General features: G+C 42.4%; 1 protein-coding gene across 1 annotated transcript; it reads right to left on the minus strand.

Moving 5' to 3' along the window:
• Positions 1-14,282: 14,282 nt before the first annotated feature.
• On the minus strand, positions 14,283-51,844 carry RPAP1 (RNA polymerase II associated protein 1). The gene is made up of 24 exons (XM_082485294.1): positions 51,609-51,844; positions 50,441-50,589; positions 49,797-49,889; positions 48,282-48,462; positions 46,076-46,252; positions 42,898-43,104; positions 39,237-39,352; positions 38,722-38,820; positions 38,155-38,256; positions 37,202-37,369; positions 34,728-34,910; positions 32,831-32,965; positions 32,472-32,651; positions 30,307-30,464; positions 28,782-28,961; positions 27,799-28,000; positions 25,785-25,894; positions 23,732-23,927; positions 22,677-22,826; positions 22,064-22,206; positions 20,007-20,811; positions 17,752-17,928; positions 17,043-17,099; positions 14,283-16,358 (listed from the first exon to the last, which is right to left on the minus strand). Exons 1-24 carry the CDS (start codon positions 51,796-51,798, stop codon positions 16,206-16,208), a joined length of 4,311 nt encoding a protein of 1,436 aa, XP_082341420.1. The 5' UTR covers positions 51,799-51,844; the 3' UTR covers positions 14,283-16,205.
• Between the last annotated feature and the right edge of the window lie 2,027 nt (positions 51,845-53,871).

Consider the following 53,871-nt stretch of genomic DNA (forward strand, 5'->3'; position numbering starts at 1 on the left):
TTTCCTCCTATTAAGCCCCATAACTCTTCTGGGAACACTTCTCCCAAAACAGTTTCTCTCTTCACTGTTTCTCCCCCTCTTTTGTTTACAAGCTAATATAAAGCTGCTCTTTTTATTTTCATTATTTTTGTAGGGTTTAGCATTAACCTGCTTTGTTCTTTTCAGCTTTCCTAACCAGGTCCTCCCCATTCTTCAGTCTCTCTGACTCTTCTGAGCTCTACTCAAAAGATCACATCACCACATTTCAAATACACTGTACTCTGTGTTTGGAACTCTCTCTACTCATTCAGACGGTAGTCTTGTTCAGAGGAGTTTTGCCATCACTTGGATGTCAGCTCCAAATTACATAAAATAATACAGCTTATGACCACCATGATTCCTGGGAAGACACCGCTGTCTGTACACACCCAAAGCCTGACAACTCCAATTGGTGGTTTGTTCCTAAGGAGCCCAAGCTGGCCTCTCTCAGTCTCTTTTGTACAGGTTTATTTCTCCAGTTAAGCCATGTTTCATGTGACTTCCCCTGTTTGAATTCTGCCGTATTGACTTCTGTCCAGATTTCAAGACTTTTAGTTGCCTTTGTATTTATCTGGTACTCACAACACTTTCCACATTAGCAGCATCAGTGAACTAATGGGCTATTTGTTATTTCCCAGATCATTAGTCAGTCTTCAACAGAACAAGCCCTTCAGCAATACTCATCTCTACCCAGGACACTGCTTCTCAGCTTCATTGCTACCATTTAGTGTTTCCCTACATATATAGCCCTCCTGCTCACTTGCAGACCATGTGATAGCACCTTAATGCATACCAGTGCAAATGCATTTTTCATTGCTTTTGCCACGTACAAAATGCTTTAACAGAAACCCAAGTTTGGGATTCTTTCTTTCTGCATTTCTGCCAGCCAATCAATTTGCATCACGTTTTCCTTGAGAGAGAGAGAGCCATACCACAGATATAGCAGTTACTGCAATGGAAATAATAATTAAAAAAAAATAATCTTATTCCATAAACGATGGAATGGAGGAAGCTCAGTTTCTTCTGCATTATCTCCTGCTACATTCTCATCCACATCTCCTGAACCTGACTTGGTAGTTTCAGGCTCCTGTGCCTTTCCTTTTTTTACAGGGTGGCACATCAGAAGGGCAGGATGCTCAATGGCCAGTCTGGAACTGCAGAGCTGCTAAACAGCGTGCCAGTAGGCATGTGTTAACTGGCCAGTTGGCTTCTATCAGACTGAGCATACATGGGCAGAAATAGCCAAGCTGTTCTCTCAGCAGAGACACTAACAGATGCCTACTTCTCTTCTACTCAACCACTAGTTCCCAGGAAACACACAGGGCCCTGACATATTTTCTTTCTGTTCTGTTACATTGGCTTCAAATTGGCCTGTGGGTCCAAACATTATTAGAGAAGGTCTGAAGGGTAGCAGGATTCCTCAGACTTCATTCCTGAATGAACCAGCCTAAAACCATATTTTTGTTGGTCTGCACATGTGCGTACTTGCAATAAGAGTCATTTGGGAGTCAGTCATGGTGGCAGATGCACCTCATCAGGATCGTAAAGGCTCAGCAACAGCAGTCCCTGCAGTCAAGCTCCATCCAAGGTCAGGGACTGAAGTTTGAAATTGTATTGGATAAACAATACACTTTAAAAGCTGAATGTTTGTTGAGGTGAGGTAGTATCAAAAGACCTAACCTCTGTCCCTGGGAAGGTAATGGAGCGACTCATTCTGGATGTCATCTCCAAACACGTTGAGGAACAGGAAGTTATTGGAAGTGGTCAACATGGATTTACCAAGGGTAAATCACGCTTGACCAATCTGATAGCTTTCTATGATGTTATAACTGGTTGGCTGGATGAAGGGAAAGTCGTGGATGTCATCTACCTTGACATTAGCAAAGCTTTTGACACTGTCTCCCATGACATCCTCATTAGGAAGCTGAGGAAGTATGGGCTAGATGAGGTGACAGTGAGGTGGATTGAGAGTTGGCTGCGGGACAGAACTCAGAGGGTTGTGATCAGCGGCACAGAGTCTAGTTGGAGGCCTGTAACCAGTGGTGTCCCCCAGGGGTCAATACTCGGTCCAATTTTGTTTAATATATTCATTAATGACCTGGATGAGGGGACAGAGTGTATCCTCAGCAAGTTTGCTGATGATACCAAACTGGGTGGGGTGGCTGACACCCCAGAGGGCCGTGCTGCCATCTAGCGTGACCTGGACAGGCTGGAGAGCTGGGCAGAGAAGAACCTAATGAGGTTCAACAAAAGCAAGTGCAAGGTCCTGCACCTGGGGAGGAAGAATGCTAGGCACCAGTACAGGTTAGGGGCAGACCTGCTGGGAAGTAGCTTGGAGGAGAAGGATCTGGGGGTTGTGGTAGACAGTAAATTATCCATGGCCCAGCAATGTGCCCTTGTCGCCAAAAAGGCCAATGGAATCCTGGGCTGCATAGGGAAGAGTGTGGCCAGTAGGTCGAGGGAGGTCATTCTCCCCCTCTACTCTGCACTGGTGAGGCCACAACTGGAATACTGTGTCCAATTTTGGGCTCCCCAGTTCAAGAGGGACAGGGAACTGCTGGAGCGAGTCCAGCGAAGGGCAACTAAGATGATTAAGGGCTTGGAGCATCTGCCTTATGAGGAAAGGCTGAGAGAGCTGGGACTCTTTAGCCTGGAGAAGAGAAGGCTGAGGGGAGACCTTATTATGGCATACAAGTATCTAAAGGGTGGGTTGAAGGAGGATGGAGCCAGGCTCTTTTCAATGGTTCCAAGTAACAGGACGAGGGGCAATGGGCACAAGTTAGAACACAGGAAGTTCCATTCAAATACACGGAAACAGTTCTTTACGGTGAGGGTGACAGAGCACTGGAACAGGCTGCCCAGGGAGGTTGTGGAGTCCCCTTCTCTGGAGATTTTCAAGACCCACCTGGATGCAGTCCTGAGTAATGTGCTCTAGGCAATCCTGCTTTATCAGGGGAGTTGGACTAGATGATCTCTAGAGGTCCCTTCCAACTCTGATAATTCTGTGATTCTGTGTGATTCTGTGACCTTATTTGGGCATCCCAGACTAATAGTCACTGGCAAGTCCAAAACCTGTAAAGGCTGAACCTCCACAAAAGAAGTGAGGGGGACACGGTCACTGTGATAGAAGAGGAAAAGGGGGAAAGGCTTGCACAGGGATTGCTCTCCCTCTGCCACATGCTCCCAGTGAGACCTTGGGCAACTACCTTAGCAGTGTGTGCTGTATTTTCTCATCTGTCAAACAGGAAAAAAACAGAGCTTTTCAAGCAGGCATTAGACTGCTTAGTGCACTAGCGTTTATAGGCTGCTTTTAGATATACTGATGGGGGGAAAAAAAAAAACAAACCAAAACAACTTGGGCTGGGGGGAAAGAGAAGAGCTGAGGATCAAATTCCGAGGCATCAACTTTAAAGGTGTTCCTCAGGGTTCAATTCTAGGGCCAGTTCTGTTCAATATATTTATCAACAATCTGGATGCAGGAGTTGAATGCACCTTTAGCAAGTTTGCTAATGACACTAAACTGGCAGGTGCTGTTGACTTTCTTGAGGGACAAGAGGCCATGTAGAGGAATCTAGATAGACTGAAGTACTGGGCTATGATTAATGGGATGAAATTTAACAAGTCAAAATGCTGGATTCTGCACCTAGGACAGTAATGCCAAGCATAAGTATAAACTGGGAGAGAAGTGGCTGGAGAGCAGCCCTGCAGCAAGGGATCTGGGGGTGCTGGTCAACAACAGGCTTAATACGAGTTAGCAGTGTGCCCTGGCAGCCAAGAAGGCAAACCGCATCCTGAGGCGCATCAAACACAGTATAACCAGCCAGTGAAGAGGGATGGTTATCCTGCTGTATTCAGCATTGGTGCAGCCTCACCTGGAACACTGTGTGCAGTTCTGGGCCCCACAATTTAAGAAGGATGTGAAGGTCCTCAAATGCATCCAGAGGAGGGCAACAAAGCTGGTGGGAGGGCTGGAAGGAATGTCCTATGAGGAGCAGCTAAGGACTTGGGGCTTGTCTAGTTTGGAGAAGAGAAGGCTGAGGGGTGACCTCATTGCTCTCTACAGCTTCCTGAGGAGGGGAAGTGGAGAGGGAGGTGCTGATCTCCCACTCTGGAGACATTAAAAACTCACCTGGATGCCGTACTGTGCAACCTGCTGTAGGTGACCCTGCTCTGTCAGGGGGGTTGGATCTTCAGAGGTCCCTTCCAACCCTGACCATTCCATGATTCTGCGATCTCTTCTCCCTGGTATCCAGTGATAGGACACGTGGGAATGGTTCAAAGCTGTGCCATGGTAGGTTTAGACTGGACATCAGGAAGCATTTCTTTACCAAGAGGGTGGTCAAACACTGAAACAGACTTCCTAGAGAGGCCATTGATGCCTCAAGCCTGTCAGTGTTTAAGAGGCATTTGGATAAAGCCCTTAACAGGCTTTAACTTGGTCAGCCCTGAATTGGTCAGGCAGTTGGACTAGATGATCATTGTAGGTCCCTTCCAATTGAAATAGTCTATTCTATTCTAAACAGCAGAGTGCACAGGCAACAAAAGCATGAATCAAGCCTTTTGAGTATTCTGTGCCAGCTCAGAGCTGTGGCACAAGAAGTTTCGTCTAGACAAGTAGGCCTTGCTGACTTACCTTCCCTAGATGATTCAGAAACTCTGACTGATGGTCAATACCAAATACCATCACTGATATTTTCTTTTTTTTTTTGTACTTGGCTTCCTGCTCCACCTACCTTTTCAGAAAGGACTGATTTTCTCCTATGTTTCATTACAAGCTCATCTGTCCTTTTTCACTGCTGGTGCCAACCAGGTTCCTCAAACAAGGCTGTTGCATTTGACCTTCAGAGTCCATGAGTCAACAGTATGGTGTGAGCAACTCACAGTCTGCCATTCATGGGCACATCAGTGATGAGGTTACCCAGACTGCCAGCCAACCATACAACTCCAGCATCCTAAATAGCTTCCATATCAAATCAAGTGTAATAATATATTGGTGACTCAAGAGAGAAAAGCCTTTTGTCTCTGAACAAGTTTATTTCTCTCTGAAATTAAGACCTTCTGATTTCAATTTCAGCTCCTCTGCTGATGCTGAAACGAAGCTGCTAAAAGCACAGATGATGTGCAGCGATGTCCTCTTTGGCTAAACAAAACTCCAGAATAAACAGATGGAAGGACTTGGCACAGATCGTTCCTTGGGCACCCTGAAATAGAAGAGCATTTCCCTTTGTCCGTTTTCTCCCATCTCAGATAACATGAGTTGGTCAGGGAGATCTTACTGCAGAGACACTTTTTCTTGCTTCTTTCCTTTAGCTTCTCTAATTTCCTAGCGCATGCCTCTTCAGAATGGAACTAGGGTACCAGAAAGGTTTTGCTTATAAGGTTTCTAGAGGCTTTTTAATGTGTGTACACATGCACAGACAAAACAGTTAATTCTGAAATGCTTAAGGCAGGACTGGCATGGTATACACACCTGCTACATTTATACAGTTTGCTATGGCTGCAGTTTTACAGTAAGTGGGAATGAGGGGCACCTTTCAGAGAGGTGGCCATGTAGACAGAAAGATAAGCTTACCCAGAAAAAGCATTGGGAACTGGATACCCTCCTGAACAACCCAGGAGTTGATTTTTCAGGCCTAGATCAGTAAGCAGTTCTATGCATAGCAGGAAATGACAGACATACACACTGGAAAATATTCTTTGCAGTCTCACTTTGGCCTGCCACAAATCAAAAAGATACATCAGAACAAAAACTTGTTAGAAACCTCCTCAGGCAAGCAATATGGCAAGGACTAAAAGCTTTGATGGCATTTAGACTCCTGGCCACACAAATCTCTTCTAAAATAAAGCAGTCTCTAGAACAGATAGTCAGATCAGACAATGACAGATCAGTAGTTATAAGTTCATGATCTTTCAGATGAGACATAAAACTGGGTCCTGACCTTGTGTGATCATTAAAGATCTCATAACGCTTTTTGCAAAAAGAGGGTTGTTAATCCCACTGGTCTGGAAACAATCCAATTTAGGTAACTACCTAAATCAATCTTACAGATTCATCTAGATGCAGTAGTGTCCTCTATTCTCCAGGCTAAAGTAGTATGTGGCATTTCTGTGTGCTATAATACATGACTGAAAGAATCCTCCCTATCTCGGCAATTAGGTGAAGCAATCTTTGTATATGCAGTCACTGCCACTCCTACAAGGGGATTATGAACCTTAATGTTTGCTAAGGAACTTGGAGATGCATAGTACAATGGATAAGAAATGTATGACGGTGTTCAACACAGTTCAATTTTCACGAAACCCTTTTCCACACTAGAGTAGTTCGAAATCAGAACTTCCCAAATATTGAGTGGTAACAGATAAACTACAAATGCAGGAGAGTAGAATGCTTATACCATTGCCACTGAATAAGCCTATCGGACAATATTCAAAGAGAGACAGGGACAAGAACAGAACAGCTCAATATTGCCTGAATTATGGCCGCCGAACACATCGATGGCCAGTAGGTGAAACTATAGGTGGTCCAAACCAGTAAATTTTCAAAACATAAGTACTGGGCTCTTTGATAGGCATTAAAGGATAACACAGGTCCATCTTAAGCACAAGTTTCAGCTTCCACCCAGGATGACTCATAAGCATGTCTCATTTTTTAAATTTCTTTACAAATAGCATCACTAGGGGTTCCAAAACTCCTTGGGGTTCATTCAATATGGAAATCCCCAGGAGTGCATGAGACCCCAGACAAAAATCAAACAACAGAAGCATCAACTGTGCTATTCAGTAAGGAGTTAGTCTCCCAACGTAGTCAATAAGCATGTCTTAGAGGAATAAAGCAGCAATAAAATCCTACAGGCATACACAGCTTGAGCTACAGAAGACATGAAATATGGATGTAGTAAAATAGTGTGGATTTTTTACTCTAATAAAAATGTAAGAGGACAATCACATCTGTCACCAGAAAAATTAAGCTTTGAGAGACATAGCGTCTTAACATAAGCAAGCCTGCACACATATAAAAGAATGCCTGAGTCAGGCAGTGCCTTTGGATACTAACAGCGAAGGCTGATTCTGAATTGAGCTCTCCACTCACAACTATCTGTCAAGGCAAGTATGTTATTTTGCAGCTAGATGAAAAGGATAGTTCATTATCAAAGAAGCACTCAATTATGGTTACTTACAGCATTTACCTCTTGTGATCCTTTGGCATTCCTAAACAGAGGCTATGATTCCATTCGCATTAAAACCTAAGAGTAGATTCTCTGGGGAAAAGATCAAGGCTAATCTGCAGATGATTTCAGAGATGTTCTCACCTGCATGTTCCCAAAGCAGAACATTCAAGTTTTCTTCACCAGGAAAGCCTACCAGGTTACCATTTTCCTCGCCTTCACTATGTATTTACGTCAACAGTCTCACTACCTAACCAAAAGCCAAATACAAAAAAAACGATCCAAGAACAAGTAGTTTCTCATGGGGAAGCTTGCTTCTTTGATGAGCCTGCAGAATAAGAGCATGTGATAAGGTGGTGTTCAGGTTTTCTTAAATGCATGCAACCTCCTAGTAAAACGTTGTGCACTGAAGTAAAGAGAGCATAACCCCCGTAGGACTCCTTCATGCTCACTCTTTCCTGTTCCTCTCACGCTGAGAACAAAACTGGCGAGCCAAAAAGGCACAAGTGAAGTTTAGCTTACCGTATGCAGTAAGGACACCACGGAAGCATTTTCCAGTTACTGATTTGCTACAATTTGTTCCAACAATATGTGGTTACCAAAAGAGAAGCCTGAATGAACTTAACCACAAACTACATTTATCACACTCTAAGAACCTTGCTCCTGTAACAATTAATTCTTCATAAATAGTCTGTTGAGGATAAAGCAGAAAGTAAGAATCTATCTTTGGGTAAAATTTTGACACAATCACATTTAAGTTCACTGTAGCATGAGAACAAAGCGGAAACAGCAGAAAATTGGGAACACCTTTCACATCAGAACAGCTGTTAGGCAAATAATTAGGGTCTCCCACATCACAAGAGATTACCCTAACCTCAGGCTATTGGTCTTTCTGGGGCGCATCATATTTTCATGGAATCACGGAATTTTCAGAGTTGGAAGGGACCTCTAGAGATCATCGAGTCCAACTCCCCTGCTAAAGCAGGATTGCCTAGAGCACATCACTCAGGACTGCATCCAGGCGGGTCTTGAAAATCTCCAGAGAAGGGGACTCCACAACCTCCCTGGGCAGCCTGTGCCAGTGCTCTGTCACCCTAACTGTAAAGAAGCTTTTCCATGTATTTGAACAGAACTTCCTATGTTCCAACTTGTGCCCCCGCCTTGTCCTGTCACTGGGAACCATTGAAAAGAGCCTGGCTCCATCCTCCTTCAACCCACCCTTTAGATACTTGTATGCCATAATAAGGTCTCCCCTCAGCCTTCTCTTCTCCAGGCTAGAGAGTCCCAGCTCTCTCATTTAGACCAGAAACTGCATTCTGGAAAATGTTCCTGGCGGGGGTTTAGTATGACTATAAAATTGCATTTTCTGTTTAAATAAAGGCCAAATATTCTATGGTAGCTATAGCCTTACTGCTTCTTTCTTTGATCTGCAGCTAGCTATAGGAATGACTGAAATAAATAGCTACAGAAAGCAGTACGTAAAGATCGCTGGTTCCAAGGGAAAGCCAGGTTGCAAAACAGAGAATAGTTTCTTAACCTTAAGAGTATCTTGGTAGCAGAAGACTCATACAAGGAGACAAACAATTTATTGTCTCTAAGACAATATTGGCAATTACATACTAATTCTAGTGGAGGTCTGCAAAATACACATAGGCGCATGTGCTAACTTTTCCAACAGTGCAATGCTGGGCCTTGATGGCACCAGTGCATGCAGAGAATGAAACTGTTCAACTCATGATGCACAGGAGCAGTTATTCACAGTCACTGCTGAATACAAATACCCAAGTTCTGCATCCTATTTTTAACTTGCAAATTTTACTGCTACAAAAGAGATAAGCCCCATCACCAAAATTTGAGCTTCAGAGATAGCTATAAAATTTGCTGATAAAAGCTCATTGCAGAGAAGTATGGTCAGCAAGCCCACGCTCTCCTCCATAAATATTTTAAGTGTTCGCAGAACAGTACCAAAGAAAGAGAGAAACACACTAAAAAGTATATTTTACATCCCCTTTCCTCCCACTCCTTTTCACAGTGGACAGACAGGAGGAGAGCAATGGCAGCGCCTGCCCAAATAATTTCATCAATCCAAACCTGATCAATCTTACGGCAGACAGTACCAAGAGGAACAAAAATGAGCCACCATCTGTGGCATCTTCTGGGTGGCAGCACAACTAACATTTTGAGAGTGAGCTGACACTTATGTCAGAGACAAGAGACACGTGATGCTTTAGCAGAAACTTTTTGTATCATTATAAATTTATTTTTGATAATCTATATGAAAGAAATATTGATGCCAGGAGTAGCAAGCTGCTTTTCTGTGAAGGATGCTAACAACGTATCTTCACAGTTGTGCAACACACTCGTGTGGCTGTCATTGTATCATCATGGTGTGACACAAACCAAGCCCCCTCCAAAACTACAATTCACTACCAGCAACACAATACCTGACATTAATTGAGAGCTCTTGGCACTTCTTGCTGCTCTGAAGAGATCTAAGAGCCATCCTGACCGCACACAGTGAGGAAAGCTGCTAACAAAAGCCCACATGCAATGAGGAAGCCTAGAATATTGTTTTGGAAACATACTCATTGATTTTGTGAGGCAAAAACTTACCATGGTAGAAGGGATAACAGTGAAGAAAAGTCACTTGATATACAAACATCAGTCTCCCTTTTAGCAGACAGATCCAATAGGTTAATTGCTAAAGTGTCGTCAAATATCTGACAGATCAGACCCAAACAGCGTGGTGTGCTTACACCACCTACGCAGCAGGCAATCTGAGTCTTAAAAGTAAAGTTACAGCCTCCTTTGCTGCAAGGTTTCCAAATGAGCACATCACACACATCATTTATGGACATCTGCCCAGACCTTCAGATGAACACCCCAAGAGACATGAGCTTCCACTTCAAACTTAGCGGTGGCATCTCAGTTCTCCAGTTTAACTACCAAATTACTGATTGCTTCTCCAAACAGACAAAAGAGCGAGAAAAGCCAACGGAAAGGAACTAGGAGTTTCGATTTTGAATTTGCCCCCATCACAGCAAGGCAAACAAAGGCAGGGAGGGAAGAAGAGCCTAGTGAAGGAAAACAGGGACAGGAAAGAAAACACATGGGAGGAGTACATGATGGGAAAGGGGGGACACTATGGAGAAAGCGAGGAAACCACAAACCTCACCTCACCATGACAGACTCAGAAACAAAGGCACCTGAAAGCTGAGCCACCCTCCACACACACTGGCTCACTTAAATCCTCCCTTGGTTCCTTCCCAAAGCCTCAGACCAGTCACTACAGCCAGGGAGCGAGGCTGAGCTGTGCTGGGACCTCCAGTACCTGCTTTCCAGCTCCCACATCCCCTCAGCTACCGCCAGAATTGGGCTTCTGCCTCCACACCAAGCAGCGGGAGAAGCCGGGGGGCCCACCAGAGCCCCCTCAGGGCACCCCAGGGCCCTGCAAACCACCCCAAAACAAGGCCTCACCGAGGATGGGGTGAGCACAAGGCTGAGGGTTTAGGCAACCCTCCCTCTTTCCTTCCTTGGGAGAAGCATGAGGCAACCACCAGCATAGCCCCAAAAACACAGCAATCGCCTCAGTCAGGCAAAAGCCTGGACCCAACAGGACCACACCAGCCCTGGCCCCACCACACAAAATATGTGTTTTAACGCTGCCTACCTGTTCCATGGCCTCTACAGCCCCTGCCAGCCACCCAGTGCTCCAGAAAAGCAGATAAAAGTGGATGAAACACTGTATTTTCCTCTCGTCAATGCTACTGCTGGCCCCTCCACGAGCCCTCTGAGGGCTGGCGCTGCCCCTCTGTGCTCCAGGCTGGGCCCAGGTGTCCCCCGTTACCTGCCCGGCCCCACAGCTGCCACCCCTCAGGGCAGGCTCACAGCCCCGGGGCTTTCCAGAAATCTCCCTTCCAGCCTAACAGGCAACTAACACACCAACCTCACATTTTAGCATACACTCCTCTCACATGTGTGGCCATGCTTTGACATGGTAGCACTTCCAGTTCACGCAAGCCCCCTATTTTTACTTTTTGTTTGTTTGTTTTTTTGTGGGTGGGACAAGCTGTGGCTTCACAAGCATCAGCATCAGTGGTCAGGTTCGTCATCCATGTTAGATTGGCACAGAGGGACATAGAGGGTAGGTAGCCCTGGCCTTCCTCATATACATTAGACTTTGTTATGATCTCCATATACAGTACATTCTGGAAACATCCATCGCCCCTACAGGACTTTTGAGCTGGTTGCTTAACAGTTAACAGAGTGCTGCAAAAAAGGAGTTGCCCAGGCACACGATAAATGGTATTGCTCTGGTCTCTGGAGCCACAGGTGTCTGCCAGGACCTGCTCGTTATGCCCCAGCAGAAAATAAAGAACTGGAGGCAAAGAAGGGCCAGGTGTCACTCTGTCTAAAACGTCCTTTGTTTGTTAGTAACCTGTACATGGCCATTGCTTGGGGTTCGCTGGAGGCTCACTGCAACACTGCTGCTGCAGCGTCGTGTCCTTTCGGACCATGCAACTTCAGAATTTGGTCTCTTCAGGCTCTTCTTTTCCTCTTTGGGATGGGGCTGGCCAGAAATCCACAGGCATCGTTTCTGCAACAGCTGTTTTGAGACTCGATTACCACAAAAAAAGGGAGGGAGGGAGGCACACACTGGCCATTTCATCCCTGTGTACAAACACTGCTCATCACAAAAAAACAGCAGCAGCTCTGAGAGCATGTCTTCACAGCACATTCTCCATTCAAAGGCGGAAAAAAGACAGTTTTTAAAACCTAGGGCAAAGGCCAGTAAATTACCATGAAGATATTTTTACAACGGATATCAGAGGGCCAGCTTTGTGAATTGAGAGCTTATACAAGGTTCTGTAAGCTGAAAGAAAACTAGTTTTGCCCCTGAAATTTGATTATCAGCTGGAGGCAGCACCACTTCATTGATTAGAGATTTCCAAGGAGAACTTTGCAGAACTCAGAAGGAGCAAAAGTGAGGATTAACATGCCTTTCTGCTCTATTGCCTGTCTGACACCAAAAGAAATGCATTTGTATGACCCATAGTACATATACACACACACATCTTATGGCTTATTTTATCTGTCTGTGACTTAATCAGCGAAAGGTGTTTAGTGTTTGCTTGATACTAAGTGGCCAGACAGAATGCATTAGTGTAGAAATGGATTATTAAATTCCACTGTCAAACTGAAGTAGTCAATAAATACAGTGGAATGCAAGTGCTTTAATCGTATAATGCTTCACATGTACTTTACTGTTAAAAAGTTCCTATACAGTGGGGTTTCAGTCGTATTTTGATTTCTTCCTTGCCTAACTCTTTATTCCGCCAGGCTTTGCTCTGCCCTATTGTATAGTACAGCCAGCTACTGAGTTTCTTTCTTTGGGAACTGCCCCTGCTCAGCAAAGTGGGCACCAAAGTCATCACACAGCGATCTGAAACCCTGGGAATTCAAACCACTCACGCAGTTGAAGGATCACAAATCAACTCCATTTCTTCTAAGTAGAAAAGGACATGCTTCCAAGCTGATGGGAAGACTCTCTCTCCCCTTTCAAAATGCAAAGATTCAGTAGAATGCAGAAAACTGCTAGCATTGAAGTTATGGAATGCAAAACTCACAACCCCACCATCTTACCTGTCGACTCAACAGCAATACTAGAAAGATTGTCTTCAACTCATCTCCAGTCCAATCAACCACTTGTTTTTAAAACCACATTGTTGCTGCCTTCCAGCACAGCCCCAGCTGAATTTATCCCAATACAGATTCTCACTGTTCCTACACAGGATAACACCAATACCTTGCACAAAACCAAGCATTTTCTAGCCACAAAGGACCAGAAGATGGTGGCTTTTTTGTCTTCCTAAGGATTAAAAGACAGCATCTGTAAGGATTGTCTTATTTGTTTGGTGGTGGGCTTTTTGTCTTCTGATCAGTTATCAGACAACATACGCTGTTCTGAGTTAGAACCATTTCAACCCCAGAACCTGTTTGTGGGTCGTATTTCAGCAGAATTATTTTCTTCTCAAAGAAAGCTTAAGCTTTTGATAAGGAGTTAAGAAGTCACATCAATTTTTGGGACAGTTTTCATTTTCTTCATCGCCTCACTCACTCTGATCAGCATTCAACTGGATTAATAGAACTGGCACACTTTGGTCCTGCTTCAGGCTGCATTCAGTTTAAGTTTTAAGCTTCCATTCACTCTATCAGGAGTTTTCCAAAATGCTGCTGCTGGCAAAGCACTGAATGATTCTTAGCAACCAATCACATTAAAAATTATTTAATTCTCCACACTTTCTCCAAAAGTACATGCAAAAACAAAAAATGCAGAAAATTCAAACCAGGTTTAAGGGTTAGTTGTTTTATTTGTTTTAAGTCCAAATCAGCACTGAAGCTGAGAAAGTTTGCATTTAAACTAGATAAAGCAATGCCCTCTAGTGTTCTGCAGAGAAATCTGGTACAAGGCTGCCCAAAGCCCTAAAGAATTCCAGGTTTGGATTGCTGTACCATCTCAAGTGACAGCCAAAGTTTTGAAAGCTTATGGCTCACATGCAGTGTCCTTAGAATGGTCTGCACACAAGGGTGGCCTGCAAAACAATTTGGGATCCTTTCACTTCCTTCCCTCCGTTGCTGATGCTTGCATCACAATTTCATGTCAAAAGATGTAGATAATTTCTGGGCGTACACTAATGGCTTGAGGAACATCTGGGAATAAGAGGGGCTTTTGAGATTCAGGAAAAAGCCTGATCCTTTCCTTCCCAGAGTTCACAAAATAAATGAAATCAACCTCCTCTCTCATCAGCTACAAATACCATCCATGGACAGTTTTTTAGTGTCTTCCCACCTGTTGCATGTGACAAGTCACATAATACCCACCCTGCACCTTCCCCCAAGTACACACAGCATTTGGTGCCCTGTGTTACCGACCCAAAACACAAGCAAGACGATGCCTTTGGCTTGAAGAGCTCTCTTACAGAGCCTCAAAGCTTCACACATTTCCTTACAGGAGTATTATTCCCATGATATCAATAAACTGCAAACAGAACTATCCAAATTCAACTAAGATTTAAATAAAGGAGAGCATTCTCATAGTTCAAAAAAAACCCTGCAGAGCTATAAAAATATTTATTTATATCCTGTACACATTACAAAACTCAATTTTGCATCACACAAAGGACTGGAAGAGATTTTATAACTGGAGGTCTGAAAAGCAAAAGGCAAAGTCCTTGACAAAGGCTTCTCTTAAATGAGCAGCTAGGAGTCCTTAAATACTACCATTCATTGCTCTTTAAAAGACAACTGCTGGGCTCTCACCATCTAGACAGAATAGAAACTTGAATGCCTTTGATTAAACTTTTAATCACATCAAGTACTTTTAAAATAATTACCAACAAAGAAAAACATGTTGACCACTGTGCTTTTGTTACTTTATGTGCCATTGATCTGCAACAGAAAGAAACCACAGATCAAAAGCTGCAACAGAAGAAAAAAGAAAAAAAAAAAAAGATTAAAATAAAACATCAGTTCTGCCCATGTCCTATCTGAAATAAGGAGGAAAAAAGATGAAACAGTATATTTTCTGGCAACCTGAGGGGGACTGGTACACTTAGAAAACTGCCAATGTAAAACCAGCACCACAGCCATAAAGTTGCTATCTGGAACGTGTTTCTTGTCTGCAACAATTTCAACGATTACAAGCTGGCCTATTAACAGTGTTTCACACTCTTATTAGGCCATTCACTGGATCAAAGTTAATATAGGCATGGTTTCTCTGGAGGGAAGCTAGCTTGGCCTGTTTGATAGATAAAGAGAGAAGCTTAGATCTTTAAGCCAGGCATCACCCTGCACCTTCCAGAGGAATTTATTTCTCAGAACAAAAGAAATAACTTCAACAAGTTTTGTTCATAAAAGTAAGTTCTCCAAACAAAAGCCTGCCAGAGTGACTGTAGTTCTGCAAAAATTATTGGATATAAACAAAACATTCAGTGAGATCACACCTACAGTAAATTCTGGACTTGACCTGGCACTTATGATGACCCTTTTAGGACACTGTATTTGTAGCCCTTGTGTCTGAGGCTGCAATACAGAATTTGGATGTAGAAGGTCAGATCAAATTAGGAATTTTTTAAATTAGGTTTAAGCTTAGAACTCCACTTTAAAATTTAAAGTACGATCCACTCTTCTCAGACAGCAACCAATACATAGTCTATTTTAAAAAGCAGATACTTTCCCCTCCCCCCCCCCCCCCCAAGGGGGAGAGGTTACTGCCAAGCATCCTGCCCTGCCAAGAAATTATTTTTCATCTTGTTACACACATAACCAAATTAGGGGAGAAAAGAAAGCCGTTTAGAGACTATCCAAAAGACAGTCAGGGAAGGATATCCAGTATTTGTACCAGTGCACTAGGAACTATTATTTCTTAGATGTTTGACACACTATGCCTTTGTGACTGATTGTGTGCACAGAACACTGTCTTGGAGAAATAGCTTGTATATGTATTTAAAAAAAAAAAAAAAGGGGGAGGGCTCTCAAGATCAACTTCTTCCCTGCTGTATTGTCATTTGCAGGGGATAGTGTGGGGAAAGGACCATTCAAAACTCAGGGTACAAAAGAAACAAGGGGAAGATCTGGAAAAGACACCATCTTGAGAACCCACAGTTTCCAGCCCAACTGAACAAAATAGCTTTTCCACTTCCTTCAGTTTATTCAACAGTCCACTGCCTCTCAGACACTTTCTCACCTTCTCCAGGGAGAAGCAGAACAACCTGAAAGAGAATGGAGGAAAATGCTCCAGCATTCATCATGGAGAAGCCACACACACACATATTGCCCGATCTTGAGAAGATGTGTATTGTTCCGCCGGGCTGGGAGCATTCTACTAGTGCTTCACTTTGCAAAGACAGAGTGTCCAGGTACGACACTGAAACTGTCTGAAGTGCACATAGTTTCATCAGTGAAGCATAAACTGAGCTCTTACGTTCTTCCCCTTGGCCCTCTTCTTGCACAAGTGTTTTGCTATGAGACTAGCGCTGGTGCATTCTCAGTTTCTTTCTGTGTCACCATCTGCAGGTACTTCAGTCGCATGGCAGGGAGCTGCTCATAAAGGTCAAATCCCAAAGGGCTCTCTGCATTCAGCAGTCTGTAGTAGAGTAGGTGCTTTTTCAATGTCTGAAGAAAGAAACAGCAGCCATTAGATTCTTTTCAGACATGATTAATCTTTTCCACCATGTCCCCAACACAACATAGGGACCTGCCAGATACTACAATTCCATCATGCCCAACATGTTTAATGGCATCAGTAGAAGAGGTATAAAAGGTGAGTTTCTTCCAAGAAAAATTCACTTTAGATTTGCATGAGATTTCCTCTTCGGAACACAACTCCACTGTCTCTTCAACAACCCCTTTAACAATGACTCCCTTGCCAGAAGCCCAAATCTGGTTTTGAGTAGCAGCTAAGAATTTACCCTGGACGCTAAACATAAAGGGCCAAATGACCCAGCTTTGTCACACAAGCTTGACCTTGGCAAGCTCCCTGAGAAAAAGAGAAACCTTAGATCTGTTTTGTTTGTTTCAGGGGAAGCATCCAACTAAGAGTTAAGGGCCACCTACTCATAGTTGCGCTAGAATCATCCCTCTAGGACCTCTCACTATCCAGATGTAACACTGCTTGGGTAAGAGGCAGATAAGAGGCATGGAAATACAGTACAGGAAATTCATCTAGGTTCCAATAGGCTGAGTGCTTTGAGTTCAATTACTACAAGAAGCAAATTTCAAAAGTCAAAGATAAACCCATAAGAGTACCGTGCCTGGAAACAAGTCCCAGTGGCACAGACAGAACCTTACAGATCCTACCTCATCCACCAACAGCCATGTCTTCCGCAGCATGCTTTTCCGAGCAGCATCAGTCTCCTGGGGACAAAACATATTCTTTACTTAATATGGCACAATGCTACCTTTGCTCACGGGCATACAGCACTCCAGGAGGATGCTGTGCTCATTATGATGAGGCTTCCATCAGAAAGGGCTTGAGATGGCTATTGCTTGGATCCTCCCTCTCTCCTCCTTCGCCTGACTTCTCAACTTTCAGGTAGGACTGTGATCAGGGGTGAATTGTTAGCACAAGTAACCATTGCTCGAGGCCCCACAGCCACGAGGAGGGCTTCTGCTTGGTTATTCAAGCAAAGTGAAAGGAAAGAGTACTCTGCACCTTAAGATTGTCCTGGGCAGAGGTTAAATCTCTCTCTGCATGATCAGCTGCCTCACCCTCTCTGTTTCATTCTTTCTTCCCCACCACCATAGCCCACATAGTTTCTGACTTCAAAGGTTTATGTAGGATTGGCTACCATTAGTGCAAGTGCTTTAGGGCATAATGAACAAAAGCTGTTGTCTTAGTCTCATATGTAGATTCTCAAACAGCTAACCACTACTCAAAATATTTGCTTACAATCTTTGTTTTCAAGCTCAAGGTCAGTGATTCACCACAAACCACACTGGATCCTTGGGAAGAGCAGACACAAAACCCAAAGCTTCCAGCCCTGAGGCTCTGCTATCCATCACCTACCTGGGTAGTGCTGTCTTGGGAGAAAATAAAGCTGTTCACATGAGTCACAGCCACCACGTAAAGAACAGGGCACCAGGTGGGGCGCAGTGCACCAGTGACCAGTGTTCGGAAGTAGAGTCGCAGGAGGTTGAGGTTATCCTCAGGAGGGGAAGTGTATCGCTCGAGAGGCACAGGAAACTGCAACAAACCCATCCAGAAACAACATTACAATTTTTGTCAGGGTCTAAGTAGTGAGGGGAATTTCATGACTATAGGGTGCTCTTCCTCAGCTGTTTGTGTCTTCACACCTACGTAACATGACGTGCCTCAGTGGCACAACCCCCATTTGGAACAGAGCTGTTACTGCTAACTAACATGACATGCCTTTGACAAAGCATCCTCAAGACCTCTTCGGCTTTATGGAGAGATGTTTTACTGGTTAAACCACTGCAGTTGCTTTTCAGCACAGGTGAGAAGAGTGGTTTCAAAGCGAGGAGACAGAGTGCTTTCACCAGCACCTCATCCTGCCAGTGTACCAGAGAGGCTTACACTGACCTATGCATTTAGCCAGAAAAGGAAAGCAAATCTATGTGCCAGAGTTAACGCTGTTAAGTGAAGTTTCCAACATTTTCTGACTTCACTGTCAAGCTTTGAAAAATAGGTTAGAACAGCTTTTAGTAACAATGTGGGTTTGTTTGTTTCTCCCCTCTCCAGAAGTCCAATTTTTATTTTTCTCAATTTTGAGATAAATTCTCTAGGGGTAATATTACATATTTCACTTTGGAACCTCTTCTTTGCACGATTAAAGACAATCATTGATTTTATTGAATTCAAAAAGCAGTCTGCCTGCTAGGGTATTCCTACTGCTCGCTAGGGCATTTAACTCAACTTAAGACAAAAAGGAAAAAAAAAAACCAAAACAAAACCACACACCACCTCAAGTGATCTTGCTCAAGTTTTCCAACACACAGTATTTGGCTTTTAGAAAAAAAAATCTAAGCACATGAAAAACAATTTGCTTTGAAATGATCTCCATTGTAATATATGCCATAATTCTGATGGTACTGAGGGATCTGGTGTTGAGTGATCAAGACAAGATAAAGCACATTACATAGAATCAAGGCTTTCATCTGGAATACGGTGTTCAGCTCTGTTCCTACATATATTTATGGAACTGGAATAGAGGCAGGGAAGAGCTACTGGGAAAAACAAGAGAAGAGAGAGCTTACCAGAAGAAGCAAGCCAGAATATCTTGGCTTACCTGGCTTAAGAAACAAAGGCTCATCTGGCCACAATGATATAGAAAAACTGGCCACAAGGCTACTACAACCAGAGCAGAAGCACTGCAACTACACAATGGCAAGCACTGATCTTGCAAAAACTGCTGGTTCACAGTTGTTTGGGAAACATTTTGAACAGTTATCTTTGTATTAGCAAACATTTTGGCTAGATCAGGTATTGTTTATCAACTGACATGGAATTTAGTTGGCTTTAAGTTCTCTCTCTAGTGTTCTGCTCATTCAAAAGAAGTGCAGTCCTGCACTTGACAGATCAAATTTTCTTGCCTGAGTTACCCAGCAAAGCACAACTCCAGCACAATTCAATGTGGAGATACAGCTGAGAGGGAAAAATGACTGTTTGTCCCTGCACTGGGCACATAAAAGATTTTCACCAAGGTGAGAAAAGACTTATTTAAGGGAAAGGTTATGGCTAGCAGAAGAACATGGGGTACAGACTAGCCCTTCATACATATAGGCCATAAATTAGAAGGAGGTTCTCAATCATTAGACCAAGCAGGGTCTGGGACAGTTTCCACTGAAGACTGAACAATTTCACAGCTCCTGCTCTCCACATATACACATCTATCTGCTCTCAAAACAAAATTCAACAGGTTCTGAAAATGATTATGTGACAAAGGCCTGCACCTATAGGGGCTGAATTCTGTTCTTCAGACTTACAATCAATCAAGGTTTTTGATTAAAAAAAAAAAGTGGGAAATAACAACAAAAAAACATATATACTGTTGTCACAGCCCTAAATCAAAAGAACACTGTTCTCCATTCCTATTATATTTTACATTCCATGCATTCAACTTTCTTGAGGGAGAATTAAAAGCTTCTAAGCAAAGAAAGCATGATTATTCTACCGGACATGGAGGCATGAGGAAGAAGGGGACGTGCTGGGAGGATGCCCAAACCAAGGCTGGATAAACACAAGTAAGAGCCTAGTAACCCAGAAATATGCAGTGACAGGCAACTACCATAAGCCAGGATTACCTGCTGGAGTGACACTCCCAGTGCCCGCAGGATACTTATGTGCTCCCCAAAAACAGCAAGACGCAGATGAACACTGAAACGCTTCTGTAGAGGCAGAAGAACAAATACTCCAAAAAGTGGATCTCCAAAGGACACACCTTCAAACTGCTCCAGGAGACTTATATAGAGATCGTGAAAGGACGCCAAACCTGGGAGAGGAGCATCCAAGTTCAGGGAGTCCAATGCCTTTGGTTGGCAATACACAGAGAGAAGGGCAGCTGTGTAGCGGTGGATCGGTGCTTCTAGAAAGAGGTCACTGCCTGTGAGGAAGACACACATAAGCCGTGCAAGTTTGGCAGCAGTAGGGATGCTCTGAAGGGTTTTAGCACGCCAGGTTTCCAGCAACAAGACCCACTGCAGGTTCCAGGTCACAGTGTTGACAAGATCAAGTGGGAGAGAGTTCAGTACAGCGCCACGTGTCTCTGCATTAGTCACTTTGTTGTAGAGGCTGATAAGTGGAAAGAACGGCCAGTCTGAAGGCAGAATGGGCCCTTTGACCTCAGGAAGCAGCATTGACTGGATGAGGTAATTCCGTCCTTGGTAGGATGCTTGCGAATGCATAAGGGTAGGCTGCAAGTGGACAAAATGAGAAAGGTAGCAGGAGCGGATGAAAGGCAGATTCTGGTATGACTCTCTCAGCAGGGCACCACGAGTAGCTTTTGAAAAAAATGCTGCCGCAGAGCCAGGCTGTGCCAGTTTGGCACTGGTACCCAGATGCAGGATATCAGAGAAGTCAGCTGCTTCTGGGCCTCCAGCTTTCCCTTCCCTGTAAGATAAAGACAAACATAAGTTTAAGAAACAAACAAACAAACCCCCACCAAACAAACAAAACACCACAGAAATTCAACTTTACGATCAATCTTCCTGCATCAGGGAGAGTAGTATATGTACAGCACTCACAACACTTCCTACAGCATTCAGCTATGGTAATACTAAGTGCCTGTAAAGCATCAGCTATCTTGTTATTTACAAGAAATTCACAGAACTACATTTGCAGTTAGCAACACTAAGGCCTTGCCATGAAAAACCTCTACACAGTGCCAGTAGTCTGATGTGGACACTGCAACCCCTTGTCCAGAGAGGCAGTGTACTTACCAACACAGCTGTCAGGGTGCTGAGATGAAATACCACATATCATATAAAGCCTACATGAATCAATAAGACAATTCCCAAAATAGTAGCTTTGCAGCTGGCAGGGGGAAGGTCGGGGAACCATACAGACTGGTAGTTAGAAATTGGAGGGGGTGTTTGTCAAATCCACGTACCACAATCTCAGACCAGAGACTGACCATGGTCTCAGATTGCTCATTGAATTCTCACAAAATGGTAGTTCTATAGCAGGTATTTGTAAAAAACCAAAAACTAACAAACAAACAAAAAAACAATCCACCCAAACAAACCCACCCACAAACTTTCCTCCTTTCTGGAAAACTATAGTATCTCCTTGCAGCGCTTTGGTCCAATCTCCTACAGGGATGCACCATGGCAAATTTCAAAAAGATTATGATGAACAAGGTAAACTGCTACCATTTTCTTGGCCAGACATGGGAGGTTTCACATTTGAGATGCTCATGATTTCTTCCAGTGCAAGGTGGAAGGCATGGCAATTGTCAAATCAGCAGAAATTTGTGCGAGAACTTGTATAATAAGGGTTAGAGGAAGATTTAATAAGCTTTTCAGGCTATGTCAAATTCCCATGCATTTTCTAGAGTCACTACTCTCAGGACAGCAGACACTGGGCTTTAGTGAGAAATCATGGGACTCTTACCACAGAGACCAAAAGAAACTGGTCACATTTCTCAACGTTGATATATTGGAGAAAAATCTGCAACCATGCTGCTGGTCTTATTAGAAGGCTCTGTGACCAGAGAATATGGCGATGAGTAACTAAAATCTGAACGCAGGCCCTATGAAAGGCCAAAAATGATGACAAAATTGCAGTGGCCAACATGTGCTTTTTCAATTTTCCCAAGTTTTCTATGTACCAGACTACAGAAAGGAAAAAATGTAAAGCTTACGGAAGAAACTCTGGATTAAAGGCAAGATCCAGTAGGACCTCGTAAGCCAGATGCTCGCTCCCTGGCAACAGACGGCTTAGCAATGCCATGGCAACACAGTGATGGAGTGAGGCATGCTGGGTGTAATCCGGACAAGTGCCTGCCTGTACAGGAAACAAAACAAGTAAAAGCACTATATCATTTGTCAATAAGGCAATCAACAAGGACAGGAGGGTCAGCTGAGACATAGTGTCTCACTCTCCAGAGAGATCTAAGTCAGACTGCAAGAACTGTCAGCATTCATACCAATATCTTTCTGCTGCCCCTGACTGTGTTAGACAGTCAGACATCTTTTTAGCAGCACACTTGAAAACTTTGTTCTCAATCTAGCCCAAAGACAGACAAAAATATAATTTTGCCAAAGTATTTCAGATATAAATCCCCACATCAGTAACTGTAAAGATATTATTTGCTAATGGGGCATAAAAGACAATTGAAGAGTCACCAGACCTAAGTCAGACATAAGTAAGAATGTGGATGCAAGGACCAGTTTCCAGTCTTGCACACCGAGTTGGAGAGGCCAGGATGAAGTCAGTTCCTCGGGTGAAAGAAATGAAAGGACTAATAACGATACCATTCTCCGAGCCAATGCTAATACAAAGTACTGCAGATGATATTCATGTCGCAGGATCCATGCAGATGATGGAGTTACAGAGGGAGGTCCAGTCTGCCAGCTTTGATGCAGATAATCCTTCAAGCCTCTGAAGCCCAGCACAGAGCTGTACTATAAAGGAATCAGAATTGGAGACAAATACTACTAAGACAGTTCATGGCTGGAGGAAAGTAAGACATAGCCCTCTCCAAGGCCTACCCCCTACCTTCTCCCATAAGAATTCCTGTTGGCTACTCCAAAGGGGTTATTTAAAAATAGCGTGATAAATATCTGCTTTTCTGCCTCAAGTCTCACTTGCACCCACTATGACCATCCCCACCACAGGTAACCAATAATCACTGCCTACATTTTCCATAGTGCTTTGTAAGGCGGAAGTCTGGCCAGATATTGCTATTGGTAATCAGCCAGCTAATTCAACATAAGATGACAGAGGAAGGCTTTGAGAAAGCTTATATTAGGTATTCCATCTCTCTAGGGCTCTGCCGTTTCCTCTTCAGAGTTTGCACTCTGCCATGACACTCTCATTCTAAAAATTCAGGGCAACCACAAGTGGGAAGAAATCTCTTCAGCCACTGTAGCACTCATTCTCTTGTTTAATTTTATCCCATTTTTCTTTGTTATATATGCTTCAACCATCTCTTTCCTCCTCTGACACTCAGTTATTTATTTTGCTTAGCCAAATAGCAGTTATTTAACCCCTCTCAATGTTCTTTATAAATCCATCCTTTAAGCGTGATCATTATTCATCACCAGCTCTATAAATCCAGCTTCCCAGTGTCAACTGGATAATGGAATTCAAAGACAGAAGATATTTTTCAGATCCTTGTCCCAACCTGTTCTGAAAACAGGGGCATTTCTCTCTATAGTACTTTGATATTTTTAGAATAAAAATACACAACAATTCCTTTTTAATAATCCTACTAACATCATTCTTAAGCCCGGGAAGATACAAATACTCACCTCCCTCACAAGTACATCATTCACCCAGAACCTACAGTGAAAAAGTCTATTCTCACCTTGCTGGTCAGTCCTTTGTGAATGTGAGTGATGCTATTGATGAGAAATAGGAGGGCAGTGAGGAAAGGGAAAGGTGACTTGGAGCCAACCAGGCTCAACGGAGGTTTGCCTCCAGTACAACTCAGAGATGCAATGCTGAAGACAGATTCTGGTGCTGGGGAACAGGACAGAGGGTTGCATAAAGCAGAACACGGCCTGTGTGAACAGATAAAGAGAGAGGGGTCAGCTCAAAAGCACTCATACTGCTGAAGAATTATCTTGTAGGAATGTTACTATCTGAACTGTGCCACACATTGCAGTAAAATGGAAGCCCCTAAGACCGTGCAAGAAAAAAACCTAGTACCACTGTTGGTCAAGTAAGCACTATCACCATACAAGCTAATGCCAGTGAACTGTCATGCATTCTAATCTTTATCTAAATTGTTCACAATGAGCAGAAATACTGATGCAGTGACACATCTCTGATGTCAAACATGTTCAAGCATTGGGCCTTTGATTAAAAAAAAAATACACATTTCCCCATGTACATATGTGAACCAGGCTAATAAAGCTGCCCACCCACTCAGGACATTTCAATAATAAACTGGCAGGCAAAGCCAAAAAGCCACTTATATCTAAAACTGACATTGCAAAAATACCACCCTTATGTACTCATTAAATGCACACTTTTAAAGACTATTCAGAAAGAACCTAGCTTTAATGTACATGAACGTGACGGTGCACACCGCTCATGGTGTGTGTGCGCTCACTCTCCGTGGGCGAAACTAGAACTTTTCATACCAGCAGTGCTTATGGGGCTCACACACTAGACATACCATGTCTGTAGAGGCAAGACCACTACAAGGAAGAGTGACCATAAGCACGTTGCTCAATAGTAATGGGGCAATAGGGGAAATCCTTGCAAAGTTTCATATCATTACTCTATGACAGAGAACTAATTCCTTAAATGCATTGCTCTTCCTTCCACTGGCATTGCTAGTGAACACATCTGGGGCTCACAGAGTACCCTGAACTCCTAGCCCTCATCTGCCCAGAATGTTTAGACAAGACTGTCAAAACATTAAGGCAGAGATTAGTTGACTTAATTTTTACCAGCCAGTGTTAAGAACAGCCTAGGAGAATTCTTGCTGATGGGTTTTTACAGCCTGACCAAACCCATTGTTTCCAGACCTCAAGGACAGGCAGAAAAGGGTCTAACGAGTGACCTTGTGTTAGAAGCTTTGGTGTTAAGAGCTTCAAACCTCAGTTCTCACTCATGAAAGAACGTGGGCCAAACTGTTTGGTGACCATTCAAATACCACTTAAAACCAAAGAGTTCGAGGGCCCTTCTATCAGATGTTCTCAGAAGCAGCAGGATGTCTCCCTGACTACAAGCGAGGACTTTCAGGTTCCCCCTCTCCAGAGGACTGATCACAGGCTAGTAGGGAGGCTCCCTCTACAGCAGAAAGACGGAATATCTGCAGGGCTGAACAGTTCCAGGAGCCAGAGACAAAGCTTACATTATCCAAATGTCTGAAAGAACAGTTTGGTATCTGGCCTTTCACTTTCCTGCAGGGGCTTTCAAGGCCCTAGTGAAGCTCTGCAGGAGCTTAAAGATGAGAGTCTAAATTATTTTATATAAGGAGAATCACACAGAGCACGTGAATGGTACATACATGCACACGCTCACCTCCCTGATGTAAAAGGGACTCAAACTGATCTTTTTTCTTTTTTTTTTTTAAAAAAAACCCAAACAAACAAAAAAAAAACCATGAAACCAAAGAAGAATCAAAGCCAATCTGAAATTGATATAAAAAACATAGCTACATGGAAGGGCAGAGATGCAGACCCTGCAGCAGCACCAGTAGGAAAGCAAGAACTGGAAAACCTCTGTGGCCATCATGCTATTTGCTGTGAAGAGAGAGAGGACAAACCAGGGTGTAGGGCTCTACTGCACTCTAATTCACACATACAGGGCACGTATGTACAGGGGAAAGCAATGGGAGGGGGGGAAAACTGTCACATGCTCCCTTAGCATCTGGCAACAGCATCTTAGCAGTGAAATGATTTTACCTGAGCAAGTCCCACATGCTGTATATGGCTGGCTGGCTGAGAAGGGGCTGCAGCACCTCAGATGTCAAACATTCCAGTTCCTCTAAACAGTCAATTGGATTGACTGATGGCTGCAGAAGACAGAGAAAGACAGTAAAAGATGGTGAACAAAGGCATTCCAGTGAGGGCAAAAAGACAGGTTGATTTAATTGCTTTCTCTGTGTTTACTATCCTTCTGCCAGACCACATCATCTACATAGTGATACTGCTCTAGGTTAAGAGCTGGCCTCACTGCTGGTAGCGTGGAAGCTGAAAGCTGGCACCTCAAGGTGTTCTTGCACTCAAGTATTAAAATGCATCACAGAGATTTCCTAATTGGCTGGAAGTAAGGTATGGGATCCTTGGAATCAAGATTCGCTAAATGGCTAACCCCCCCTCCACATAGCATTTATGTGCTGATCTTCCCATTTAACTTGGAGATGACACAAAGGTGATGAGAACTACCTTGAGAAAGCAGAGTGGCACCACCAGGGTCTCAAAAAAACAAAAAACCAAAAAAAAAAAAAAAACCCCCACTCAACTGTATAAAGTGCAATTGACCTACCCATCAAAGCATGACTGAACACTGCAGAAAGGAGGATCTGTGGCTTTTAGAGAACCATCCGAGTTCTTCTGACCCTAGTAAGCAATATTCCTTATTGAAGGAACATGCTGGCAAATTTTAATGTTCTTTCCCTTCATTAGAATGCTGCTTTAGGATACAGAGATACTAATTTCTACAATGTAAAATCTAATTTTCCCCCAGGTGAAATTCTCTTCCAGAAATCAGTGAAATCTACGTGAAGATGTTAACCTTAGTTCTTAGCCTAACAAAAATATTCTATTTACTAGACAAGTTGATTTTTCTTTTTGCACTCATCCATTCAAACATGCTCCATGCAACTTTATTTTTTTTTAATCAGATTAGCTAACCACAGGCGGATGACTGAAATTCCTTTTAAGTGGAATTAAAAAAAATTCTCATGTCATAGTCTAAGGACTTAAATTATTTAGTCAGACAGTCTTCTGGGATCTATAAAGGTTGAAAAGCAATATTAACCTCTTGGTTATCCTGATCCTCTAATACTCAGGACATAATGACAGCATGTGAAGGGTACTACCCCACTTTGGGGCACTGAAGACTTATTTGAAAGAGACTGGCGGTTTCTACTCCAGCCACAGCTAACAAACTCAGTTGCTTTGGGCAAGTTTCAGAGGAGTTGCAGAAGTGTGACTAACTACAGCCATTAAATTACCCCCACACCTTGAAGACAGCTCTCCCAGGTCAGAATTTGAGCACATCAGTTTGGCAGTAAAGAGGAAACTTGCATTTATCTTTAGAACATGAATCTTTAAGGCAGCTAAAGGATAAGACGTTGTTTTTCAACAGTATCGCACTGATGTGTCACCTTCAGAAAACTCACTTTAAAGGATTCTATGGTCACATACAACAACTGTAACTGGGTTACAGAATTTGACCTTGAATGTCAGTGGGGCAGCAAATAAATGTATCATTATTGTTTCCTATCCAAAGTTCATATGGCATGACCCTCAATGCTCAATCTTCCAACAAGATTACTGCAGTGTAGCTGTCCACATATAAGCTCTCAGACCACCGCAAATCCAAAAATGTGCAACTTGATTTAGCCCGCAAGGAGAAAGGACAGCCAAACTAAATTAGGCCATATTTGCTTCATGCTTTGGACCTCTGCAGTAAATCAAAATACTCACAGCACTACCACATACCTTGATTGAGACTCTGAGCACAAAGGAAGACAGCGATATTTGGTACTGCTAGTGTGAAGGATCAGCAGACTTATCTGACCATAAATGCCACAAAGACTAGATATAAGGTGTGGTAAACAAAATCTAGCCCTCAGTTAGATGGCTCAACGTCTGTTTTTTTTCAGCTTTGCCTTTAAGTTCAAGTTTTCAGAGGTAATATACAAGCTGTTGCTGGTGAGATGAAAAGCCACCCTGTATTTTCAGGCCTTACCTGTTGTCTGCAAGCACTGTAATAAACTCCCAGGTAGATCAGATAAGTTGTGGTCAGAGGCTGGAGAGTTTGCCAAGTTTCTGACTGGGATATCTCCTGGAGGAATTTTTTCAGACTGGTCTCAAGGAAGGGCTGTAAGCCTGACACTTGATTCCACGCTACTGGAGGAGGTGGAACCTGTTCACTATCTTCTGAGCTATTACTGAAACACAATGGAAGAACAACACAGGATAGCGAATATGTCTCAGAAACAATCGTCTCTCTAAATTATAATTTTTAATAACAAGATTTCCAATTGCAGGTAGTATGGAAGGTGATACCCGACAACTGCCACTAGGGGAAAAAAGTCTTTGCACGGTCCCACAGACCAGACTAAATCAATTTAGGCAGAAAGGACTAATGCAGAATCTACTCATGAAAGCTGAAGTTTCTTCACCTGCACTACTCTGTCCTTGAGCTATGCTCTGGTTTTACCAGACACACCACCTCAGTATCCAGCTTCAGTTAAAGCGGCTCTTGCTTTACACCAGAAAAAGTACCAGTGTCTTCAGCAAATCCTACTGCTTTGATGTCTATCAAAACAAACAATCTCTTAATGCTGACTCATCTTGGTCTCTGCAAAGAGGTTCTTTCCTCCAAACCTCAGGGAGGTTACTTTCTTTTTCCCAAAGGGAAGGTCAAAGGAACTTCCTAGCTCCTTTCAGTGGGGAATTTGTTTAACACTTCCCTTCTGCCCCATAGCTGAATGCAGATTTTTACTCCTGCCTCTTACCAGACTGGCAGGTATACAGCTGTCAGCCTTGGCACCCCTTCTAACCTTGTGTCAGAGGCAATATACCCCACCATGCAGGGATTCACATGTGGGACAGTAAACCATCCAAAATGAAATAAAAAAAGGTGATAGCCATGTCTCCAAACCAAAGAGAGGGAAGACAGGACACCAACAACTCAGGTACACAGAACTGGTGACAGAGATGGCCTACCTGCTCAGCTTGGCCTGCAGCTCTGCTGTGTAGCCTGCTGTTTGTGTCACACATATCAGCAAAGTAACTACCGCCGTAGCTCGCTGGACAAACAACTCAATCATTGGGCTCTTCCCATGGCAAGCGCTGAGCAATTCAGGCAGGGACTGCAGTGTCCTCACCAGCACAGGGTAGAGATCCCTATTAGTATGAATCACACAACAGGTGAGGTTGGAAGGAGTCTCTGGAGATCATCTGTAGTTCAACTCCCTGCTCAAGCCAGGTCAGCTACAGCAAGTTTGATCAGGAACACGTCTAGTTGGATTTTGAATAACTTCAAGGACAGAGTCCACAATCTTCCTGTGCAACCTGCTTCAGTGTTTGATCAATCACCTTCACAGTAAAGATTTTTTCTTACACTTAAGTGAAATTTCCTGTATTTCCATTTGTGCCTATTGCTTCTTGTATTTTTCACTTCATACCACTGGAAAAACCTGGCTCTATCTTCTTTACACCCTCCCATCTCAAAGATTGCTAAAAGGAGATTATGAGAACCATCACCACTACCAAAATAACAAAAACAAGCAGACATGGGAAAAAGATGACAAAGAATGCTGTCATTCCAGATTGATCTGAATGGGACCTACCTAATAATCTGCTTCCAAGCATCATGATAATCTCTTGGAAAAATTATTTTTCTTTTATTCTTGTTTCCCTAGTTCTCAAATTCTCAGCCAAAGTATCCATAGTTATAATCATGCAAATTTAAGGAATCTTCTGCCGTTTCTCTTTCCTCAACATTATTTACAGTGCTAAAGAATTATATACAGTTTTTACTCTTTATTAACCGATACACCTGATTGGGCTGGAGAACAGCCCAGTTTTTGGGAGAGCCCAATCTGTTGCAGAGAGAGAATCTCCCTTCTGAAACTTAATACTGGCCTCCCTTTTACTCCTCTTCACAGCAACTCCATAGCCATCTCTGTGCTTCCAAGTCAGTGCAATTACAGGCAGAAGATTCAATGCCTGAGGTAGGTCAGACTTATCCCAATGCAGACCTTGATGGTCTGGCACAAGAACTGAAAATTGATGCAGCATGCAGAGTTTGTCTGCATCAGTCTGCCCCACTTAGCATGCATGCTGGTGACTGCTGCCCACAGACTGCCTTTAGGTCATCAGATTCAATGCTAGGTATGCTGCAAACTACGTGTCTTGATGTCACACAAGCACAGGTTATTCATGCCTTCAAGGGGAAAAAGATGCAGCCCTAAAAAGTTCTGGTGATCTCCCATAGTACAGAGCAGAAACAACAAAATATCAGTGCTTAAACACAGGAGATAAAGAACAACCAGAAAAAAAGACAATACTCAACACAAATACCTTTAGAAACTGTGAGTTTTACTGCTGGAGGCTAGAGAAAGGGGGATAAGACTCCCTGAAGAGAATAGAGGCTGAGTCTGGAGATCCCTATATACTCCCCTCTGGAACAAGATGTCCATTTTCTCTGTTGTGCCCTCCACTCCCTCTCTCCAGCTTTGGACTGTACCTGTAGAGATCACAGGCCTGACCATAGCCAGCTGCCACAGCCCATAACCGGAAGGCTTCGGTGCTTAGCCTGACGGCTTCTTCCCTTGGCAGGGGCAGATCCAGTGGGTCTTCAGCTATAAATCGACTTAACCGACTTTTCATTTCAAATTTGTTAAGCTGTACAAAACACAAACAGAAAAGAACAAACAATAAAAAAGACAAAAGGATAAAAGACAATAGCATGTATCATTACCCCATTACTCTGACACACCAAAGGAGATGCAGATTTCAATTCAGCTCATTCTAAACTCCTCTTCCACTGTTCAAATCTGTCTTTATCTTGTGTAATCTTAAGGACCATACTACAAAGGACCAATAAATGGTGAATGGCTATTAAGAGAGAAGTATTCCTGGAAGGGATGCCTAGGTGTTACCTAACCCATCCTTAACACAAATCAACTACACCTAAATCATTCCTGATGGAGGTCTCTGTAGCACACACACTCTTATTTTGGATGTTCTCTGCAGCATTTAACTCATTTTTAAAAAATATATAATTATCCTCCTTTAAGCAGTCATAAATAGAACTATTATTCAAGATTACATGTAAAGATAAATCTTTTCTATACGTGGTTTTTGATAAGTACTGAATTGATGACGGTATTTTTTAGACCTCCTATTTTTTAGGAGGTCATGCTAAGTGGCTTTCAGAGGTCCTACAACCTAAATCTTTCCACGATTCTGTGTTTATTTTATAAAAAGGGTACCTCCTGCCTATTACTTTTATAAGATTATAGAATTTTGATGCCTTGGAAATGTTCTGAGGTTACTTTAGTATTGAATTAAGCACGACATGACTCATTTGCAGTTCTCTAGAAATAATTTTTATCCTCCCCAACAACTGGGTATTTTTGCTTAACCATAAGAAAGAGCTTCTCTTTCCTTCTCCCACACATACAAAAGCTTGTGTGTGCTCTGTCTAAATAAATGAGATAACAACGTCTTTTTCACAACACAAGGACATATTATAGATAATTTAAAATGCAAATGCTTTAGAGACATCTTGTAGGGAAATCAATGCACACCAGCAAGAAAGCAAAGGAGCTGATGAATCAAACTATGAATTCTGACACCCCTCCTACAGAACAGAGGGCAAAGTCAAATTTAATTCCAGAGGAGGAAGATGGAAGAACTTTGCTGTTAACTAAAATAAATTCCTACATTGATGATTTTGATGTAGTTTTTTATTATCTTCTATTCCCATGTTCAAGTGCCTGTAACAAGCCAGATGAAAGTGCAACAGAACCATAGCATGAGTGGCAGGAAACTTGTAAGCAATTTTTGCATGCCTTGAAACACCTGGAGTACACAAAGCCTGAAACAGAGTAAAATTCAGAGATTTTTTATTATGTTCCTAGCACCACTTAACAGCCTTTAAATACTCCACTATCCATTATCAGCACATTATTCTATGTATTTTACAACACAGACTGGTATTCTTCTGCTATGTTAGCAGTTTCCTGGATGGCAATTTATTAGATTCTATTAACAATACTGAACCAAAAATCCTAAGAGGCACTCACTGCACTGTGATGGGTGCTGCTCTTGGTAGACGTTATGCATTTATAGCACCAGTGTGATGACCTATATGAGTGAATGCAATTATCTCTGAACTGGAAAACCTGTCCAGAAGCAGATAAGAGGGGTTGGAAATATTGATAAATGACCTCAGAGTTAAGATAAATGAACGGCAGAAAAGTTCAACCAGGGTTGTAAAACACAAGCATAGTGATTAAATCTCTGGTTTATACAGTCCTAAGCTGCCTATAGCTGTATAGCTGGAACATGGGAGAGTACAGAGCATCACACACCAATGTGTGCTTTAAACATCTGCTGTTGGTCTGTATCACTGAGCTGGGATATGTGATTTTGCACAACTGCACTACGTAAAACAGAAAAAGCAGAGAAAAGCTTGAGACAGCTCTTCTACTGGTACACAGCAGAAGGCATCATTATTATGATGCTGCCAACAGTTCCTTCAAAACACACACATGCACCTTCTTCACGATTATTTCAGCTTCAGCTCAGAGTCACCTCCAATTAATCGTCTATCTTTACTTAGAAAGTAAGGCACAGAGAACAAAGGCCTTTGCAATCAGAAAAGCTCTTCTGAGAATCACTCACCAGCCTGGCTGTTGCATTTCGGCCTCCACATGCCAACACTCTGACAAACTTCATAGCAGTGGCGCAAGCAACTCCATGGAGGCTGGTGAGTAAATACCCTGGTTCAGCCACTTGGGGATCCCACTGAGTAGGGAGAAATTCCCTGACAATGGTCTCAATCAACCGAGGACAGTCAAGCAGCTGCAGAGAAATAGCAGACAGCACAAATAACTAAAAGTACGTGATTATACAGACATGCAGAAGACATGCAAAACACACAGGTTAGTATAGTCTCCTTGCAGTAACTTTACCTGCTTCTTTCTCCCCTTTTTCAAACCTTTCTCTACCATTCCAGAGCTCCTGTACAATGGGAGATTTACCTGGCTGCATGCTTCAGAGGAGTGCCTTGCTATGTGGGTGAGGATGTGCAGTATATCCAGGACTACTGTTGGAACAGGTCGTACCACCTCCAGGATGTACCTCAGCCGATGCTGGATCCGTGTCTTCAATAGTCCCTGAAAGGAGGGAGGAAAAAAAAATAAAATCCATTAGGTTCTTCACAATTGCTCTCCGAACTGAAGTTGCTGGAAGACAAAAACAGATTCAATTATATCTTCTGCAGAGAGAAGGTTTTAAAATTACCAGTAGGGAAAAAAAGAGGTAAGTTTCTGCGGAATTGGCAGTACGCCAGCAAATGAGCAAGAGTTAGCTCAAGAGAGCAGGAGCAACTCAACTTCTGTTCTGAATCCCCACTAGGGGAATTTGGATACTTGTGTCTTCCAGAGTGTGAAACTGTACATAACAGGGAACAGGAAAACAAACTTCCCTATAAAAGACTACTAAAACCTAATGTGGCTGAAAAGGGTTCTCACGCTCCTTGAATCACTTTGGCTAGACACCACCTCCACCTAATGCAGCACTCTGTCTGACAGTACCTGTTATGTCAGAGAAAGCTGACAGACGCAGAGAACAGACACCAAACCCTATCTTGCAGTAGAAAAAGAGATGCAGAAAGATTATGTGAATTTTATTTTATGATTCACAGAGCAGAAGACCATGATCAGTGGTCGTGCTAGGAAACAAATCTTCAATTTAAGTGACAGAGTTATGCGTTCCTAGTTCTGGAAAAAGGCAACTTCACAACACCCGAGTTCCTAGTACCAATACGTTTAAATTGCAGCAAAGCAAGGTTGTATTTCTAGGCCTGACCGAGTTCAGCTGCTAGTTTAAATACTCATTTTCAAACTGTGTGGAGTAACTGGGCTGTAACAGCCAATAAGCAGGTGTGAAATGGAATTTTTACAACTGTAACAGTGGAGAATTTTATCCCAAATATCTTCTGAGTTCAGACCACTTGGAATAATTTAAAAAGCCATTACGCTGAACCATACAACTCTTTCCAGAATCAGAAACTGATCTCATCTCTTCTGTCTACAACTCTTTTCTTAAGCTTTTTAAACAGTGTCACCTAGTAGAATACATCTGAAATTATGAAGCCTCTAAATAAGACCAGATGCCCAAGTACAGTAATTCATTTTCACAGTGAAGCTCTTAAGCAAGTGCCATTTGAACACAGCCTCAAGCAGATGGATAAAGTGATGTGATCACAACTTTTAATGACTGCAGGCAAGAGAGTTGCATTAGCACCACCAAGGTTGGGTTTGAGATCAAGATTGCTATTTTTAGATCTCAGGAATATGGGATTAGGCTTAAACACGTGAGGAATTCCTTCCTAATGCTGTAACTCTGAGAAATGCAAATATGAAGAATGAAATTGGGGAAATGCTAAGTAGCCACCTTATGTCAAATACAGAAAGAATGTCATTGTACAAATCTAACTAGTTCTGAATTATCTAGCTGTAGTGATCATGTTTACCTTTACAAAAGTGCATACAGACAGACACTTTAATAGTGTCTGGAACCTTTTCACTTTTAGCCCAAGTAAGCAAGCTTGAAAATCATATTTGTATGCAGTCTTTCAGCAAGTCTTACAAGGTCATCAGTGTGCTTGTTGCCAATTTCCCCAGAGGAAGTAAGAGGTACTTAATGATACTGAAATCACACAGGTCAAGCCTCAACATTTTTAAGAGATCAATAAAATTACCCTCCTGGTAATATACGACAGAAACATAACATCCAACAGCCAGGGAAGAGTTCTAATTCTTGTTCAGGATGTTTTTGACAGCATACACAGGAGTTTAGAAGTTTCAACAGCACACAGAACTAGGTGCAGAGCCTATTTTCCAAAAAAGATTTCAGGTGTATCTCTGTACTTACCTTTACAACATCATATCGGGCCACATCTGGATCTGGCTTGTTTTCATCCTTTAATTTTTTATTTTGAGACTTCTCTGTTCCATTTAACTCTTCCTCTTCCTCCTCTTCTTCCTCCTCATTGTTGCGGACAAAGGGGAATGCAGCCATCCCTTGGTACCATGAGAAAGTCCAATCAAGATATTTCTATAAGGAGAGCAAAAGCATATAAAATAAAATTATTCACAAAGAAATCATGGAAGACAAAAAATTTTCAAGGATGCTCTTGATTACGGAATGCTTTATTGATTCCCATCTAACCCCCGGAAAACAGGAGCACAATAAAGGGTATTCTAAACACATACAAGTACAATGCAATGCTTTTTCAGGGAAGTGATTTTAACCTATGACCCACACACACGTGGGAAATCATGAAAAGCAATTACTGTGAGATGAATTAAATTCACTACATAGGTAACAGAAATTCAGCTTAAGTGAAAAATGTTTAAGATAAAAATACATAAATAAGCCACAAAGGCTCTAGAAGTTAAACTGGAATGCAGCATTTATTTGCTCTATTCCCATTTCTGGACCTGTGTGGAACTTAAGTATCAAATAATACAGAATGATCATGTAAAAACTGGTGTGTTAAAATAAGCCAAGTAAAAGTGAAGTCCCTGGTGTATCTGTTCATGTTTGATTTAGCTTTTGTTTGAAAACTGCTCAGCTTCAGGAAATAAAAACACCCTTTTTTGTTCATAGCTAATGACTGTGTCAGATACTCTCAAGTTCTAGGGCAATACTGCAGTTAAGTGTTTCAACTCTTTAGAGAGGGGATTGCTCTCATAGCAGAACTACTTGCCCCAAAACATTTGAGAGTATAAAGGACAGTCAAATCTAATGCTTGCACTACTTAACTGCTTTAAATTTCCATTTCCTGAATTGGCAATCATAAATAACTACCACATTAGTCAGAAAAGAAGTGGTAGACTTCAACTATACCCTGAGGTGTTTCAAAAAATTTCAAATGGAAGTGCGAAGGAAGCGCAAGTTATTATCAGACATGAAGGAAAAAAAAAAGGCAATATTAAACAAAATTGGCGAGTGAGTAAATGGCATGGTCAGAAGAGGCCTGACTTTAGGGGATGAAGCTATGAGTCCATCTGGAATACAGTTTGTGACTGTGGTCTTCCTTCCACCAAGATAAGTAAAAGCACAAGACAAAGCATTTGGGTCTTCAAAGGAAACAGAGAAAGGTGCTTCCTTCCCATAGCCATTGATAAATGAACAAAACCTTCAGTTTTTTGTGTGTGTTGATCTTCTGTGGGATAAATCCTGCTTGTCTTACAAATCCTGAAGCAAAAGGCTTCCAGCCCTGATCCTTCCTCAGTGACCTTCTGAAACTAAATAACACAAGACTTTAGGAGGGAGTCTCCAAATGAGAAAATATACTGACACAGTGCTGCTTTTGGCATTGAGAGAGACAGCAATCCCCACTTACACGAAACATCATGCCACAAGCTTTGATTTGAGAATCAGAGCACTGCAGGCAGTTATAAACCAGAGTAATAGCAGAAGAAAGAAGAGTACATTAAGAAGCTGATTCGTAACATTAATTACCTACTACGAGTGGGCAGGACTCATCTAGCAGAACACTATTATGCTCCTAGCTTAGAAAAGGAGCAAGATGTGGAGAAAGCTACCCAGTCCTTATTTTCTCTTTAGAGAAAATAAAGGTCTGGGAGAAGTTGCAGACAGCTTCTTGAAATCTACCTACTCTTCTCTATCACCAGCCCCTTTGCAGTCTGACACAGCAGCAGCCTTCATGGAAGGAACTCGAAACACAGCATGCGTTGCCTATAATGGACTGCCTCTGTCCAACCAGGAAGAAATCTTAATCTTGCTGCTCAGGGGTCTCTAGTATCTCTAAACAGCCGAAAGAAGTTTCAACCTTCTAACTGGAGCAAAAGCATCAAGGAGAAAATAAATAACTAATTTTCCATTCTCATGTGTCTATCAGTGTAAGAAAAGCACATGAGAACAGCAGAAAACAGACAATTAGAGAAAAAGAAAACAGCATCATTATGAAGCATAAGAGAAAGCTGGGAGAATACTTAATCTGTTCAGAAGCCAGGAAACTACAAAGCAAGAAGCCAACAACATAAGAGGCCATACTAAAACAACCAAATTGTACACATACATTAGTAGTGGCCTGATCTAGACTGTAAAGATGTCAAAAGGAAGAGAACCTCAGCAGCCTGCACTGATTTTAATCATGGGGCAGAGCTAATTCAAACAGGAAAAAAGACGTCTGAATCTGTCAGACTGGGATAACATGCTCCCTTGTCTGTCCCAAAGCACAGCAGTGGCATTCTATTGACCATTAAGCTAACTCATCCAGCAAGCCTTTGTTCAAACTACATACCGTGTCTTCTCATTCTGATTCCTGTAAACAGCTCAGCCTGAAATCAAACCAAGGCACTTAATGATTTTCTCACCTCATCATCGAGTGACACCAGCAGAGCTCGGAGAGCACCAACAGATGCTGCCATGACATTATCCACTGCATCATCCAGAGAGAAGCGAAGCAAGAAGAGAAACCCAGCATCAAGCAGCAGACGCAGAATGCTGCCCTTCAATAAGGAAGCAAACTCTCCAGTCTTTGCCTGAAACATATGCCACACAGAGCCAGTGTTAGAGCTGTCTCATCTCAACTCGGTACATCTCAACATCTGCATGTTTGCTTCTTCCCATTTCCACTGTAAAGCAGCTAAACTATGTGTAGGGTTATTTCCTTTATTTTCTCCTCCTTTCATTCTACAGAGGCTTGCAACTAAAGTTCCTTAATGCAGGAAACCTTTCTTTCCAAAATCTGGACCCATCTTCTGACTTCCCCCTGTTCTGCCCTGTCGTTCTTCTCAAAGGCACACTTTTCTTCTTCTTTGGCTCCGCTGTTGGAGGGAAGGTTAGCACTTCCCCAAAGAGTTAGGTGGAAACATGCACAGAAGTAAATACTCAATTTATGCTATTGGCACATAGCTCTACAAGTAGGCTGCTTCATTCTCACCTCCTACAGAAAAAGCACATCATGAAGCTGGCTCAGACAACAGGAGTGAAAGGGTCATTGCCAAGGATAGGTTTGTTGCAAAAGTAACACAAAAAAACCCCCAAAACTTGTGTCCAAAGCAACAAGAGAACTGAAGTTGCAGCGCTGCTGCTGAACAACACTTGGGAGCACTTCCCTCCGGAGAAACCTGAAACTCAGCTTGTTATGTCCCAATACTCGACTTTTCTAACAGTAAGGAGATCCTCAGTGAAAAAGAATGCCCAGCTAGTAATTTTTCTCACTGTCATTGAACAATAGAAGGCAAACAACTAGTACCAGAGAATCTGGGCCCTGATCCACCAGCAACTTGAATTATGGGGAGAAATTCCATGGAAAGTGACTTACCTTTTGAACAATACGACCCAAAACCTGCAGAGCCAGCGTCCTCTGCTGAATAACTTGGCTGCGAGACAAATGAAAGAGCTCTTGGAGAGAATAACCAGCCCTCTAAATGGGGGGGGGGGGGGGGGAACAAAACAAAGAACACCCACACTCAGCTATATGTAAAAACAGGCCCCTTAAAATAAGATTAACTGCAAAATACTGCATAACAGGAGATAAACCAAAACGCAATGTTGTTTGCTGCTTTGTGGCAATTACAAAGGAGATTCTAATCATTGATGCAACAGGAGAAAACTGAACTTCTTAAGAAAAGGATGTATATGTGCACTTTTCCAACACCACAGATTCTTAACGGCATTAAAGAGAAAAAGCATTAATGGAGTTTTCTCAAAGTAAAGCAGTTAATGCACACAGACCCAACTTCTCTCCAGGAGCTTGTATCTAAAGAAAATCACCCGTCCTCACTTTCCTAAGGTTTTTGTCACTAAAAACCCTCAAGGCAAAAGGAATCTGCCAAATCAAACAAAGCAAATGGAAATGGCTGTGCCCTTTATACTATATTACACATACCTCTGCCTCTTCTCCATGGTGATGCAGGCCTAGATGTGTCGGTAAATCAGCATCTGCAGGAATCAATTCTCCTTTTAAACTGAATCGAGCTTGCATTCCCTACAATAAAAGGGTGGAGGGGGAGAAAAAGATTATTTCTGTTGCCTTCCACTCCATTCATCACTTAAAATACTGCTTCTTACACCAACTGCTGGAAGGTGACAGTTCAAAAAACCCCAGGTTGGGCCTCAAATTCTTAAAAAAAAATTTACTCTCCTCTTTCCTTTTTTCTTAGTTTTCAGACCTGTTTCATCCCAGACTACAATTGCTAGACTCTCACTTCCTAGCTGTCTTGAGCGCTACAGACTGAACTGACCACGTATCATCCCTGTGGAAGAAACTGGGGAATCTCTCAGCATGATGAATCTTACAGATTGAGTAACCAGAGGACTAGTTTTTGAAGCCTTCAAAACCACCACTGCTGAGAAGCACGATCCAGACACAAACATGAAAAATACCAATTTCTGCGTTCAAACCTTTTTGGTTTTCTTCTGCCGGGGTGAGGGCAAATCTTTCATCCATTCCAGCTTCTCAAACTCCACATTGTCCATATGAATCCACTCCTTCTTGGGCTTCACAGGCAGATCATCATCTTTGCAGGGGAGGGAAAAAAATCGTAGTCTTACCTTCCAAGGTAGGGATGAAGAAAATACTATTCCCTCTTTGCCAACCTACTTGGCTTAAAACTGCATCAAATATAGGATTCAGGTAAATTAAGAAGAAAACAATTTTCAAACTGACTGTTGGCTGATGCATAAACATCAAAGGTTTAAAGCTGTTTTCATCTTTCAGGAGAGGTAGAAGAGGAAGTAAACAGCACCGTAATGAAATTCACAGACAAGGCTAATTTGGGAGAAGTTGAACAGAAGTCAGGACATAAATTAAGGCAAGTAATCAGAACCAGGGTAGAAAAATATCAGCCCTACTTTTGAGAAAGCAAACTAATATCATCCAAGGAGGGGGATGTTAGGGGAGATGTGAAATGATTCAGAAGTATTAATGCAGAGAGGTCCAAGCAAATTATTGGAGGCCAGTATGACTTGAGCCTAGAGAGCACAAACACTACTATTTGGGCTTTTGTCACATTTGCTATTCCGCTCTTCATTTTGTGTCCCCCTCTAAAGGCTTTGAGGATATCAGCTTGGGAAGAAAAAAATCAAAACAGCTGAAAATTTACAGAGCTTGCCTGAGAAACAACTCAGTGAGGAAACTGGAGAGTTGAACAAGAATTTCAAAGGTGCAAGTATTATCAGAAGAAATTACTGATTTAACTTTATAGAGAGCTTTGACTAGAAGAATTTGAAAAACAAGACATTTATGCCTGACATCACAAGAGTTGCCCTAGGAAGGAGACAGATCAGAATGTGGAAGAATCTCACAACTGAAGGGACAGGAGAGATGTAACTGGAAATTATCTGAACACTAGGAAAGGTAATGCTTTGCTACTAAGATACTATCTCATACCAGCACGAGAAGAGATGAGCTAAGAAGTCTTTGCCACCTCCAGAGAAATCACACCTAAGGACAGAAACAGGCAGTCTGAAGGCATAAAAAGCAGCAGCATCACTCCTGCTGGAGCAACCCAGAAGTCATTTGGACTGCAGCTATTAATCCTAGTGCTCTGGTCTTCTCTTGCAAGGAACAACGAGTCCCACTGAGATGCTCTTCTTTCATCAGATCTTTTCCTGCTGATAACTGACTTGAAACCTAACCTTTTACTTTCCTCCAATTAGCAGATAAACTTTCAGGAAGGGCACTCATCCTTTCTAGGATGATACTTCACCCTTAGGATCAATGTAGTATTGAGTCAGGCAAGGAACCAAGCACAGAGTTATCTTCCTCAGCCAGAATGCTGTTCCGCAGAATTTCAGCCAAAGGCTCAGCAAACATTTTAATTGAAGAGAAGAAAAAAGCATCTGAAATGTAAGAAAGTGGAATGTTTGTGGGTGGTAGGTGCAAAACTAGAGGAAATAAAATCAGCAGAAAAATGAAATCCATTGACATTTGTAGTTCAACAAATTGTTTTCTGCATTAATCACTAAATTGATAGGGTTGAATTAATCATTCTATGAATAGGATTACACATATTACCACCAGCCCTTAGTATTATGATCTTGTCAACAAGAAAAGATGGATATGTTTTCCAAGGTATCATCAGATCATTCAGTTACCAAGAAATGCCTTTACAAAAACACAAACTGCCAGTGTGAATGCAACATTTGCACTGAACTTTTTCAGACTTGGGTTATATTAAAGGCTACCAGCCAACATCTTCCCTTTCTGCTTTGCTTCCCTTTTGTCCCAGTGCCAGAATTTACTTTTCCATTTGGTAAGACTGCAAGTTGCTGGGTAAAGGCTTCACCATCTTGTTTATTAGAGAGGCAGGTTTGACTTTTGAGCAATCCCATTGCTTTGTGTCATCATCCTCTCTCTAGGGAAATTCAGAATAACCATTTTTGGTGGATTATTCACAATGAGTTTACTTCTGAGCACGAACAGATGCAAAATCCCAACACTAGTGCTAATGTCAAATTAAGATTTTACATCTCCTGTTGGTCAAGATGGGCTGCAGGCATAAACTCAGGTGCTGGAAAGGCTTCCCTTGGTTTTATAACTGTGTTCCAGCTCATCCTTTCTTTGTTATTTCAAATATCCTGGGAAAACTCCTCTTCTCCTTTCCTGTGCAGTCTTCCATGGAAAGCAAAAGATGTCAGCACACGACGCTCTGAACACTGAGCTATTCCCAAGAGCACTACTACAATCTTCTAGTAGTACTTCTATTGCTCCCAGGTGAGTAAAAGAATGTCACTTAACCTTGTGCTACTCGTGCACTCGATTGTTCTGAAACTAAAAAGAACTAAAAATAGTCCTTTTTATTAAGATGGATTCACGGAAAAGCAAAACTTGGGGAGACACAGCAAAAGGACTGTTCAGTTAAGTGTCTTCCTCAATAAGATTCTAATCAGCTTTCCCTCTCCTGCACACATACACACACATACACTTACAGACTCATCCCTCTCATCAAGAAAATGGTCAACAGTTGTTATCTCTTGCAAATGCCAAGCTGAAATGCAGCATTGATGCAGAGACCTCTTTAATCAATCTGCACGTTGCACTGGGACACAAAGAATACATTAGAAGGGAGGATCAAGAGATTAAGACAGCCAAAAATTGACATGAAACTGGGGGAGAAGCATGCTAACAAGGGAGAGAGACATGCTACATACAAAAGTGTGGGGAAGATGAGAATGGGAGCCTAAAGACACAACAGAGAAAAAGCTCAAGCTCAAAGAAAACTTTGTGCCCAGTGATAGGGCAAGAGGTAATGGGAACAAACTTGAATATAGGAAGTTCCACCTTAACATGAGGAGGAACTTCTTTACTTTGAGGGTGGCAGAGCACTGGAACAGGCTGCCCAGAGAGGTTGTGGAGTCTCCCACTCTGAAGACATTCAAAACCCGCCTGGACACCGTCCTGTACGACCTGCTGTAGGTGACCCTGCTGTGGCAGGGGGGTTGCACTAGATGATCTCCAGAGGTCCTTTCCAACCCTGACCATTCTGTGACAGCAACAATAAGAGCAGAAACTTAAGGGGAAAACACTTCTCTGCCATGAGAATATACGGGTTGCTTTAGCTGCTGAGGATAAAGCAGCTTTCTCCTCATACAGCCATATATTGAATCACAGAATGGACCAAATCACTAACTCTTACCTACACAACACCCTCTTGTCCCCAGCTGGTCCCAGTTAAAGGAAACTATTCAAGCAGCAGCTGAAGCTCACGACCACACTCTTGGTGTTTCCCTGTTCACACGACTGAACAGAAGAGCAATGATGCCTAGTTTAAAACGCATTTTCCCTTCAGAGACCTCAGAACAAATTTCAAAAAACAATGCAACCTCCCACTCAATAGCTCACCTCCATTACATTGTGTATCACCCTTCCAATCTGCCGAGCCCAGCTAGAAATAACAGAGAAGTTCCTTCCTGAATCCAGAATATATGTATTTTTTAAATATCATGATAAAATTCCGAGTTGGATAACTAACAAAGTGCCACATCAATCCAATCTGGATTGATGCAAACACCATACAAACCTTATGTTCAGAACATTAACAGCATGCACTTTGCTTCTTACCTGTGATTTCTACCTTCGTGTTTTCTTCCTTCCTTACAGATTCTTCCAGACTCAAATCCTGCGTGGAAAGACATGATCTTACACCATGCTCAGCCACAGGCAGAGATTCCACAAACTCCTCCAGTCTGTTCTGTTCCATTTTTAAATCCTTCTTCTGGCCTTCATTGCCACCACGTCGTGACTTTAAGAAAGCCACTAAACTGGAATCTGCAAGTATTGACAAAGAGACAGACAGAGAAGTGACAGAAAGTCTCAAAATACTTGATACGTCTATAGCTCCTGCTATTTATGTTTTAGACTTTTCATTCCCATTTCACATGCCCTCTTCTTCTGTACCAACTGTCACTTCTTTTCAAACCGAGGCACTTAACTGCTTTATGATCTCTTCAGCACATAAGCTGGATACAACTGACCTGTGAGGCAACAGCACAGACAGAGCTGACAAATGTCTTTCAAGGTAAAGCAACAACAAAAATTCTAGTTATTCTCCCAACTTGCAAATACGGAGATAATTGTTTAGATGTGCCTTTTCAGTGACAGTGAGGGGGGAAATAAACAGGACTATTCATTGTGGAGAGAATTCTGGTCTGTGATTCATGGGAGGAACCCAGGTCTGACAGTTTGCCTACCCTGCCTGTGGACTGCTCAGTGGCAGCAATCTGAACACTACAAGAATACACCGAACAGACACCACAATAAGAATTACCTGCTCTTTATTGAATTGCACTAGAGCTGCCGTGCATGGTCTAGATATTATGTTAGAAGAAGATCTTATTTGTTCTGAACTGACTCCCCATCCTGAGAGTCAATTATGATCTGACCACATACAGAAAACACACGTGGCCATTCTCTTCATGCTTTGGAGGAAAAGAGGAACATTTGGGAGGCACAAATAATATTCCTACAGCTCTAAAATAAGAAAATGTCAGAAGATCAACATTTTACTTTCAGATCTGCTACAGATATCCCACGTCATTTTTGATGGGGCGCACTTTCTCTCTGAATATTCTCCATCTAGAAGATGGCATTGGGATGCTTATGCCAGAGGTGAACACTAAAAGCCTGTGCAGTGTGCCTCTAAAAGGTATGGAGATACTCCAATACACAGTGTCAGAGATGTATAAAGTAACAGAATATAACACCTACATTGGTTATTTATTCTTTGGAAGACAATGGACAAGCAATTCAGAAATGCTCTGTACTTGGGAGAAGTCATCCCAAAAAAAAACCCAACTCTCATGTCTCTGAAACAGTTTGAAGAGGATACACGGATCTATCCCACACTTGTGATTGCACATACATTCTTCCACACATTCATCGTGATGCAGTTTAAACTTCACTTGGTGAGGGAGAGGCATTCAGCCCAGTCTCATTAAAGCACCCATATTTTTTCCAGAATGCAAGCAGAACTCTCACTTTCTCACACCTCACTGTACACAGCAAGGAAGAGATTGTATTCGTTACTTCATCATTTCACACAAACAGTGACAAACAAGTCACTGATTACGTCAATCTGTGCACAGCACATCAGAAAGTAAGCTTACTCGCACCCAGAATCTCCATGAGCAAAACCAGAACAGTATCAATAATAAGACCCTGAAGACACTTCCCAGCATAGAATTGCCTACCCATCCTCATACTCCACACCATAGAGTCTCATCTGCTTCATAACTAAGAGGTTAATTCAGAGACTGGGCAGCATTAGACACCCACAAATTATTCACACTCCTGAACATAGAGAAAAAGTCTTTTTAGTCCACATCTCTGTGCCTCTCCAGTTCCCAAGTTCACCTGTAAGCCAGCAATTTAGTTGAGGAGTTGTTTCATCATGGACAATTCCCTAACCACAGATATTTTGGGAATGCAAAAAATTACTCCCAGTTTCCTTAAGGCCTCAAAGACTGAAAGATCCTACAATTTTAACCCATAGGGCATATAAACAAATACATTGTTTTAGAACGTAATTAATTGTTCAAAAAATACTTCAAATACATCCTATCACTTTCAAACTCCTTAGGTGTTCACTTCACAAATATCCCAAAGGACAGTGTGGTGGGGGCAAGGAGCGAAGATCGCAAATCAGTCACAAGAAGGAAGTGCATAAACAAGATATTTTTCATACACAATACCATTGTTATAAGCAATGAAGTTAAAAAAAAATTTTTTTTTTCACCTCAGGTAGTTTGGAGAACTCAGTTCCTTTGTCACCTTTCCAGTTATACCCATGCTGTTTAAAACGAGGTCAAGACCATTAATATGATCTTTAAGGTAAACCCACAAAACAGATGCATCTAAAATGCCACTCACACCTAAATTTCATGCTAGAGAATCTGAAACGATAATTTCAAAAACCCTTGTCTGACACCTACATCTGTATGTCTACTCTTCAAAAATCATTGAAATCAATGATCAAAATCAAAATCTACATACCAAATCATTGAAACCAACACCAACAACTTTTACAGTGCCCTAGATCATATAAAGTTTTATCAAACATACCACACTCTGCGTTCTCCCTCATCCTGTCAGCTGTCAGTGACAGGCATTGCCAGAGCACCACTGTGGACAAGGCTCCAAACCAGAGACCAAAGCCCTGCACTCAACAGCCAAGTAATTAAAACACTTTTTCAAGAAGTTTGAGACTAGTTGTAAGTTTTTCTGCTCTACCAAGTACAGATTTGACTTGAAATCTCCCACATGCCCACATATTTTCCCCATTAGAGTACTGACAGTTCTGGCCCAAGTATTAGGTATTTTGGATGGGAAGATCAAGGGCTCTCTCTCACCTCAGCATTGCTATGGCCATCCTAAGAATAGCTTTGTTTTCTTATCTGCTTCAGAGAATTACATTTTAGGACCTCAATACATGTATATGAAACCAGGTATTTGATGTGCAAAGTAACAGAATGCATGGACCATCTTATCCCACAGCAAAGGGAAGACAAGACTGACTTACACTAAGCCCCCTCTCAATGAGGGATAAGCACTCTAATTCCTTCACGCTTAATTCTTACTCATAAGCTACTGACGTGATGTGGAAGCTAGATCATCCACATATGCAAAGAGCAGGAATCCCAAGCTCCTATCTTTGATCTGTGAATTTGGTAAGACTTCAGGTCACCTACACATTCAGTAAACTTCCATGCCTCTAGGAGAATACACCCTGGGAAGCACATACCCAGCTGAGCCAGAAGCCTTTCCTGCTCCTGGAGTATCTCTTCCTCAGACATGGACTGCAGCTTTTCCAAGTTCTCTCTGTGAATAGCTTGAGCTTCCTGCTCACTCTTTTGGCTTCCAAGACCCTCTCCCGTTATAAGACAAGGCCGCTGAGAGGTCAAAAAGTCACCAGCTTTATCTAGAAGATCCAACAGAGAAAGCAGTTAGTGATTTAAGTTCTACAGCATTATGAAAATAATTCAATTTTGTCATTACCAGGCTTGATCGGGGTTTTTTGTGGGTTTTGTTGTTTGTTTGTTTTTTTTACATTGGTAGCCAAGTTAAAATAGGAGTTTAGTTTAGCTTCAAACAAAATTAAAATATTTGGGCTTTCATCCCATGTCACAACAAAACATAATTTCCACCATGTTTCTTTAGGAGTTGGAGGAGGGATGAAGGAAAGGAATTTTGCCTCTTTCATGCAAAGCAACAGCAAGAAAAGGTAAACTGGAGCATAATTCACAATTGACGAGTCAGAGCATTCTTCCAAGTTAGTGAATACTAGATTCTTTCTCTGCCCAAGAAAACACATATTTGTATGTCAGGTGAACCACGACCTAGTAAATTACCTGTTGAGTGAGGCAGAGAATTAAAATATTATGTAACCCAGTTTCCGGAGCAATGCAGGATCCATTCTCAACACAGGCATGTTTGCTTCTAACAATGTCCTGTGTTCACCTTTAAGGGTTAAACATATTAGAAGTTCCAGCACGAGGGCACATTTTTCCTATCCCAAACAAAATCAAGTTTCCTTTTTCACCTGATCTAAACCCTTTTTAAAGGCCCATTTCATTTAACTCCAGCAGCAGGGTAACATGCTCCTTTGGTCAGAGTGACCCTCCAGCTGTCCTGTAGCTCACTATACAAGGACCTGACTTTAGCGGCTTCATTCCTTATGTTTTGTTCATATGCTCCTTATAGTGACTTGGAAGATCCCTATGACCCTAAACCAGCCAACCCTGAAAGCACCAAACACCTGTTCAAACAGCAGTAATGCCACTTATCGTAACATCAGCAAGGTTTGATGTCATTTCCACAGAAGCTGTCTTGCATATTGAGCAGAAAAAGATGATAAGCCAGAGTGACCTGGTAAAAGATTCAGTAAGCTTCCCACCATCAGCAATTGAGCTGAGGGTTACCAGACACAAACACTTTGTTACTACAAGAAATGGAGCCCCCTCTCTTCTCCTCTTGCTTCTAGTGATCCTGCTGCAACAATCTTCCTGGGGCGGCCAAGCCATTTTCTGATCCCTCTGTTGTGCTACTACATTTTAGAAGTATGCTACTTCAAGAGGATCACAGCTATAGGTTTGCTGTATTTCCCTTTGAGATTTCTCAGACAGAAGTACATATGCACATCTGTGACACAATATACAGAAAGCACCGTATATTGACCTGGATGGTGGATTTTTGCACACACAGCACATCCCAGGGTTCTCTTACCAATTCTCTGACAGGGATCAGGGCAGACAGAAACCTTAGCCAAATGGCGATAACCGTCAAATGACATCTGGCCTCTATTTCAATGTTAAAAAGATGTCAAGGAAAAGCCCAGACACATGGTGGCCCTAAGCAAATAGGACTGCCCAAGACCAAAAACGGAGATGCTGGTACCAGTTGAATTGGTTTCATCTTTCCTTGTCACGTTGCTGTCAGACAAGTAACTGCTGGAGGTGGCACTGACTCATCAGCACTGCCTCACAGCATTCCTCACGGAGCAAAGCCAGTCTCATGGCAGCAGATCTGGTGACGGAAGACTGAGCTTTCAGCTTCTAGGCAGGAGTGGGAACCTGCATCACAGTGGTCTCAAACACCTTCATCAGACACAAGAACCCCCTTCCTAAAATTGTGGAAATCAATGATGAAACAAGAAAAACTTAACATATAACAGAGAGAAAAAGGACCACAAGAACCTTGAAAAATAAATGTATTTGGCCCTGTGTGAAGCAAAAAGAAAATCAGTGAGAAAGCTAACCCAATTTTTAGAATGTTAATTTGAGTCTCAAACCATTTCAAATCCTCGTCAGGCCGCAGACATTCCAAGTGACCTTGAGATTCCTAAACTGAAGACAGTGCAACCCTAATTTAAAGATAAGACGCACTGATGTTATGATCACTAAGGCTATGTAAATACGGTAGGCTGGATAAGTAGAACCTTCTCCACTTACCATCCCTGATGCTGGGGAGAGGTGCCCCTCCTGCTGATCCCTCAGGATCCAGGGCATCCGGAGCAGCTGATCTTATTTGCAAGCACTCGGCAGCAGAGGGAGCCGTTGCCACCTTTTCAGCAGCTCTTCTTGCTGCCATCTTTTGTGCAAAGATGCTTTTTCTTCCAGATCCCACCTTCACCTGCAAACAGGGAAGCCATGTGTCACCAATTTCTTCTCCAGACTCCCACACACACCTGGCACTAACAAACGTATATATCTGATCCTAAAGACACCCTCAGATCAGACTTTGGTACATGGCACAGAGAAGCTGCTGGCAGCCACCTGCCCTTTTCTGTGCTTGTGCTATTCCTTTTTTAACACAGTTTAATGCTAGGACAGAGAAACAAAAATATGAATATTTTTGCTACCTAGAGAAGGAAGATGATTAATTACAAGTGAATTCAAGCCAGGCAAGTACACCTAAAATATCACCAAGCACAACAGTTCCAGCAGTCCTGCTGTTTGGAAACCCTGCATAGCATGAGGGTAAAGGAGGATAAATGGGGCTGTACTGTACTGTGCTCACCACATGCTTGGAAAAGGTTTCTTATAAGGTGATTAGAGAACAGCAGGGTGAAGAGATTTACACAGTAAGAAGTGGGCAAGTGGTGCTAAAATAATCCTGACTAAATTACTGTGCTGCATGCCTAGGCGATGGAAGGGCAGGGCTCTAAACAGCCTTGCACAGAATGCACAGGAAATCCACAGCATTCTAAGCAAAACACTCTTGTATGTCCTCAGTCCAGAGCAGAAGCTTAAAAGGCAGTCTGAACATCTGGTAGCTGCTCTGTGCACTCCTGCATCAGGTAAACAGAACTGGTAGTTTAAAAACTATTACTCTTTCCTTTCAAAAAACTGTCCTCCAGAACAAGCTACCTCTTCAAAGCAATCGCAGCTATCAATCACATATCAATTCCCAGCATCTCACTCCCACTCAGCTAGCAGCTCTTGCTACTACAGCAATGACTGATGATAGCAGCCATGACTTCCAGTTTTACAGCCTCGGAAAAAAAAATTATGTCAAAACCCAAAAAGCTGCAAAAGATAATCTGTGCAGCAATACTCAAATACTACACCAGAAGGAATCAGGTGCAACTTCAGAAAGTACAGATTTAACCAAACCTGGTGGACAAATTAACAGATTGTTTCTCAGAGAAAAACAAGCAGCAATTCTATTACAACATTACAGATTTGATCCACCTCGCTAAAGAAGGGGATCACCTTTTTTCCTAAACCAAAAGGATTCCAATATTATTTAACTGCAGGGTATGGACTGCCTACTTGATGGGAGCTTGGCAGGAGAACTTTCCTATGCTAAGGTGGTAATGCCAGAGATATGTTGGGCCAGCTCCTAATCTGCAGCATGTCACGTCACTTATTCTGAGCCCTACCACCCACCAAGCATTGGGCTTTGTTATGGAGAAGTTTTAATAACTAGTGAAAGTAGCATAAAACAACTGCTCCCAATCTTACCTCGCTTTTTATCTCAGAGCGGTGAAACGTCCTTGGAAATGGGTCTCCTGTGGGCACTGGAATGGTTACTGCCACTTCACTTGTGTCTCGCTCCTGCAGCAAAAAATTCAAACCATGTAGAAACCATTGCAACAGCCAGACATGTTTATACTACTTAGCTAGGACTGGACTCAAAATTTCTCAGCTTTGCAGCTCACAAGCTTTCTGCTACATCACTGTCAGGCTCAGAGTACCTTGTGCTTATTTAGAGCCAAAGTGAGTCTATTTTCCAAAAGGCTGGGCTGTCAAACTCCACACGCCACTCAAAGGAAAACCTGGGCCAGTACAGAGAAATGAGAATATCTCCCTTAGAAAGCCCAGAAACTCAGCCAAATCCACACTAAAGCACATGCCTGCATGCAAGCAGTGCGACCTGTATGCAGTCTGGACTGGAGAGCAGATTCAAACCCATACTGAACTGACAGCAAAAATATACCAAAAGAGCTTTTTCTTTCAACGTACTCCAGGACACTGGTCTACAGTACTACAACTGCTTCATCACACCATAGAAATAAAAAGCAGCAACAGAACCCTTCACCCCTGTCCACTGCTTAGTTTACAGCATTCAAAAAAACATTAGACCATCACATAAAATATAGACATACAATAATTTTGCTGAAGACAGCTGTAATGTGTTGATCATGACTCTCCAGTCTTTCCTCTGGATCTTCATCCTCAAAGTGGACAAAGGCACTTTTGATCTTGGACTTTTTTGGAGGAGCTGGAGTTAGAGCTGGGAGAATATCAGGAAAATCTGGGGAGGAGAAATAATAATAAAAAAAAAAAAGCAGTCAAGTTACTCAAATGTAACTACTGTGCAACAGGTACTAGAACAAAGGCTACCTAATAGCACCTCTTATTGCTTAGATGAGAAACAAAGAAGATGAGGAAGCAGTAAGCCTATTAAGCATCCTCTGTCTCTGACTTGCACTGGGTAGTGGGGAGAAACATGCTCAAGAATTTTATTATTTATGTATTGGCACCAAGGTCTTTAAAAAGAACTGTATAAGCAGGAAAGGGTACCGAGGCCTGACTGCAAGTATTAAGGGAAGAAGCAAGGCTGTGCAGAAACAAATAGTGTCCTTGCAGGTTGTGTTCAGGCACAGAAAAGCATATTGCCACTGCCAGCTCCAACAGCAAGTGATTTGTATGATCATGAGCAAGTCAAGGCCACCTTTTCATTATCTATAACCTGGGATCGTATTTCCTTACCTGGAACCAAGCACTGCAAGACTTAAATTGTTGCTTTTAAGAAAGCACCTTGAGCTTCTAACACTATTAAGCACATGACAGAAGTGTTACAGTTACTACTGACAGAGGAAAACAAAATCGCGGGAAGGAGACTTATCAAGCCAGATCTGTTGGCTGAAAGCTGGAGCTGTTAGCAGAACTAAATCTCAAAGACACTGAGAACACAGTCTGGATAGACAGTAAAACAAGCACCGAGCGTCCAAGGATAGACAGTAAAACAAGCACCGAGCGTCCAAGGGGTACGAATCACAGAGAACACCTCTTGCGCTGAGGCTGGCAAGGTACCACAGACAGATGATAAATGTAAAGGTAATATGTTGGAAAGGTGGTTCTACTGAATACCACTAATGTTGGACAAGTGCGTTTTCCAACAATGCTATGAACAAACAATACTGCAAGGGGAACACACATGCAGGGCAAAAGCAACACTGGGTTGAGAGGGAGGTGAAAGGGTAAGCACTGAGGAACACTAAAAGGCACAGAGAAACCTAGTAATTCAAAGAACTCCACAAGAGAAATTACCATCCAACATGACTACATCCTTGCAGTCCTGCAGTGGGGCGCTCTCAGTAACCGTGTTCCCTTCCCCCCCCTTCCTCTTGTCTGCTTTCTTCACAATTTTCACTGCAGGTGAAGCTCTGGCTGCCAGGAACTGGTTTTGAAAGTGAAGCAGGTCTGCCTCAGACTCTCCAGGCTTTGGTCTTGACAACATCCTGCCTTCTTGCTCTTGCAGCCCAGCTCTGCGTGCTGTTCACATAGAACCTATTGAAGACATGGAAAACTGGTTACAGAACTGGATTTCTTGGGGAGAGGATGGGAACAGCAAGGGAAAACTATTCATTTTTGTCCCACTCTGCTGTTCCTGTACACATTGCAGCCGCTTTACTTCAGGATCACCCCAGGACACAACTAGTTGTACCACAGTCCCAGACAAACTATTTACCTTGTTCTTCATTGCCAAACAACATGCTACTAGACAAGCCAACACCTGGTCTACCAGACAGCTGGGAGCAGAATGGCACCCATCCAGCAAAAAGCAAGCCAACAAGTGTATCATTGCCAGAATGCCAACAACATGGCCTTGGATATGTAAAGCCAGAGAAGCATCTGGTCCAAGACAACAGATTTGACTTACTCCAATGTCAACACCAACCAAGAACACCAGAAGCACAGTATCATGCAAATCTCCCCGTTCCAGCATATGGTCTTCTCAGGAGCCTAGCAGTAGCATTCCTGTCAGGATGCAAGAACCTGTGCACATAGATTTGGACAATGCACTCGCTCTCACTGACTCCATTTGCTGTCCTTCTCACTCAAATCTCCCACGGGAAAAGGTTTTTCTTCCTCATCTAGTCCTCCTGCTTTAGTTCTCTCTCATTCTTTCACTGCCCTCTTATTGGCAGAAAGCATGCTATTTCCAAGCATTTTCATTCACTGCCCAGGCCAGTTTCGGGTTGAAAGCCAAGGGTGGTATTTATAAAGACTTTTACCTCTGTGTATATGAGAACTTACTATAAAGGCAACTATTCCACTTCCCATCTACTGGGCATGAAAATATTCGTGAATATTACTCCTCACCTCTTATTCCCAGAGCCTGGAACTGTCAATCCATTTCTTGCAGACAGCAATTAAAGTGTTTGCAAATACATTTCACACTAATTGAATCACTGATCAGCACTAATGCTACAGACTTGACACCCTCCCACACTTGGTATGTTGAAATATTTTGTACATATTTGATCTCTTCCACTTTTAAAAGCCCATCAGGACTCGATGATTTATTGTGAAGCTGGAAAGGGAAGCGGATATGGATTTTTAAAACTACAACTATCTGCCATATGGATAGCTGTACACGTGAGAAAATGCAAAGCTTGGATTTGGAAGTGAATCTCTGTCTTAATCTCAGACCAAAACAAAGTTCTATCATTACACAGGCACAGCGACTGCCCTGAAGCAAATGTTTTGTCTTATGCTATTATCATACTTTATTGTAAAATATGTGAGGAGATACCTTGTGGGGAGGATGCTAACAGACACAAGAATTGCCTCATGCAGTATTTATGACCTACATTTGGAATATTTAGATAATTTTCAGGGATCTCATTCTTGACCAACTTTGGTTAGATGTGATGCTGCTGGTTCCAAAAGCACAAAGAGGTCCAAGGAGTTTTATATTTGGTGGTTGGTTTGGGTTTTTTTTTAAACCAAGTCCTTAGGGTAAAACCACCAACCATGTAAGACCCACTGAAATTCTTTTTCCTGTCCCTCATTTTGTGCAAAAGCTAGACTAAAACCACTCAGACTTAAGAGTTTTGTGCACCAAACAAAAGTGGATTTTCAGAGGTTTTGAGGTTTCCAGAGACTCCATTCACTTCAGCACTTCATGACTGAGGAACCAGACCTCTTCATCTAATGCCAGCATCATGAGTTAGTTGCTTGATTTCAGACATCTCAAAACACTGACCTTAATGAAAGCTGTCAGCTCAAGAATCCCAGAACAACAACTTCCATTTACACCAAGCCTACATATGGCACAAGCAGCAGCTAGGGGAACTTCCCTGTACCCTCTGAACAATAAAACCCTCCCCCAGCACACAGGGAAAATTCCAGGCTCCTCTGCCAACACTGTCAAGGACATCCGTGGAACACAGCCACTAGCAAAGGCTACTTCAGGGCAGCACCCTGCTACAGCGCCATGCTACTGTCGGAGAAGGACTTAACACAAAAACACCCGGGATGTCACTGCAGTTCTGACTGATGCTGAGAATGCAGAAACACTCCTTTT

Source organism: Vanellus vanellus, assembly GCF_965231255.1.
Source record: "Vanellus vanellus genome assembly, chromosome: 6".
NCBI classification, from domain to species: Eukaryota; Metazoa; Chordata; class Aves; order Charadriiformes; family Charadriidae; genus Vanellus; species Vanellus vanellus.

Excerpts from the sequence above, each read along its gene's own strand:
- RPAP1 (XM_082485294.1), bottom strand. The coding sequence starts at position 51,798 with ATGTTGTCAAGACCAAAGCCTGGAGAGTCTGAGGCAGACCTGCTTCAC. Across the intron at positions 25,895-27,798 it reads ACAGTGCTTGCAGACAACAG|CCATCAGTCAATCCAATTGA; the intron begins GTAAGGCCTGAA and ends TGTCTTCTGCAG. Across the intron at positions 22,827-23,731 it reads ACAAAGGACTGACCAGCAAG|TACAGCTCTGTGCTGGGCTT; the intron begins GTGAGAATAGAC and ends ATTCCTTTATAG.